Consider the following 72,089-nt stretch of genomic DNA (forward strand, 5'->3'; position numbering starts at 1 on the left):
AGGGACCATCAGGGGGTTGGGGCGCTGCCCCCTGTCACACACAGAGCAGGGACCATCAGGGGGTTGGGGCGCTGCCCCCTGTCACACACAGAGCAGGGACCATCAGGGGGTTGGGGCGCTGCCCCCTGTCACACACAGAGCAGGGACCATCAGGGGGTTGGGGCGCTGCCCCCTGTCACACACAGAGCAGGGACCATCAGGGGGGTTGGGGCTCCATACCCTGTCACACACAGAGCAGGGACCATCAGGGGGGTTGGGGCTCCGTACCCTGTCACACACAGAGCAGGGCCCATCAGGGGTTTGGGGAGCTCCCCCCTGTCACACACAGAGCAGGGCCAATAGGGGAGTTGGGGCGCCGCCACTGTCACACTCAGGACAGGGCCGATGGGGAGGTATCGCTCTACCCCGTCTCACACAGAGCAGGGCCCATGGGGGGGTTGGGGCGCTGCCCCCTGTCACACACAGAGCCGCAGGGCAATCAGGGGGTTTGGGCGCTGCCCCTTGTCACGCTGATCCCAGTGCCGGGAGGCCTCGCGGCTCCGCTGATCCTACCCGGCAGGGTCACAGATCGGGGTCCCAGACCGCAGACAGCCTTGCCTGCTGCCGCCTGCCTTCAGTATGCAAATTAGCCGCCATCTTGTTGCTTCAGGGTGGGGGTCCCCACTGGGGTGCCTGGCCAGTCTGGGTGAGGGGCTGAGGGCCGTTTTCAGGCTGGCGGGCGACTGAAGCTCCAAACCTCTCCTTTTTTTCTTTTTTTTTTTTATTCTGGCATTTATTTACCTTCTATGGCTGTCACTGGAGCTGAGAGCCGGCTTTCTCTCTGAGGCTCGGCTGAAAGCAGGTTTCTGGCCTTTGTTTTCTGTATTTGAAACAATGTTGCGACTCCAGCTCTGAGATCCCGGCTGACTGACAGGAGGTTTTTGGGGTTTTGTTTATCTTCTATAAATGTTACTATGTTTCCAACTGAAGCTCAGAGGCCGGCGGGGAACGTTGGAGTTCTCTGTCACTGAAGGAAGCAAGCCTCCCTGTTCGCATCAGCTGCCTGGCTGCCGGCCGCCATCTTGGCTGACAGTTACTTTGTATATATTCACTGATTAGCCAATGAAAAGGGTAGCGGTCGTACGCCAATTACCATGTTTCTCTTTTATTAGTGTAGATATGGAATCATTGTTGTACACCTGGAACTGATATAATATCATATCTCAATTTAAAACAATAATACAATTCATCTGCCAGAACACAGTGAGGTAATATTATAAACTGTAAAACACCCAACAAGTATTAATTATTAATATGAGTAATAACCAAAAATACTGTATGGTAATACCAGAGATAAGGACTGGACTAATGATGGGATAAAATAATCCTCAATTATTTATTAATAACTAGAAAAATGGTCACAATGGAATCACAATACAAAAATGTGACAACGTTGTAGAATCGTGCAGCCTCAGAAACACAAAAATGTGTGTAACAAATGATGGCTTGCACTCCTACCAATTATCAGGACCTCCATGATTACTAGCCAATCAATTGTACGCTTTGATTTTCCTTTCTAGGTGTATCAGGGGTTTTTGCCTGCACTTCATTTCTTCAGCTCAAAAGCATGTCCTCTGACTTTTTGAGCAGCGGTGTATATGTTTCTAAGATCAATAATGGGAAAACGTCACAAGTAATAGCAAGTGGATGGGACAGTTCTGCACAGTGTAAATGATGGCAAGTGACAAGACAGGGGTTGACAAAAATGCAGCCGCCAGTTCAATTCACTGCTGGGTTACAAATGGCTCAGTTACTAAGAGAGCTAAGCCACTCCAGAGGGTATCCTGCCAAATATAACTCCTTTAAAAAAATGCATGATGGTGATATGAAAGGGGGTAGGCAAGGTGGAGACCCTAAATATTTGTTTCTATCTGTCAGGAATGATCAGCTAAGAAAATTGTATTATTAGAGTAAACCTCCAACCATTGCTTTGACCACAGAGGACAGAGGCTTTTATTTCAAGACTCTGAGTCTAGGGTTGCAGTCTGGTGTGCTGCTGGTGACTGCTGAAGAGGAGGGATTTAGCTTCTGGCAGAACATAAAGCCACACTGACAACAAAGCTTTTCTTTCAAGCTATCCAAATGAACACATTTCTAATCTGAAATTCAAATACTTGACAACAGAGAGTCTGTGAGCTGGGCTTTGAACAGGAAATTGCTTCATGGTTTTAGCATAATGAATTAGGCAGTTAGACTAAATCCATTTAGTAGGCAAGGAATGCTTTCACATGCTTTCTGAAAGAAATGACGGGGGCCGGGGGGGGGGCTTCTTAATTTCCCCAATTTTCCAGGACTTAGAGACACAAATGTTCCATGTAGATTTTGTCTCTTGTGTTCTGTGACTGGTATGTAAAAAGCCATCCTCACCCAGGACTCAGGAATCATCTTTGTTAGACAACGCTGTGCCTTTTAAAGTTGGGGAAACCAAAGGTGATGCATAAGCTTTAGGGGAACTTCATCCTTCTCTGTGTCCTGTCCTTGCCCTGACAGTGGCGAATGCACTTGAATTCTGGAACCTGCCTTAGTCCCTGGCAGTGTGAGGTCCAACAGAACAGCATTGCACTCTTTCAGGGAACAGGGGAGAGGTGTGGAGGGAGGGAGCAAGCTTGGGAAGAAGGTGAAACACCCTGCAGTCCCTGGGCAGGCCCTCCTGCATTCCCAGTCACTGTGCTCAAAATCACTCCCCCAGCTCTCAAACCTGCATGCAGAAGCAAGCCATCCCATCAGCTGCTTCAGTGACAAAAGCAGCAGCAATGAGACCTTCGTGCAGGCAGGGGGAGGATGCTGTGAGGGGCAGAGGAGTGAAGTTCGCTTGTGTCAGGTCCACAGAACAAGGCTGACCTAGAGAGAGCCTGATGATAGACATCCCACAGAAAGGAGAGAATGAGAGAAAAAAAATCATCAAAATGAAAAGCAAGAGTGATAACAGCATAAACAAGAAGACAAAAGCCCTGGGAGAAGAGCGGGTTAAATCCTGGCCTGGGCAGATTTGCCAGAGAAGGGCTGCCCTGTAACCAAGCCCAGCAGCATTTCCTAGCCAAGCTGGATGTGGGCAGGGCTGTGTGGGGCACAGCCTCTGAGCTTGTGTGGAGACAGCCAAGGGGACAGCACGCTGTGTAATCACTCTTCCACCAGAGCAGACAAATACATAACGAGGTCTGACATCTTTGCATTCACAACTTGCTAGGTAATATACCCAGAGCGTTTCCTGCTCCCCACCGCTATGGAAACAAGATGTAAATAAATATGGTTTCTTTTTAGTCGTTGTTTTCAACTTTCCTATCAGAGGGAACATAAAGTCCTTCCAGTTGGCATGGTGATGAAGACACTATGACAGATTACATTACAAAGACATGACTTAAAAACCATTAATGTGTGCCAAGCATCTAATTCATGTTTACAGTTAAAAAGAAAAAGGACCGTATCCCAGTTTCCTCATTTCTAAGGAAGCAGCCTTCTTGGCGGGGGATGGGAGCCCTTGGCACATACACAGGCTGGCTATGCGAACACCTACCTGAATGGACGCATGATGAATTAAGCTGGGAAATATTGATGTTTAAATGCATCGGAACAGTTCTGATCTGGAATAGTAATGATCACCCCAGGAGCGGAATATGAATATTTAATGGCTCCTATGCTACAGGAGTTGTGCTGAGGCATCCACTAGAGCTAGTCAAATTTATTCAGGATAGTACTTCAGCCCAAGGAGTGAGAGATGGGCAGAGAGAAGAGTTTAATAGTCAAGTAGCTTGATTTATCTGCGTAAAGCAGTACAGAATTCTAAATTTAAACCTGCTGCCAGACAGCGAGCTTTCCTACAGAATAATGTTCTGGAGCTCAGGGGTGGGGAGGGAGAGGGGATGGGCCAGCAAAGGCGCTGTTTGGGAAGGGCGCCCACACTAAGCTGGGAGTCCCCTCTCTTGCCTACAGAAATCAAAACCCCCTTAATTGGAATGAAGTCTTTAATTATATAAGAAATAAAGTGCAAAATATCTGAGCTTTATTATGGGGTGGATAGCAAGTTCCAAGGAGAGATTTCTTAAATATATCTTGCAAATGCTGAGGACATCTTTGTGGACACCCCCCTCCGCCACCCCAAGTTTTGTGAACGCTATTTCAAGGCCCAGTGCACAAGGCTGCAAGGAGCTGGAAGATGTGCACAGATGCAGGTGGTTGGAAGCACCAGAAACAGTGAAGGACTCCTTAAACATTTCCACCCAAATCCTTGTTAGGGAAGAGTTGAAGAAAAGTGTCCCCCTGGGGAACTGGGAAGGAGTTAGCTTAAAGAGATCCATTAAAAAAAAGTCTTTATTGTTGAAAGTATTACATAGGTTCTCTTTTTCCCCCATTAACCTCTTCCAGCCGGCTCTCAGTCCTCCTCCTCCCCCCAACCCCCAACAACCAGGCCCTCACCACCCCATTGTCTGTGTCCATGGGTTATGCATATATGCATGCAAGTTCATTGGTTAATCTCTTCCCACCCACCCTCCCCTGCCTTCCCTCTGAGGTTCAACAGTCTGTTCATGCTTCTATGACTCTGGGTCTATTTTTGATCATCGGTTTATTAGATTCTGCATATCATTATGTGATCCTTATCTTTCTCTGACTAGCTTATTTCGCTCAGCATAATACTCTCCAGTTCCATCCATGTTGTTGCAAATGGTTAAGAGTTCTTTCTTTTTTTATTGCCAAGTAGTATTCCATTGTGTAAGTGTACCATAGTTTTTTTATATCCACTCATCAGCTGATGGGCACTTAGGCTGTTTTAAAGCTCAATAGTGCTTTCAGATTTGGTGATTCTCTTTAAAGTTTTTGAGTAACTTATTTTCACTTCTAGTACGTTTGTTTTTATTTACAGAGGATGAAAATGACTTACTAAGAAGCTAATTTGAGCTTCAGGAAGAGGTGCCACATTTGCTCTGTGGTGATGCCTGGCCTCCCGCCCATGGGCCAGTCCAAGTTGAGGAATGTGGACTTGGGGCCAGTTCTTGACTTAATTGATGCAAAGCGATTTGCTAAAAGTCCAGCTCTGACTGTTGTCTGTTGTTTTTTTATTCAGTCCTAATTCAAAATTACTCAAAACAGGCAAGGTAATCTAAGGAGAGCCTCCCCCTACTTCCAGCCCTTCAATGCTGCCTCTAAAGAATTAACAGAAAGAAAAACTTGACTGTAATCTTTGACTCTTCCCCAACTACTAGAGATTTAGCATCTCCTTTGGGATGATTCCGCACCTCCCCAGTATGTAAAATCTAGTTAAAAACAAATTACTAATAAATACAAATTGATCGCAGATGCAAATTTAGCCCATACACTGAGGTAATCTTGCTCTATGACCCCACTGGAAACAACAGATTTTGGTTAAGTGTAAACACAGGCACAGGGCAAGCCTTACAAGTATGAGGAAACCCCCCAGTGTTTGCATGTCTGTTTAACAGGACATGTTCCGGCTGGGCTCTGACACGTGGTCCCTTAGCATGGGGCTACAGAGACCCATCAGGCCTGTGACAGACCCTCACTTGGTGGGCTGATGGAGTTTTTCCATCGCAACAAATCATTTCCCTTTAGAGGTGGGTGGATGGGTAGAATAGCAGCTTATGTGACTTACTGAGCTTCACCTGTCTGCTCCTGGGCAGGACCTTTAGTTGCTGGGACTGCTCTACTTGTGCTAGAAAGATCAGGGTTTCCTGCCCTCATATTCACAACTGAAATACATGGATGGAAGGTTGAATCCAGGATTGCCTTTGAAGTGTTTGGGGAAAGTCTTTCCAGGTCCCTTTCAATAGCACCAAACATGGTGTGGACAAATAGTCTGTTTCTTGGCATTAATGTTTGAATTTAAGGTCTTGGTGGTAAATCAGCAAATTAAGGATTATGTGGGGTTTTGTTGTTGTTGTTTGTTTTAGAACAGTGGTTCTCAACCTTCCTAATGCCGTGACCCTTTAATACAGTTCCTCATGTTGTGGTGACCCCCAATGTCATTGTTACAAATTGAACATAATTAAAGCATAGTGATTAATCACAAAAACAGTATGTAATTATATATGTGTTTTCCGATGGTCTTAGGCGACCCCTGTGAAAGGGTCGTTTGACCCCCAAAGGGGTTGCGACCCACAGGTTGAGAACCGCTGTTTTAGAAGAACAGACAAGATTCTTCATCTGTTTTCCTTGTTATATCTCCTAATAGAAATCCATTCATAATTGGCAAGCTCCTTAAAATAGAATATGTGCAGGTCAACTTTCTTTAATATTATAATTGAGTCGGAGCTATTTTGAATTTTAGGAACAGTTATTACTATTGGATCTTCAAATCAAAACTCTGGGCCAGTACCTGGATATTAACATGGGTTAAAAGCATATGGGCCTGGTCCTCCCTTTCATGATATTTGGGATTATAATTGAAATACACCCCAGATGGGATTGCCCAGTGTTATCAGATGCCCTAAGTTGGAAATCCACTTGCAGGCTATGTGACCTGAGGCAAATTACTAGACCTCTCTGTGCCTCTGTCTCTTCATGTGAAAACTGGGCTACTATGACTTCATGATCATGAGATGATTTATGTAATTAGCTCTTAGTTCAGTACCTGATACGTTTTAAGCACTCAGTAAATATCAGGTAAAATTAAGGAAAAAGCGCATGTTGTGCAATATTCATTTATGCTATAACTAGAGGCCCGATGCACAAAGATTCATGCAAGAATGGGCCTTCCTTCCCCTGGCTGCTGGCACTACCTTCGCTTTGGCCAGAGCCACCTTTCCGCCTTCCCACACTGCCCAGAAGCCAGGAGGGGCTGGGGCAGTGTGGAACGCCCCTGGCGGCTCAGTGCCTGCATATGCAAATTAACCCACCACCTTTGTTGAGTTAATTTGCATACTCACTCCTGATTGGCTGGTGGGTGTGGTGAAGGTATGGTCAATTTGCATCTTTCTCTTTTATTAGTGTAGATATGAATTTCATTTAATAAAAACATTTATATTGCAAAATGGTCTGGCTCCAAGTCTTTCACAGAATGCAAGCTCACCAGGTGTTAAATTTGCATCTTAATTATCCAATTGATAGCTACAGCGGTGTGTGCTTTTTCTGACATATTATCTATAAAATAGTCCCCCCCCTTAGGCATTTCACTGAATAAAGCTGGCCAATAATCTGAGCATGTCTCCTCTACAGTAAGCACAATTGTGGTTTGGAAATTGCCTTTCAGTAAGATAACATTATTTTTTTCCTAACCGTTTTGCCCCTGCAGTCATCTAAAAACTTTGAAGCAGATTGATCCATTACGGTGTACACCTAGTGTTTAGTAATTGCTGGTAGAGTCTAATCAGATAGCAACTGCTACAGGAGAGCCTTCAAGAAGTACTATAAGATAATTAAAACATAAAGGTTATGCAAAAGTAGCAAATCAATAGAGACAGTAAACATGGCTTATCAACAGTTGTGAGAACATTTTTTCAATTCTAAAATGTAAATGGACTTGGGCTACAGCACGTGGCTAGGATGACAGATAGGATCCCGGTAACGGTTTAATTAACTCCAGTTTCCTGCATGTTAAAGGTTGCCTCAGCCCACTGGCTCATGTAACAAACCCTCTTAGGATTTCGTCAGCTGGTGTCTGATCTGAAGACCCGGCAGCCTTTCTTACTTACAGGACAACATTTTGCCCTCCTCCTCTGGAGTCCTTATCAAAACACAGCCCTCTGTTTTCTCTATAAATACTCAGATATTTTTAATTTCAGCTAAAATGGTTTGACTTTGTAATCAAGGTAAAAGAAACACACACATACACTGCCCAAGTAATGAGACGAGTTCACTAGGAAGAATTGCATAATTAAAATGATATATTAAAATTCACGTGTGTATATAGAATTTTAGAAAAACCACGGCAGGTCTGCAGATGATTCAATGGCTATTTTTAATTCTTCTGTAACATAGGCTATTTTTCAATTAGCCGCAGAGGTGTGCCACTTGGTTGGTTCAATCCAATGAGAGGGATAATAAGGAATATTTAATATTAATGCATATTTGAAACGCTACTCTGAGCAGCCCCAGTGTTCTTAGCTAGTCATTTTCAAAGGGATGTATCCAGTATTTTGCTTGCCATCATGAATTAGTTAAAACTACAGCAGAAGATGAAGGTAAGCTTCATTTGAAGAATTACAATACTAAAAAATATCTCTGTGAGGGCCATGTGTGAGCTAAAAAAAAAAAAAATCTTTTCCCAACCCTGTAGAATTAGGTTTCACACAATTAACTTTATCATTGGTAAACAAAGGAGTTACTTAACCTCTGCCCTTGCAGAAGCTCTTGATATTTTGCTTAGTAAAAGGCAAGAAACCTATTATGGATAATTTATTCATTTTGTTAAAAGGTTATTCTTGAAGACTGTGATATAGAAAGACATAATAGATAATTAGTGTGTGTTTTTCAGAAAGTTTTTAAATTTTTTTATTGAATTTATGGAGGTGATATTGGTTAATAAGATTATATAGGTTTCAGGGGCACAATTCTATAATACATCATCTGTATATTGTATTCTGTGTTCACCCTAAGTCAAGTCTCTTTCCATCCCATTTATCCCCTCTTGTACCCCCCCCCCCCCTTTTCCTCTGATAATCATCATACTGTTGTCTGTGTCTGAGTTTTTTTATTTACTTTTTATTTTTCTTAATCCCTTCACCTTCTTCACCCAGTCCCCTCCCCTTTGACAGCTGTCAGTCTGTTCTGAATATCTATGAGTCTGTTTCTATTTTGTTTGTTTATTTTGTTCAGTAGATTCCACATATAAATGAAATCATAAATCTTTTGCTGACTGGCTGGTTTCACTTAGCATAATGCTCTCCAGGTCCATCCAGGCTGTTGCAAAAGTTAATAAAGATCTATTTACTCCACCATTAAAGAAGCTGCTTATTATTATATGATCTCATTAGTGTCATGAACAGGAGTCTTTTTCTGTTGTTCCCACGGGAAAGATGATCAAGCTGTCGGTAAAGGACTCATTTTCTTTAAATTAGAAATCACCCAGGTAGAGGATATTAAAAGCGAGTGCAGTCATGCCACCTTATTGCAGGATGAGCTAGAGCAATGGTTCTCAACCTTCCTAATGCCGCGACCCTTTAATACAGTTCCTCATGTTGTGGTGACCCCCAACCATAAAATTATTTTCGTTGCTACATCATAACTGTAATTTTGCTACTGTTACGGATCGTAATGTAAATATCTGATATGCAGGATGTGTTTTCATTGTTACAAATTGAACATCATTAAAGCATAGTGATTAATCACAAAAACAATATGTAATTATATATGTGTTTTCCGATGGTCTTAGGCGACCCCTGTGAAAGGGGTCGAGAACCGCTCAGGTTGAGAACCGCTGAGCTAGAGGTAAGTACACTGCTTATCTTTTGAAATGAAATGTCGAAAATGCCCACTACCCGTGATTTAAAAAATTTCTCTCTCTTGCAACACTTAAAGTTTCCTCCTGAAGCAGGAATCTAAGCTTGTCCTTTTAAACAATGATTTTTAGAGGAAGAAATTTAACACCCCCTGCTTGTAACATCCGTTTTTCAATAAATCCATACTTTCTCTGCCCTCCGCCACATTATCGGTCATCCACATCCCAGAGGAAATGCTTCAGGCTTGGGGTTAAATTAAGGTCCTATCTCCAGTGATCGTCTAAAAAGCTGTCTACATTCTCAAACAAACTTATCTGCATTAGCTACAGCCATAAACGCTTCCTGCCAAGCAGAGATGCTGTTTTTTATTCCATTTATGTCAATGGTAAGATTACTACTTGCCAGTTGAAAATTAAAAGAAAAGCCACAATTACATTTCATTATAAATTGTAAATAGGTTGAAATTCAATCAATCTAACTCGGCAATGCTGAAATCGACATGGGATATGGATGTCCTATAGTCTTTCTTAAAAAAAAAAAGTAGATCTAATGAGATGCTTGTCTTAACATTTCTCAAAATAATATTGTTATACTGCTTCATACTATCTTTTATTGTCAGTTTGGTGATACCGCTTCTGCTCATTTGGGATAAGCATAGCTTCTGAAAAGACCATTTTTTCCCCCACAACTTCTTGCTTAACAAATATAAAATAGAAAAACAAATCCAATATAGTTCTTACGAAACAGAAGAATTGGTGTCAGTCAAAGCCAAAGATAACTAGACTTTCTGATAAAAAACATTAAACACACACACACACACACACACACTTTTTTAAAGCAGTTAAACCAAACCTATTTAAATGCACTTTGTAGATAAATATTGTAAACTACATTTGGCTTTATCACCTTTAGTGAGCCAATATGATTAGGAGTTAAACTATGCTCAATTTCCAAACTGAAGTCAATAATAATTTGCTGTAAAATCTCTGAGCTGAGCAGTAGAGGAAGGTATGACAGAGAAATACACACCAGCAAGCCACAGAAAGAGGAAAGAGGGGAGGGATATGTTGTATTGTATATCTAGCCACCAAATTCATCAACTTATACATTCAATAAATATACATCAGGTAGCTAATATGTACAGGCACAGTTCTAGGCCCTGGAGATATACAAGTTAACACAACAAAGTCAATGTCCTCACAGAGTTTATATTCTAGTGGGAGAAGACAGATAAATACGTAACTATATATTTGCCTGATGACGGTTAGTGCTATGGAGAAAAGGGAGGTAGGGGAGGGCCCTGTTTTGTTTAACGGTCTCAGGAAAGGTCTCACAAGTTAGGTGACATTTGAGCAGAGATCTGAAGGGAGTGAGGGGATAGGCCATGTGGATATATAGGGGAAGAGTATTGCAAACAGAGAAGTACAAAGGCCCTGGGGTGAGTGTCCAGAAGAGTAGAGATGTCAATGTGGCTGGATTAAGGGAAAAATGGTAGGAGATGAAGGCAGAAAGGTTTGTGGTGTGCGGCGATAATCTGTGGGTGTGCTTGGGCTAGATCCTGTAGTACCTTGAAGGCCAGTATAAGTACTTTGAGCATTATGAACAGTGGGGTACTGTGAACTGACAAAGATTTTTAGAAAATGAATATGTCTGCTGTGTGTAGAAAAGACTCAGGAACATGGGTGGAAGCAGGAAGAATAGTTAGGGAACTATTGTAATCATCTGGAGAAGAGATGATTGTGGTTTGGACCACAGTGTTGGCAACAGAGAAGGTGAGAAGCAGTCAAATTTTAAAAATATTTTCAAGGAGCCTAAAGAATTTACTATCCAATTGGATGCAGGGTTGTGAAAAAAGATGGCTCTAAGGTTTTTGGTTGACAAACATGGAAAAATACAACTGCCATTTACAGAGATTGGGGTGAATTTCAGGGGAGCAAGATTGTAGGGATGGAAGTGGCTGGTGTGAAAGCTTGATAGAAGACTTAAGTTTGAGATGCCTATTAGACATCCAATTAAAGAACTGGATGTATGAGCCTAGAATTCAGGACAGAGGTCCAGGATGAAGACACTCATTTGAAGCCATTCAAATACAGATGGACTTACATCCATGAGGCTGGATGAACCTACCCAAAAAGTAGATGTGGACAGAGGAGAATTCTGAATGCAGAGCTTGGGATACCCTGTGGTTTAGAGGGTTGAGAGGTGGGGAAGAACGAGCAAAGAAAACAAACAAACAAACAAACAAACAAACAAACCAGCTGGTGAGATCAGATAGTGAAGAAAGTGAGTTGTTCCAGAAGCTAAATGAAAATGCTTCAAGGGGTAATGCGTTATGTCAATGCTGCTGATATAGACAATAAGAGTGGAACAGAGAAGTGACCATTAGGTTTGGTTCTATGAAGGTCACTAGTAATCATGACAAAAGCAATATCAGTGGAGTGATAAGATCTAATGCTTGATGGGAGTAGATTCAAGATAGAATGGGAAGAACAACAATGTGTTTTTGTGGTGGTAGGGGAGGAAAGTGGGGAGGTGAAAGGGCTTAGAGGTGATAAATGTTGATGGTAAAAAATAAATTAAATTAAATTTGAAATATAATACATTTTTTAAAAAAGATAGAATGGGAGGAAAGGAGCTAGCAAATGCCATGTAGGAATTTTACTGTGAAGCTGAGGAGCAAAATAGGGTAGTACCTGAAAAGGGATCTGGGTAGGGTTATTAAGATGGGAGATGTTACAGTACATTTGTATATTGATAAAAATGATCTAGAAGAAAGGGAAACATTGATGACATGAGAGAGAAGAGATAATGAATGGCCTACATGTATTAGGTAAGCACTGAAATATATTAGTAAATGTCACTCTAAGATTACAAATCTCTGGGGTCTTACAAGATCATATAAGTTTTTATAGAGAAAAAAGGGGTTGGGGTTGAACTAAATGACTTCAATGATCCTTAAATAGCTGATATGATGATTGTGTTCACAAATCTAAATACATATAAAAAATAGGGGTAATTGTAACTTTGTAAAGGAGAAACATGAATATGTCAAAAGCATCAAAAGTTCACTTCTACTTTAATCTGATAAAAGTCATTTTCAACTAGAGAAGATAAATGGTAGACATGGTATTACATTAAAAATATGTGTGAACATTTCAGGTCATTTATCTTTGAGTATTGTTGGTTCAGATGGAATTTAGAACCCTGAAGACATGAAGAAAGTAATTTTTTCCATGGAGGTACTGCAGCATGTATCTTTGTGAGATTGACACAGTGCAAAATTGCAAAGTGTTTTAATGAATAAAATTTTAGGGACCAACATTTTACCATCCTATAACTGATACCACAAGCTAAATACCTCTCTATGTGCCTCCCTCATCCACCTCTGACTATCTAACCCATGATTGAAGTTATGGCCAGATTTAGTGATCACTTATTGAGGCCATCTGAGATGACCCATTACCCCTAGAGTTTGTTCCACATTAATATTATACACTCTTCAAAGGTTCTTTCATATTTTTATCATTTTTTTAGCTTAACTAGACAAAAGACTTAGTAGTAAGAACAATTTTCTAGAGCTCTGACCATGATGAGTCAGCACTTGATTTTATTAAACTTATACTTTCTAAATGTGCTAGTTGGTTCCTTTCCAGTTGCTAGAAAATAAATACACTTGTGTAACCTCAATTTAAAGGTATCCTATATAATAAAAGCCTAATATGCAAATTGACCAAATGGAGGAACGACCAGTTGCTATGATGTGCATTGACCACCAGGGGGCAGATGCTTAATGCAGGCCCCCAGCCTGCAGGCTCCAGACCAGCCAAGGCGGGTGCCAGCAGGGGGTGGGGTGTGGGGGGGAGCGATTGCCTCACTGGTCACCCCACAGATTGGCCCTCATTGCCAACCAGGCCTAGGGACCCTACCTGTGATTGAATTTTGTGCACCAGGCATCTAGTTTATTATAAGGTTACATAGGAAAGTAAGGACCAGAAATGATTTCAACTAATATGTGTCCAAGTGCTTTGAGACTGCAATGCTGTTCAAGAAATAGGACTTTGTTTAAAATACATTATATCCCTCCTGAGCATATAATGCTATTGACCCCACAGCAGCAAACATATGTCATCCTGCTCTTTGGGTGACTTTGTCTCTGTCTTTGTTCCAGTCATTTCTAACAAAAGCTTCTCTGTCCTCCCCTCCATTTTGTAGCTTGTGCTTATGCATGGTTTTCCAATCAGGGAGATTATTTATTTCTGTTTCTATGTATTTTGGCCTCTGACTCTACCAACAACTATCTATTCTCCCCAAGAGATAGGCTCTGAATGACTTAATCATTTTCCTGGATTTCCATCTTCATCATTGGCTGCTTCTTTGTGGACTCATTTTCAGATCCAAAACCTTTGCAGTCTTTAAATGTGTGGTTTCATGAATATCAATACTGATTTCTCTCGTTTTCTGCTATATTGTCCCCCAGGTAATTTCATTCAGTCTTGCTCTTGGCTTTGGCTAATACCTATACCAGTGATGGTGAACTATGACACGCATGTCAGAGGTGACACGCAAACTCATTTTTTTGGTTGATTTTTCTTTGTTAAATGGCATTTAAATATATAAAATAAATATCAAAAATATAAGTTTTTGTTTTACTATGGTTTCAAATATCAAACAGTTTCTATATGTGACACGGCACCAGAGTTAAGTTAGGGTTTCTCAAAATGCTGACACGCCGAGCTCAAAAGGTTCGCCATCACTGACCTATACCCATATGATTTCACCTGCTTAACTGCTTCTCTTTCTTCAGATATCAGCTCAAATGTGTCTCTCTAAGAAGCCACATTTGACTAGTCTTCCCTTTCACTATAATCTTTTATGACAAAGACACATTTCTACATACTTGTAGGATACTTTGACTGCTATCTATTTCTCTCACTTAACTGTAAGATTCAGGAGGGTAGGGCCTATGTCTGTTTGGGTTAAGCAATTCATAACCAGTTATCTGTAGGACATTTAGCTCTTAGTAGGAACTCAAAAATTTGTGAAATATTGAATGAATGAACCTCGAATTTATATTTTCCCATTGAACATAGTTTCTGTGCTAAAAAATCTCACAGGCAGGCCCCCATATCCGATCTCTCAGTAGTGCTCAGGGAAGTAGAGTCCTATGGAACAAAGGAAAGAATCTTCTTCATCTATTTTCTTTTAGGAGGGGATTAGGTGCGTGGCAGACCTGTAGACTCATTTCTGATACATGATAATTTTTCTATACAGGGCTTAACAGTGTCCAGTTTTTCCTTATAGAGTTGAGTCAGCAACTAAGAGTATAATATATATTCATCATTGTAATTCCCAGTAATAGACCCCTGGGATATTAATGTATGTCAATGATTCAGTATACCTTAGAAATGTTTATTGACAAGATAGAATACCAGGATAAATGTCTTGGGAAAACACACAAGATAGAACATACAACAGAATTTGGTGTTGCTTGGACAAACAGGTGTGTTTTTTATTTTTAAAAAAAGTTTAGACTGGAATAGGTATGTCAGTAGTCTAAGATTTAATGACCTTTTTTTCTTAGAGTTGCAAATAATCTTTACCAGATCACTGGATTCTATATTATTTTTCCCCCAAGATAATCATTTAAAATTTTTATTAGTTTTGGTTTGAACTTTATCCACATTAGAATAAAAACTGTTTAACAATAAGGTAATAGCTATAACTAACTCATAGTTATAATTGAGTTGATAATTAGAAATAACCCTTTCTCTAGCATTAGTATGCTTTGTTATTAATTTAACTTTCATTTTTAAGGTCTTCCCCCACCCCCAACTTCCTGGAGTCTCTTGGTTAAATATATTGCACTACATCAAAATGCAAACACCAATAACTCAAATCCAAATGCAACTAATCAATTTTGTAGAAGTACATAATCTTACTCATATTACTTTTGGAAAAAAATATTCTTGATAAATTTAAAGCAATGTATACTATTCTTGATAGGGGTGATATAAAGGGCTAATGTTAATTATTTTTGTTTTCTTATACAGAAAGAATAGTGACTATTAATGACATCATTAAAAATTAAACATTAGTTAGTTATATAAAATAAATATTTTTTATCAACCAAAATATAATAATCCATATATTACCAATGGAGTATTTTGATGAACATGGATATACATTGATAGATAGAATTTTATTAAAACTATACCATGCAATGTTATTTTAAAATAAAACAGAAGTTAATTTTTTTTGAAATTTAATGGGAACAATAAAAAAATTAAGCCCTAGCCAGTTTGGCTCAGTGGATAGAGCGTCGGCCTGCAGACTGAAGGGTCCCAGGTTCGATTCCAGTCAAGGGCATGTACCTTGGTTGCGGGCACATTCCCAGTAGGGTTTGTCAGGAGGCAGCTGATCGATGTTTCTCTCTCATCGATGTTTCTAACTCTCTCTCCCTCTCCCTTCCTCTCTATAAAAAATTCAATAAAATATATTAAAAATTAATTAATTCCAAAATCACAAATACATATTTTATAGAAAATAAAAGATTATGAAAAACTTGAAGAGATTGGAGTTCATTTTAAAAGTCAAATTCCTAAACTTTACACAGTATTTATCCATTATCTGCAATGAAAGATGTTGACATTTGGACATTAGCACATTAAACCTTCCCCTCTCACCCTTTTTTCCTTATCTCCTGGGTTTTGGTAGTTCTGACTACTATCACATTGTCAAGGTTTACAACATTTACATTATATTCTGTAATCATATTTCTCTAATTTTTTAAAGTCTGGATTCCATATTTCTCATCCATTTCTCTGTTCTTACATCCTGTTATTATTTTTTAAATTGTATTTTATATTTAAGTACTTGTTAAAAGACTGTCTGTGGATGATTATTTCCCAAATTCTGCTTCCACTGGTTCCTATGCTATAGGTATCAGTCAAGGTCCATTAGGGAAATGGAGAATAAGTCCAGGTGCTTCAAGAGGGTAGAACTGGACAGAGGGAGTTAGAGGTTTACTAAACTGTTGAAAGGGCTGGACCGGAACAGTGCAAGCCAGGGAAACACATTCAGGAAATCAGAAAGGATAAAAAGCTCAGGCATCCATCACTGATGGTCTCAGTGGCCTCTAGCAGCAACTCTGTTTGTGGTAAATTATATTATTACTAGAAGCCAGGTGCACAAAATTCGTGCATGGGGGGCCCTCAGCCCTGCCTGCACCCTCTTGCAATCTGGGACCCTCAGGGGATGTCCGACAACTGATAGTAGGATATCCCTCTCACAATCCAGGACACTGCATGAACCAGTGACCATACTTTTCATACAGGTGAAAGGCATCTTGCTGTTGTATGGGCAGCTACATTTTTTTGCCCTGATTATAAAAAGTAGTACATAACATGATCCTTCTGAGGCAGTAGTACCATTTGCCCCCATCTTATGGGTGGAAAAACTGAAGCAGAGAGAAGTTAAGTAATTGGCTTTGTCACACAGTTATGTGTCAGAATCAGGGCTGACCACAAAATGTGCAAGCCAAAGTCCATGCATGTCATCACTGCATCGTCCTGTTTTTTCAGTGTTAGATTTAAAAATCAAAACCTGGCAAAGCTACTCTAAGAGACTGTTCCCAATATATAGGGTAGGGTCCCTAGGCCTGGCCGGCGATCAGGGCTGATCTGTGGGGAGACTGGTGGGCGGGGTGATCAGGGGCCCCCTGGCTGGCACCCACCTTGGCTGGTGGCCTGGCGCCACCTGCTGGCTGGCCCCGCCCACCACTGCCACCGCTGGTCGCCTCCTTCTCGTGGGGGGTGGGGGAGACAGTGCACATCATAGTGATGGGTTGTTCTGCTGGTTGGTCAATTTGCATATTAGGATTTTATTACATAGGATTCCCATTGCAGCCACTATGGAAAACAGTATGAAATTTTCTCAAAAAATTTAAAATGGAATGTATGTGATTCCACTTCTGGGCATACAGCTGAAGAAACCCAAAACACTAATTTGAAAGGATATATGCACCTCTATGTTCATTGCGACAGTTTTTACAATAGTCAAGATATGGAAGCAACCTACTAGTAAGTGCCCGTGAATAGACAAGTGGATAAAAAAGTGGTACATATATACAATGGTATGTTACTTGGCCATAAAAAGAATGAAATCTTACCATTTGCAACAGTACTGATGGACCTAGAAGGTATTCTGCTAAACGAAATGTCAGAGAAAGACAAATACCATATGATTTCACTTATATGTGGAATCTAAAGAACAAAGTAAATGAACAACAACAAAAGAAGAAACAGACTCGTAAATACAGAGAACATCTTGATGGTTGCCAGAAGGGTGGGCAGCTGGGCAGCTGGGTGAAAAAGGTGAAGGGATTTAGAAGTACAAATTGGTAGTTACAAAATAGTAATGGGAATGTAAAGTATAGAATAGAGAATATAGTCAATAATATTGTAATAACTATATATGGAGCCAGGTGGGTACTAGAAATACTGGGGGGTCACTTTGTAAAGTATATGACTGTCTATCTCTAACCACTATATTGTACTCTTGAAACTAAAACAAGATAATATTAAATGTAAACTAATTAAAAATAATTTAAAACAACAACAAGAAAAAAAATTAGTCTCTGGTATGCCATGTCCATCAGTAAAACACTATCTTTGAGTGTACATTTAGCTAAAACATTCTCATGTTCTGAGAACTAGAACTGTTTATGTTTTACATGAGAGAAAGGCTGCAGTTACATTTTGATGGAAAATTACTGAAACATAAGCTGTCACCTGTCTTATTGATTTCATTCCCAAGTTTAGATAAGTGACAGAACTTTAAAGAAAACACATACCTGATTTAAATATATAAATATCCATAAAATTATTTTAATTGGTCAAATTGAACAGAAGGCCATATAGAATCTTCAAATTATGGCATTTAAAAGGATTTTAGAGATCATATAATTTGTTCTCCTTATTTTTACAGATGAAGGAGCAGCATCCTAGAAGTTAAAGTAATTTGTGCAAGGCCAACATGGGAAATTAGAGGCAAACTAAAACTTGATTTAGTTATCTGCCTCCTTTTCTAATTCTATTCCTAAATTGCATAATAAATCACCAATAAAAAGTTTGATGACAGGCATTTTAAACTTGGGGAAGTATGATATTTGTGGAATAGACATATTATGCTGAATGGGTATAATAATGATGCTATATCAAGATAATGTACACTTTTTCATATATAAAAGATTATTTTTTATGGACATTTATGTTGTAAATTTATACAGGTTTATAATTTCATAGCTTGTCTAAGACTTTGGCACCATCTCTTATTCTATATAGTATGTGCAATTAATATTAAAATCACAATCTCTTATATTACTTCATTTGAACTTGTCAGCTTTAAAATTTTACATTAACCATGTGAGTATTTTTTCCATTTTGCAAAGAATGAAATTGAGTTTCATAAAGGTTAAGCAATTAGAATTAGGATCCATATTGTCACACTTTTCCTTCTAGCTTGATAATCAGTTTTAAATTATATCTGTTCCTTAAAGGGGCATTTAAAAAACTGGGGCAGGCCAAGATATCGTTTCAGCTCTTTATTTTTTTTCTGTATCTTCGTTTTCCCTTCTGATTATTTAGAAATGAGAGTAGCCATGGTACACTTCAGGTTGGTCCAGCAACCACTGAAGTTTTTTGGTTATTCCACTAAGAAATAATTTTTTAAAGGACCCATTTACTATTCAAGTGAAAATATTCTTTGCTGTTATAAATTGTGACAATTATTTTTTACCAGGAAAGATGGTTGTGGTCACTTAGAGGACATTAAAATGGTTAACACTAACCTCATGGCTGCCTCGACATCAACAGTTTTGACGACACTTTGACATTTGTCAGTACTTCCACTAAAATTACAGGCTTTCCTCATTGTTTTTAAAAGAATATTATGTTGCCGGAACCGGTTTGGCTCAGTGGATAGAGCGTCGGCCTGCGGACTGAAAGGTCCCGGGTTCGAGTCCGGTCAAGGGCATGTACCTGGGTTGCGGGCACATCCCCAGTGGGAGATGTGCAGGAGGCAGCTGGTCGATGTTTCTCTCTCATCGATGTTTCTAACTATCTCTCTCCCTTCCTCTCTGTAAAAAATCAATAAGATATATTTAAAAAAAAATAAAATAAATAAATAAATAAATAAAAAATAAATAAATAAAAGAATATTATGTTACATAAGATTTGTGTATAGCTTTGAGAAACTCTGGTCTTCTCAAACAACAACCAAAAGTTGATGAAGATTCGAAATATTGTCGGCTCACTCTTGAAAGCAAGAAACATAAACATCATGTGTAATTTCTGAGACTACTGGACCACCTATTTACGAGCTACTTATGAGCAGTGACTAACTGTAATGTCCAACCAAAAGCCATTTAACATGATTTAGTTTTGAAGCTATACATGATAACCAAATAAAAATAGTCAAAATAATATTAGAGAATACATACTTTGGTGTATGTCATTGGATTAAAAGCTAAGAATTTAATGTATTACATAGAGGAGACCTTTATATTCTATGTGAAGTATTTACTTCTTTAAAGAATCAAAAATCTAAATTATACTATTTAACTATAAAAATAATTACTAAACTTTTATGTTAATTAGTGGTTAATTTAGGTGAGAAAGAGAAAATATTCTGTTATTGGTATGATAATATTCCACATTACAAAGTATTTTTATTCTCATCTATAATAATAAAAGCATAATTAGACGGGACAGCTGGACTACCTCCAGATGTCATTCTGGATGTCCTTCGGACAAAGCTGCGGTGGTGCGGGCCAAGGCAGAGGTGGTTAGGGGCAATCAGGCAGGCAGGCAAGCAATTAGGGGTGATCAGGCAGGCAGGTGAGTGGTTAGGGGCGATCAGGCAGGAAGGCAAGCATTTAGGGGCAATCAGGCAGGCAGGCATAGGTGGTTAGGGGTGATCAGGCAGTCAGGCAGAGGCAGTTAGGGGTGATCAGGCAGGCAGAAGGGTAGGGGCAACCAGGCAGGCAGGCAGAGGCAGTTAGGAGCGATCAGGCAGTCAGGTGAGTGGTTAGGGTTGGTCAGGCAGGCAGGCAGGCCAGCAGTTAGGAGCCAGCAGTCCCAGATTGCGAGAGGGATGTCCAACTGCCAGTTTAGGCCCAATCCTGAGGGGTCCCGGGTTGGAGAGGGTGCAGGCCGGGCTGAGGGACCACCTCTCCCATGCATGTCTTTTGTGCACCGGGCCTCTAGTCTATAATAATAAAAGTGTAATATGCTAATTAGATCAGACAGACAAAGCTGGGCTACAAGGGCTGAGGTAAGCCAATGCAGCTGCAAGGGCCGAGCGAATTTCGTGCATCGGGCCTCTAATTTTCATATATAAAGCATAAAGATTTGGAAAGAATTTTGACAAAGGAGAACTAAGAAAATATTCAAAGTGATCAAATGGTTTGTCCATTAAAAGACCGCATTATTTAAGTTCTTGATGTAGTTTTGATCACTTAGAAAACTCCAGTAGCCATTTCCAGTTCTTTAAAATAATAAAAAGTTTAAAGAATTGTCTTTTATAATCTGCTTAATTCATTACTGAGAAAGTTTAAAGACATACTAAAATCAGTTTCACTTAAAAATTCAGTGTTCAAATGAAAGGCTGATTATAATAATTGACATTAAGTGCTGTTTTGAGTAGCAAACCAGTGACTTCTTGACATCAAACAGGAAAAGTTTGGAAAATGATATTAAATTAACATTTACACTAAATTAATAAAAATAGTTTGGAGAATGAGAAAAGAACTTTCCCACTAGTGGAAATTTCCATTAATAGAGTTGATATTAAATGAAATTGATAATAACAGGGAAGGGGGAAGGGATATCTGGCTGCCTGGAAATGAAAGAAAGTGAGCAGAGAAGAAACTGGTAGGAACAGCATCACCTTTGAGAGAGATGACTTTTATAAAAAAGTTCCTTTCATAGGAAATGGGACATTGTTAACAGGCATGAATCGACAGAACCATTTTAATGACTTGTCAGTTTTGTGATATTTGTTTTTCATGTTTTGTTTTATGAGCATCAGGCTAAAATACAAAGCCTCAGATATCTACTGACTAAGGTGTTTAATTATTCAACTATGTATTTCATCTGACTATGCTTAGAATCATTCCATATATGTACTTAGGTGGTATTAACTCAATGGAGAGAAAAATGTAGGGAGAAGTTGTTTAACCAGTGGTCATCCAAATGCCTGCTGTTGTCATACTATGAAGAGTAAGTCCAAAAATATTTTGCAGATCCAACACAATTATGCTTAACATTGCTATTTTCTTATTAACAGCATTAGCATTATCATTTGATAGAAATAATAGATAGATCATCCCAATGAGTGATTGTTTTAGCACACTGATCATTTCCAAAAATAGAAGCTTCAAAATGCCAGATATTCATTTGGATAGGATTCAGCTTATCAGATTCACTGCCCTTAATTGTACTTATGGAGTTAATGACAGGAGAAAACTTTTTTGTGTGTGTGCTGTTGGCAAAACACATATATTCTGGGATGGTGCAGCAAGCTGTAGTGTGCAGCATCTAGTCGCTGGTGTGGGTGGCACCATTCTAGAGAACTATGACCTGTAGTGATGGTCATGGTGCTCTCACTGCACTGAGTGAATGCCATGTTTGGGCTGCAGGTCTGACTGTATAGTCTCTCCGTATTCTGAATCAGGTGGTCCAGTCCTCTCAGCAAGTCTGTGACCTACCTGTTAATGGTAAAGTTGAAGTAACATCCTTTTCTCATGTATTTGTCTGCACTAGTCTCTGTTGGTTGCACCTAAGAAACTTGACTGATATAAGTAACTTGCATTTAATTATATGGGAATATAATACATAGTGGGTTTTTAATAACTACTTGTTGAATGAATTGAATATGTAAGACTCCGATTCTCAAATAGAAATTTACCTTGTTCTGACACTAGTGTCGCTTGCTAATAAATAAAACATCTCAAGGAAATGTAAAAAACTGTCCTTGAAATATCTTCACCAATGACAGGTAGCTTTAAACGTTCACAGTGAGAATGGCATGAAAAGACGTATATGAGGAAATATCACCTTGGAACTCTTCCAATCTGCATTGCAGGAACATGTGTGCAAAAGCAAGTTGAGGGTAATGGGATCTGTTACCTTTCTAGTTACACCATCTCAGTATCAAGTAATACACTGTCAGGAGTGATTTCAATAGCTCTGCTTTAGAAAAATGCCTAACCTTCTCTACTTAATTTCTACTATATCAAAACACACACAATGCAATAAATACTACAGTCAATAATATTGTAGTAGCTATGTATGGTGCCAGTGGGTCCTTGAAATATTGAGGGGATCACTTTGCAAAATATATGATTGTACACCTGAAACTAAAACAAATAATCTTGAATGTAAACTGAAATCGAAAAATGAAATAAAAAAAGAAAAATGCCTAACCTACTAGACTTAATTTCTACTATATCAAAACCATACACAATGCAGAGGCAATTATCTTGCTATTAGCAATGAAATGCATATGAAAGAGAGTTTGTCATGTATTTGTCCTTTTTCTCATGGCGTGCATTGTCACAAGAAACCTGTCACTGAAATTACCACCTCATATTATGTATTGACTATTACATTTTCTGTTTCAAGTACAATTTTTCTCAGCCTGGCCATTTCATCCTCTTTATCTACTTTTTATTATTAAGAAACACACAAACATTGTAGTTTTTACAGCTGTTCCCCTGGGTACTTTTAGTTATCATTCCTAACTGGAAAAAGCTTTGTCTTCTGAGTTTTTTTGCACTGTTTCCTCACAGGGTATTCAATGACTCAAAGATGAGAATAACTCCCTTTAGAGCATGTTCGCTTATAAGTGATAAACCTTTTTCATTTTTATGAAATACCATTTCATGATGCCATCAAGTAATCAAGCTGAAAACTGGACAGGATGGAGACTATCATCAAAGAACTTAGGGTGCTGGCAGCTTCCTAAGCTTGGGAAGCAAGTAGCTGATGACACTAATTAGAATATGCCAAATGAGTGCTGCAGATTGTAACTATGGGTTTAAGAAAGGGCAAGTCAAGGAGTATTAGAGCAATCAGGTGCTGACCTCAACAGAGTGGGAATACAGTATATAAAATTCTTTAACAGGTAGAGGTTGGGCTATGGACGTGTGGCAGTACGGGGTGAAGAGGGGGAGATTATTGGCTTTTCAAAATTTGAATATAGTATCTTTCCTCCTTTTCTCTCCATATTGGGTAAAAGGAAAGTCTTCATTGGGTTGGTCTTGCCAATTTTAAAATTAGGACAAAAAGTCATTGTACTTTCAGGTTTTATTTGGCCCCAATTCATTTGCCGTACAGAGGGTATAGTAATGACAGTTTCTTAATGTTTACTCAGTTCAGTATAATATTACTTAGTCCCAGTCTAATTTTATAGAAGATAAGGGAACTGAAGAAAATAGTTGGGATTCCAGGAAGCAATGCTGATCCCCCAGGTGCCCATGATTAGAGTGAACTCTATACGGTACACTATGAATTTCAATATCAGGTAAACAGAGCTGTACTTGTGAGTGGTATGACTTGAAAATTAGGGGGTTGTTTTCCAGCTACTTCCCATGGGAAAGGTCAGCCAAGCACAGTAATTAGGAATTGTTTTGTATTAGCCTCATTCAGCTTGAAAAACCCAATAAATAGTTACAACTGCAAAAGTACATTTTCTCATAGAGACTATCAATCCTAAACCAAAATTCTGACAAAATGGAAATAATTTTTAGGTTTTGCGTCTTAAACATGCTCATCCTCACTTGCTCCACAGAAACAGATTTCACAATAATGTTTTTGATATTCACTGTTAACAAAATGAAAGCGTCTGAAAACCAGACTATCTAAAATGGATTAGTCATATTAAATACACAAACACTCAGAGATAACAATACTTGTGAAAGCTCAAGCATTTCAGATGCTGTTTTGGAAAACAGGGAATCTTACTTTTCAATCGGCATCCATCTAAATGATACTATTCTTTGCTAAAAGCAATTTTCTGCTGAGTTTATATGTGTATGTGTATCTGTTTAACAATAACATAAATTGCAAGATTTTATTTTTTGCAGCCAAAAACAAAACAAAAAACAAAACAAAAAAACAACAACTCCAAAAAACCCAAATCAAACAAACAAGCAGCTGTTGGGAAACTTGAGTAGTTACAGATTGAGTGTGGATGAAAGGGGCAGCAGAGGCTTAAGGATCTCCTGACAGGCAAACTCACGGCCTTCGCTCTTGCTCTCGCCTTATTTGGAATACCCACCCCCCATGTTACTTTCTCTCAACTTCTGTTTGTCTGCTTTATTTTATCACCATGTGATGTACTACATGTTTTATTTAATTACTAGTGGCCCGGTGCATGAAATTCATGCACATTAAAAGGGAATTAATTAGAGGAAATATTTTAATATTGCTATTTGCCCTTTCACTATAATAGAAGTGTCAGAGATGAAAGAAAATTAGTAAAATGTATATGAAAATCTTCCTCCTGCCAGAGTCTGGGGCATGCCATGGGACCCAGAGTCAAGTCCCCGCCCACCCATGCATGCCTCGAAATCATGTGAGACCCAGACCCAGCTGGCCCACCCCCATTGAGTGAGATCCAGACCCGGCTGGCCCTACCTTTGTCAAGCCCCACCGGGAGTGGGGTGCAGCCTCAGGTCCCCCGGCGCACGCTGGGCGGGGAGCGTGGCCTGAGGTCCCCTATGCCAGTGCCAGGGTGGGGGGCATGGCCTGAGGTCCCCCGGCCGGGCGCCGGGGCGGGGTCTCGGCCTCAGGTCCCCCCACCTGGCACCAGGGTGGGGGGGGGCATGACTTGAGGTCCCCAGTCAAGCCCCACTGGGCTGAGGGCACAGCCTCAAGTCCCCTGCCCCAGCCCGGCTCCATGCAGCCTCAGATCCCTGCTGTTCACTCATTATGGGAACCCCGCCTTTGCTGTGGGTGCAGCCACCTTGTGATGGCGTGACAGTTAATTTGCATATTACCTCCTTATTATATAGGATTGTCACTCCCAAATAGAAGTCTGTTTTGTTCATGGTTTAATCCTCAAACCTAGAAGGGGCCTGACACTCAGTAGCGGCTCAATAAATATTTACTAAATGAGAGATGAGGAAGAGCCTGCTTATTTTCCCTGCAAGAGCTGTTTTTTGAAAAAATGCTCAGTCTTCATTGTATCTACATATATTAGAAGTGTGAATATATAGGTAGTTAGTGTTTTTAACAGTTTTAATCTACAGCCATAGGAGCCATGAGGAAATTGATGGGCCCACCAAGATAACTGTGCAACATCCCTGAGACAGCAGAAGTGGTTTGAAATATGAAGTGAGAGCAGAAATAACAGGCCAAGTCTGAGATTATTGAGAACCAATGGCTGATGGAGTGGAAAAAATTCCTTCAAGTGTGAATTTTCTCTTCCTCCCCTTGCCCCTATCTTCTCCCAGCCTCTGTGGGCCTCAGTAAAGCAAGAGTGCTTTTCTGCTTAGGTTTTTGTCTCCCTCTCTAAACACTTAATTTACTTTGCTCTCCAATCCACATGACAGATAACATGCTACTAATATCTTCTAGTCCCACCACCCATAAAATAGATTTGATTCATTTGGTTCCAATTTCAATGTTCTCAGGAAGTAATTCTTATTGGCTCAGACTGGATCAGTTGGCTACCTGGGAAAGATAAGCTCTACTCAAGAATTATATTGTATTAACATTAGGATGAACAAATAATTTGTCATCCAAATTGAGTGCTAAAATTATTGCAATTATTTAGTTTTTGAAATATAGTTTAATGGTCCACAAATTGGTTTTATTGTAGTGGTATACTCTTAGCAATCCTAGCCAAAACTACCCCTCCAAAATTTTTTCCAAAATAAAATATATCTGTATACAATAAAGTAAAAAATAAAAATAAGTTATGTCAATTATCTATCTGAACATTAAAAAATGACCATATGGCCCTGACCAGTTTGGCTCAGTGGCTAGAGCGTCGGCCTGTGGACTGAAGAGTCCCAGCTTCGATTCCGGTCAAGGGCATGTACCTTGGTTGTGGGCACATCCCCAGTAGGGGTGTGCAGGAAGCAGCTGATCTATTTTTCTCTCTCATGGATGTTTCTAACTCTCTATCCCTCTCCCTTCCTCTCTGTAAAAAATCAATAAAATATATTTAAAAAAATAAAAAATGACCATATGGCTATAAGGTTTAGTAATAGCAGACACTCAATAAATATTTGATGGCTATAAAGGGATGAAGAGGACTTGAGAATTTCAAGGAGCTTTTATTTCTCTGAGCTGACAACACAAGAAATTCAACAAGTGTTATCAATTCCTTTATTTGAATAAGTCTGTATTCCAGTGGCTATTCAGCTGTAATTTTTCAGTAATGTAGGTGCCTACTCAGGAATGTCTATCCTGAGAATTTGCCAATATTTCAGAACTCTTTGGAAGAGAGATGATAGCTCTTTAAAACTGTCCCTAAAACCAAATAAGAGAGGCAGGGCTTCTGATACCATTGCTAGATGTTTCTCTTGCCTTCAGTGCTTCCCCTAGACCTTCCACCTTGCAAAGCACTGGTAACTACCATTCCTCAAAGGTAGTCACCATAGCATTCCCCACTTATGAATTGGGTTTGGATGTGAAGAATAACCCATTGAAATCTATCTTTTTCTTTACTGATGATCTCAAATTTTTTCGTTTTAGATTTGTGTCCTTAGATGGTTTGTACACTTAAAGATATTACATTTATAAACTACCACAGCAATGCTGAACTGATTCTGTAGCTTCAAAAGGAAATAACAGAACTACTGTGTCCAAGTTTAGTCATTAAGACTACAAAGGTTCATAGTCTGTATCCCTGAGAGATGGGAGGGGTTAGAGGTATTATTCCAACTGCTGATCTTCAAATATTAACGCTTAAAAGTTGACCTTGGGCAAATTACTTCCACTTTTTGGACCTCCATTTCCTTATCACTAAAATGAGCACATTGCTCAGGCTCTCCAGATATTAGCTGTTATATTAGGATAAACTTGTTCCCAAGCAGATCTACCTGAACCTTTCTAGACATTATTAAAATTAAAATGCAAGTCCACACATATGTTAATACGTATTATGTATTATGTAATAAATTGTATATTTTACAGGTCACGATATGGATTAATACAAAGATGATTAAATCAGGAGCTTTGTGGGACATCTTAAGCATCTGTAGAATACAGTTTGAAAATTTCTTATCATAATATATCATAATATGAGTCTGAAGACTTTCCTTATTAGTTTTTTAAGGTTCCCTTCAAAATAGATAGGATTGCTTTTTTTTTTTTTTGTCTTTTTGTCACCAATAGTCAATATCTACTTGGTTTACCTGAGCACATCACTAAACCTCTCTAAGCCTATTTCCTCAGGGTAAAAATAGAGATATTAATAGGTATCTGATAAGATTGTGTTGGGAAGATTAAATGAGATAATATTTATAATGCACTTAGCATTTGCCCATAGCACAGTCAGTATTCATTAAATGATATTTATTACCTTTATTGGTATTATTTATTTTTCTTATATATTACCATTATTGCTATTATTTATTTTTCTTATATTAGATATATTTATGTGTTACGAAGTCAGTGAGTTAAAAACATTATTTTAAGAAGAAAATTAGAAATATTTCTACTACTCTGTTGCCTTTCCAGAAGCAAATACCAATTTTTCTAGCTTAGAAATGAACTTTCACAAATTAAGAGAGCCAACTGTTGAAAACTGGCTTCAATTATATGTATGCAGGTGGTTTTATAATTCAGAATATTGCCCATGTGATAGAATGTGGTAAAATAAGAACTTTAATGACACAATTGCTTTTAATGTGACCACAGATTTAACTAATTTAAAATGTTTGGCTCTTGGTCTAAATAAATTTTGCTGCTATAGAAAAGCACAGGGAAATAAGCTCCAAATAGAAATAGAAAAATCCTCCAAGCTTAACTTTACCTGTTCTACAAATAACCCTACTGGTTAGAGGAACTTCTTTCTCTTACAAACTGTGTTATTTAAAATATTTAAAGATCATCAGTGGTATGCTAAAAAACAGAGCTCCAAAGAACCAAGTATCTAATCTAATAATAGACAAACATGGTAATTGACCATACCTTCGCTACGCTTCCCATTGGCTAATCAGCACGATATGCAAATTAACCGCCAACAAAGATGGCGGCTAATTTGTGTATGTAGGCTCCAAGCAATGGAGTGAAGCCCGCTGTGCCAGCTCCGCCCCCGGGGCCCGAGCGAAGAGCAAAGAGCAAAGCCTGCTGCGCCGGCCCCTCCCAGCGAAGAGCGAAGGCCTGGGTTCCAGGCGCCAGAGGAAAACTGGTGCCAGCAGCCGGGGGAAGGGGCCCCCGAGGGGCCCCAGACTGCAAGAGGGCACAGGCTGGGCTGAGGGACCCACCCGAGTGCACCAATTTTTGTGCACCAGGCCTCTAGTTCCTAAATAATGGTCTAGAAAATTCAATTACAACATACTTTAATATAATCAGTTTATACAAAAACATATATTGAAATAGACAATCTGTCTCATTAACAGTCAGCAGGCATCTTGTTCAGCTGGAACTGAACTTATTTCAGACTCACACACATAGAAATCTCATATTACAGATATATGAGCACACAAAGAAATGAAATAGAATACATTTTATAAGTGTTTAAGGTGTTAAGATTATTTTGGTGTGTGCATCTGTATATTTTTATGACTTACTGTGTCACTGCCTTTTCAAATTTGAGTAAATTATAATTTTGCAAACTATAATTACATTGGCTCTTGCTTGATGATTATGCTTTGTATTACCGAGCCAATATTAATCAAGATTTCCTACATTTATATCTCATTCCCTGTATGTCATATTACTGCTTACGTGCTTTGGATAATTATACTCTTCTATTGCTTTTATTATGTGGTTGGATACTGCTCCCTTAGTCCCATAGTATTCAGATCCTGGTTTAAAATTCCTTTTATTCCTTTTGGCCAATACTTGTTTTTTAACTGAGTGATACTTTCACCTTTCTGTCCACCATCCTTCTTACTCATCAAAACCAGATTGCATTTTGCTGCAGAAGAAAGATGTGTTCAATAAAACTTTGCCAAGAAGATGGTTATTGATATGTCTTTGAAAGGCAGCTGTATTGCTTATGTACCACTGGGGACTGAAGTAGTGAGACTTAAATTGCTTGTGGTACCAAGCAAAAGCAAATCGGTTTCTTTGCAACTTAAAAATCTGAAATAAAATAGTCTCTCTGTCTTTCTCACATTTCAGAGAAGAATTGCGAGTAAAGAGAAGGCCCTTGGAGAGAGCCTAAAGAATTAGGAAAATTCCATCCATCAGTGCACTGAAATATTTTATGGTCATAGTCTCAAGAATGTAATCAGAGCTAGAGCCAATATAGTAAAATAATTTACAGTTGATTTTAAGTCTTCTAAAAATTCCCATAAAGGTATCTTTGCAATATATCATACCCATTTAAAATCCTTAGATAGACTATAGTAGCTATCTATGATATATAAATTTTATTTTAAGAATATTTCATTCAATGGTGTCACCAACTTGGACATGAATTGTTTGAAATCTATGGATGCCATGTGTAAGCCTTTGACTAATGTAAATTGAGTAACTTCAAAATATAATAGGAACTCCCAAAAGGTCCACTGAAAACATATACATATCAACACAAATGAGGCTTCGGAGAGGGAAAAATTGAACTGCCAGGACATGCTCCTTTATGCTATCCAGTGGGAAGTGGGAATTTTAAAATATGCTTTTGCAAATAGCACTTACAGAAATGTTCTTTGGGTGGCCCAGTATGAGATATAAAAATGGTTTTTCTAAGGTTTCCCTGAACAGCTTTCTTGTTCAAGTTGAAAAACATTCTTGGCATTTTATATTACTTCATAATCCCTAAAGAATGAATTACCAGCTCAAATTAGACTGTATTTAGTGTGAACCAATCCAAACTGTTTATTTTCAACCATCAGAGATTTGTTTTCACTTTCTACTCTACTCTTCTCTTCTCTCCTAAACAAAGTTCTTCTGTTAACCTAGCATAATGCATCTGTGATTTTTTCACACAATTTTCATCATTGCCATCAGCAAGAAAATAAGCCTTTCTGGAGAAGCTACTATCTTCACATTTCAGTCTTCTGTGCTACAATCATGAGGAGATACAAAGAGTATATGCTCATGCTCTCAGGGAGTTTTCCCTTAATTGCTGGGAACAATGCTCTTAAGTCTACTCTTGCCTTCATATTCTCCCCATCACACTACTTTCTGGAATGTCACCAGACACACAAAAGCAAATTTTCTGGCAAAGTGATATATACTTACAAATCTCCCTTCAATACCCTTTCATATCTCAATGCGTGCACACAGGAAATGCAAAAGGACTTAGCATAGAGTAAAAGCAGGGCAGTGTTTAAGACCGAACTTTGAGTGTGCTCCCCCACAGACATCCATATCCCCCCACAGAGAACTAAAGCCTAATTGTCTTAAAGTGCTTGTGAACAACCTGTGTCTAGTCATTTCCTAATGGACAACCAAGCTATGCCAACACACAGGCCAAACTTAAATATAAAAACAATAATAATAATTTTAAAACTTGCGCAGAGATGTCATTGGCCACACAGTGCATGTGAGATAAATGTCACAGGCTTAGACCAAGCAAGTTACTAAATGAATAAAAAACACAACCAACCAACAAGGATAAGAACTTTGGTATATAATTCAGAATCTACAGTAGGTACCATGCATTATTTAAAATATACAGTTTTTAACCACTAACAACAAAAAGTCATATAAAGGATTAGTAAAATATGACTCAGGAAAAAAAACCCACACAAGCAATAGATCACTGTAATTATCCAGAGCTATTGGACTTAGCAGACAAAGGCTTCAAAGTGGCCATTATAAATATACTAGAGGCCTGGTGGATGAAATTCGTGCATGGGTGGGGGGTTGTCCCTCAGCCCAGCCTGCACCCTCTCCAATCTGGGACATCCCTCTCACAATCCAGGAATGCTGGCTCCCAACTGCTCGCCTGCCTGCCTGCCTGATTGCCCCTAACCGCTTCTGCCTGCCAGCCTGATCACCCCCTAACTACTCCCATGCCAGCCTGATCAATGCCTAACTGTTCTCCTGACAGCCTGATTGCCCCTAACTTCCCTCCCTTGCTGGCCTGGTCACCCCTAACTGCCCTCCCCTGTTGGCCCAATTGCCCCTAACTGCTCTTCCCTGCTGGCCTGGTCTCCCCCAACTGCCCTCCCCTGCAGGCCTGGTCATCCCCAACTTCCCTCTCCTGCAGGCCTGATTGCCCCCAACTTCCCTCCCCTGCTCTCCTGGTCCCCCCTAGCTGTCCTCCCCTGCAGGCCTTGTCCCCCCAACTGCTCTCCCCTGCTGGCCTGGTCCCCCCCAACTGCCCTCCCCTGCAGGACTGATTCCCCCCAACTGCTCTTCCCCTGCAGGCCTGTTCCCTCCCAACTGCCCTTCCCTGCAGGCCTTATCCCCCAAACTGCCCTCCCCTGCTGGCCTGGTACCCCCAACTGCCCTCCCCTGCTAGCCTGATCACCCACAACAGCCCTCTCCTGCTGGCCATCTTGTGTCCACATGGGAGTGGTCATCTTTGACCACATGGGGATGGCCATCTTGTGTGTTAGAGTGATGGTCAATTTGCATATTACCTCTTTATTATATAGGACACAAAGAACTCAAAGAAATCACATTCAAAGAAATAAAGGAAAGCATGACAATAAATCAACAAATAGATAATCTTAATAAGGAGATAAAAATTGTTGTAAAAACCAAATGGAAATTGGCATTGACAAGTGCAATTAATAAAATTAAAAATGAAATAGAGGGACTCAAAAGCAGATGGGAGATGGAAGGAAAGCAAAATCATAAACTAAAAGATAAATAGAAATGAACACATTTAAAGAATAGAGGGAAAAGATTGAAGAAATATGAGACAATCCTCAAAGACATGTGGAATCACATCAAATGTATGAATGTATGTGTAATTAGAGACCAGAAGGAGAGGAGAAATAGAGAAAGGGATAGAAAAAAAACTTGAAGAGATATTGGCCAACTTTGCAAATGTGATAAAAAAAAAACATAGCTGACATATCCAAAAAGTTGCACAAATTCGAAGTAAAATAAGTCAAAGAAATCTACAACTAGGCATTTCATACTTTTGAAAATAAAAAACAAACAAAAAAAGAATTGTAAAAGCAGCAAGAGAAAAAAACAATTGATCATGTACAGAAGAACAGAATTTTCAAAGTAGTGAAAGAAAAACATTTTTAATCAAGAATTCTATCCCTGAATAGACACTTCTCCAAAAAGGACATAAAAGATGGCAAATAGACTTTTGAAATAATGCTCAAAATGACTATCAAATGCAAACTATAATGAGGTACCATCTCACACCTGTCAGAATGGCTACTACCAATAAATCAATAAACAGCAAGTGCTGGAGAGGATGTGAAGAAAAGGGAACACTCTTGCACTATTGATGGGAATGCAGACTGGTTCAGCCACTGTGGAAAACAGTATAGGGTTTCCTCAAAAAAATTAAAATGGGTTGGCTCAGTGGATAGAGCATCGGCCTGCGAACTGAAGGGTCTGAGGTTCGATTCCGGTCAAGGGCATGTACCTTGGTTGCAGGCACATCCCCATTAGCAGGTGTGCAGGAGGCAGCTGATGGGTGTTTCTAATTCTCTATCCCTCTCCCTTCCTCTCTGTAAAAAAATCAATAAAATATATTTTAAAAAAAATTAAAATGGAAACTTCCTTTTGACCCCGAGATCCCATTTCTTGGAATAGCTCCTAAGAATCCCAAAACATCAATCTAAAAGAATATACACACCCTTATGTTCATAGTAGCGTTACTTGCAATAGCCAAGATCTGGAAACAGCCCAAGTGCTCATCAGCAGATGAGTGGCTAAAAATACTGTGGTATATTTAAACAATGGAATAGGACACAGCTGTAAAAGAGAAGGAACTCTTACTCTTCACATCATGGATAAAACTGCAGAGTATTATGCTAAGTGAAATAAGCCAGTTAGAGAAAGACAAATAGTATATGATCTCACTAATATGTGGAATCCAATGAACAAAATAATCTGACCAACAAAATAGAATCAGAGGCATAAAATAAATACATGGAACCGACTGATAAATGATTGGATTCCTGATATAGTTTGGATGTAGAACCAGACAAAATTTGCTGATATTTTGGATTTGGGTTGTGAGAGTAAAAGCAGGTCAAGGATGACTGAGAATTTTTCCCGAGTATTTAGAAAGACTAATTAAGATGTGAGAGTATGGGAGGAACCCCTATGGGAAGGAATATCATGAGCTAAATTTTGGACCAATCAAGATTGATGTCAAGCAGGCTCTGAAATAAACAAACCTGCATTTGGGAGGGAGGAGATATAATTTATGGGGTCATCAGGATCTGGATGACCATCAGCCATGACACTGGATGAGATCATCACAGAGCAGAGGCCTAAGGACCGAGATATGGAGCACGCCAATAAAACTGTTAGTAAGAGCCAGCAAGAGGGATTTAAAAAGAGCAGCCAAAGAAGTAGGTGGAAAGTGAGGTAAGTGTGTATTCTACACATAAATACAAGGAACAAGAGTATTTAAAAAAGAGAATATAATTTAGTTTGTGATATGTCACATGGGATGAGAACTAAGAATTGTTGATAGAATTTAGCAATGTGGTTTTCTTTGGCCAAATAAGAGTAGTTTGATGGGAGCAAATGCTTATGATGTGGGCTTAAGAAAAACTAGAAGAAAAGAAATTGGACATATTCAGCACAAATAAATCTACAAATGTTATTGTAAAGGTAAGGGGAGAAATGAAGTGAAAATGTAGAGCTTTAGACTGCATTCTAACATAAGTTTTTTATCCACTTAAAATAGACTATTATAAATATAGATTGCTATATGTAAGCCTCATAGTAACCATATAGAAAAAACCTATAGTAAATTCATAAAAGATGACAAGACAGGAATTTAAGCATACCACTAAAAAAAGTAATCAAACCACAAATGAAGAGAAGAAATAAGGAAGAGGTCAACTATAAAGAGCCAGAAAGTTAACAAAAGGGCAATGAGAGCATAACTATCAATAATTACTTGCATGGACTACATTCTCCAACCAAAAGATGCAGAGGAGCTGAATGGATAAGAAAACAACACTAATTTATATGTTTCCTACATGAAGCTCACTGCAGATGTAAGGCACACAGACTGAAAGTGAAAGAATAGAAAAAGGTGTTTCATGCAAATGGAAACCAAAAGAAAGGTGTGGTTGCCGTATTATATCCCACAAATAGACTTTTAAAAAAAACACTGTATTTCAGTTTATTAGATTCCACATATGAGTGAAATCATATAGTACAAGCAAAATAGAGACAGACTCATAGATAGAGAGCAGGTTGACAACTCAGGGGTGGGATGGGGCAGGGGGGATTGAAGGGATTGAGAAGAAAAAGAGAAAGAACTCATGGGCATCCGTGTAGTGATTATGGGGGGTTGAGGTGGAGAAAGGTATAGGGGTGATAAATGGTGGTGGGAAAAAATAAAGAGGAAAACAAAACAGGCTGTAGTAAGAGACATAAAGGGCATTACATAATGATAAAGGGGTCAATCCAACAAGAGGACATATCATTTGTAAATATTTATGCACCTAACATATATAAAGCAAATATTAACGTGCCTAAAGGGAGAAATAGAAAGCAATACAATAACTGTAGGGGAGACTTTAACACCTCACTTACATCAATAGATACATCATCCAGACAGAAATCAATTTAAAAAATCAGCCTTAAATGATACAATAGAGAAAAGAACATAACATATATGTACATAACATTCCATTCAAAAGCAGCAGAATACACATTCTTCTGAAGCACATGTGAAATATTCTCCAAATAGATCATGTTAGACCTCAAACAAGTCTTAATAAACTTAAGAAGACTAAAATCATATCAAGCATCTTTTCTGACCATGGTATGAAACTAGAAATCAATGACAAGAGGAAAAATGGAAAATTCACAAATATGTGGAGATTAAACAACATGCCACTGAATCAATGAATCAATGAAGAAATCAAGAGAGAAATTAAAAAACACCTTGAGAAAAATGAAAATGGGAATACAACACAACAAAACTTATGGAGTATAGCAAAACCAAATCCAAGAGGAAAGTTCCTGCATGCCTGTTAATGTCCCATCATCAAAAAGACAAGAGACAGCAAATGCTGGCAGGCATGAGGAGAAAATGGTTCCCTGTGCACGGTTGGTGGGAATGTAAAATAGTACAAAGGATCCTCAAAAAACTAAAAATAGAACTAAGATCCAGCAATTCTATTCTGGGAACATATCCAAAGGTAATGAAACAACTAACTCGAAAAGTCCCACTAACTATGCACCCCCATGTTTAATATAGCATTATTTACAATAGTCAAGACATAGCTATCAACCTAAGCACCCATCAATGGATGACTTGATAAATAAGTTGTGATATATATGTTATTCAGCCATAAAAATGAGGAAACCCTACCATTTGTGACAACACAGATAGACCTTAAAGGTCTATGTGAAATAAGTCAGAGAAAGACAAATACAGTATGATATCATTTATATGAGGGATAAACAAAACAAAACAAAACAAAACAAAAACACCCTATTACAAAGAACTCATAGAAAAAGAAATCAGACTTATGGTTACCACAGGTGGGGGGTTGGGGGGAGTAACTGGAGGAAGATGGTCAAAAGAGACAAACTTTCATTTATAAGGTAAATAAGTACTAGAGTTGTAAGTAGACCATGATGACTATAGCTAACACTGCTGTGTGATATATAGAAAAGTTGTTAAGAGAGTAAGTTCTAAGATTTCTCATTACAAGGAGGATTATTTTTTCTTTTTCTGTATCTATGTGGCAGACGTTAGATGAGCCTCCTGTGTAATCATTTCACCATATATGTAGATTAAACCATCATGTGGTAGGCCTTAAACTTATAAAACTAAAAAAAAAAAAAAAGAGAAGAAAAATATCAAATAAACAACCTAGTTTTACACTTCAAGAAACTTTTAAAAAGCAATTATATGCCAAAAAATTAAGACAACCTAGTAGAAATGATTACAACCTACCAATACTGAATCATGAAGATATAGACAGATTACTAATAAGGCAATTGATCAGTAATCAAAAACCTCCCAAAAAACAAAGTCCAGGACTAGAGAGCTTCACTGGTGAATTCTACCAAACATAAAACGCTTGATTCCAAGATCTGAGACCATAAAAATCCTAGAAGAAAATATAGGTGGTATATAGTCAACATGGGTCTTGGCAATGATTTTTTGGATCTGATTCAAAAGAAAAGGCAATAAAAGTAAAAATAAACAAGTGGGACTGCACCAAACTAAAATATTTCTGCACAGTAAAGGTAACAATCAATAAAATGAAAAGGAAAAATATTTGTAAATTATGTATCTGGTAATGGATTAACATCCAAAGTATATGAAAATCTCACAATTCAATAGCCAAAAAATGTTTTTATTAAAAAGTTGGTAGATGATTTGAACAGACATTTTTCCAAAGAAGATATACATATATATATATATATATAAAACCAATAGGTACATTAAAAAATGTTTAAATCGCTAATGGTCATGGAAATGCAAATCAAAACAATGAAATATCACCTCACACTTATTAGAATGGCTATCACTAAAAGACAAGAAATAACAAGTGTGACCATAATGCAGAGAAAGGGGAACCCTGTTGATGGAAATGTACTAGTAAATTGGTGCAGCCACTATGGAAAATATAATATGGAGGTGTCTCAAAAATTAAAAATAGAACTGTCATATGATCTAGCAATTCCACATCTGGGTATTTATCTGAACAAACAGAAAACACTAATTTGAAAAGATATATAAACCCCATGTTCACTGCAGTATCTATACTAAAATAAGGGTAATATGCTAATTAGACTGAGAGACCTTCCGGGAGACCTTCTGGATGTCCTTCTGGATAAAGCCATGGTGGCGGGCCCGAGGCAGAAGTGGTTAGGGGAGAGCAGGCCAGCGGGGGGCGGGGGCAGTTGGGGGCGAGCAGGCCAGCGGGGAGGGGGGGCAGCTGGGGGTGATCGGGCCAGCAGGGGGGCTGTTGGGGGCGAGCAGGCCAGCAGGGGGTTGAAGTTGGGGGTGAGCAGGCTGGCGGGGGTGGAGGGGCAGTTAGGGGTGATCAGACTGGAAGGGTGGGCAGTTGGGGGTGATCAGGCTGGCAGGCAGAGTGGATAGGGGTGATCAGGCAGGCAGGCAGGTGAGTGGTTAGGAGCCAGCAGTCCCAGATTGCGAGAGGGATGTCCAAGATTGGAGAGGGTGCAGGCCGGGCTGAGGGACACCCCCTCCCCATGCATGAATTCTGTGCACCAGGCCACTAGTCTATAATAGTAAAAGGGTAATATGATAATTAGACCAGATATCATTTTGGACAAAACTGGGGCTGGAGGGAAGCCAGCCGTGTCCCGGGTGCCTGCAGGCACCTGGAGGAGAGAAGCCCGGGTCCCAGGTGCCGAAGGGAAGCAGGTGCTGGCAGCCAGGGGAAGGAAGGCCTATTCTTGCACAAATTTTCATACATTGGGCCTCTAGTTATTTATAATAGCCAAAATATGGAAACAATCTAAATTTTCATCAAAGGAAGAATGGATAAAGAGGTTGTGGCATATGTATACAACAGAATACAATTCACACATATAAAATGAAATCTCGCCATTTGCAACAACTTGGAAGTACCTTAATGGCATTATACTAAGTGAAGTAAGTTGGACAGAGAAAGACATATACTATATGAACAAAAACAAATAAATTTTAAAACCATAGAGAGAGAATAGATTGTCGGTTGCCAGAGGCTGGTATCAGAGGTAGGTAAAGTGGATGAAGAGTGTCAAAGGTATAAATTTCCCATTATAGAATAAGTAAGACCTGGGGAATAATGTACAGCGTAGTGACTATCTAATCTAATAAAAGAGAAACATGCAAATTGACTGTACCTCCGCAACACCCACAAGCCATGCCACCAGCCAATCAGGAGCGGATATGCAAATTAACCCAACTAAGATGGCGGCGACTACGGAGCTGGAGTGAGCAGGAGGCTTAGGTTGCCCCCGGTAATGGAGGAAGTCAAGCTTCCTGCCTGCCCTGCAGGCCCTGAGCTCTGCTCAAGGCTACAAAGTTTCAATTATAGAAGATAAATAAATCCCAGATACCTACCTCCAGCCGGTGGCTGTGGCCAGCCTGAACATGGCCATCAGCCCCTCACCCAGGCTGGCCACACCCCCATGGGGTGAGGGTCCCCGCTGGGGGGCTTGGCCAGCCTGCAAACAGCCATCAGCCCCTCACCCAGGATGGCCAGGCACCCCAGCAGGACCCCCACTCCCACCCTGAAGGGGCTGTGGCCAGCCTGCAAACAACCATCAGCCCCTCACCCAGGCTGGTCAGGCAGCCCAGTGGGGACCTCCACCCTGAACGGGGTGTGGCCAGCCTAGCCTGAAAACAGCCTTCAGCCCCTCACCCAGACTGGCCACACCTCCATGGGGTGAGGGTCCCCGTTGTGGGGCTTGGCCAGACTGCAAACAGCCCTCAGCCCCTCACCCAGGCTGGCCAAGCACCCCAGCGGGGACCCCCACCCTGAAGGGGTGTAGCCAGACTGCTAACAGCCCTCAGCCCCTCACCCAGGCTGGCCAGGCACCCCAGCAGGACCCCCACCCTGATCCAGGACACCCTTCAGGGCAAACCAGCCGGCCCCCACCCATGCACCAGGCCTCTATCCTATATAATAAAAGGGTAATATGCAAATTGACCCTAACAGCAGAACGACTTGGAATAACTGGTCACTATGACACACACTGACCACCAGGGGGCAGATGTCAGCGCGCTCCCACAGGGGGAACTCTGCTCAGCCACAAGCCAGGCTAACAGCTGCCTGTACAGTGGTGATGGTGGGAGCCTCTCCCGCCTCCTCAGCAGCACTAACGATGTCCGACTGCAGTTTAGGCCTGCTCTCCGCTGGCAAGTGGACATACCCCGAGGGCTCCTGGGCTGCCAGAGGGATGTCTGACTGTCAGCTTAGGCCCGATCCCCCAGGTAGCAGGCCTAAGCCAGCAGGTGGACATCCCCCAAGGGGTCCCAGACTGCGAGAGGGCACAGGCCGGGCTGAGGGACCCCCCAAGTGCACAAATCTTTGTATACCAGGCCTCTAGTAGTTAATAATACTACTGTATTGAACATTTGAAAGCTGCTAAGGGAGTACATCTTAAAATTTATCATCAGAAGAAAAAAATTTGGAACTATGTATGGGGACAAATGTTAAGACTTATTATGGGTATCATTGCACAATTATGCACATATCAAATTGTTATACTGTACATCTGAAATAATATGCCAACCATCTCTCAAAAATAAAAATAAATTGGAGATATTGAGTACAAAGAAATATTTCAGGATTTATTGTAAATGTCAAGAGAGAAATGGAGTGGTAGCTGGTAGTGGGTGGAGAATATGGTTTAAAGATTTTTTTAAATGGGAAAAGAGTAAGATATTTCATTGCTATTGGTAATGATTCAGTAGAGAGGGGGGAAATCTAATGATTGCTGCAGCCACTCTCTTTAACTGGTGAGAGAGGATGGGAAGTCCACAATTTTTGAATTGGCCTGAGCAAGGAGCAGGACACTTCAACCACATTTGCAGGAGCGTGTGGGTGCAGATATTGGTTGGATAACGAGCTTTTTTGTTTGCCTTTCATAACTTTTTGTCTCCATCCTGTGGGATAATGATCACCTTTAATGATCATAAAATCCTAGTTTTCTCTCTTGACCAATACTAGTAATACTGTCCTCAGAAACCATAGCTTATTATATTGTTATCTTCTTTCATTAATAGACACTGGATTTTCACACCTCTTTTCTATGAGCCATATGAGTACACACAGTCTTTGTTCACAGATTTGTTACCATTTTTCAGATGGTTTGGTTAGCCAAAGGTGACCACCTAATAGGTAGAATAGTGCAATGGCCAGTATGCTAATAACTGCTAATATTTGTATGGTGCTGTGTGACACTAACGTTTTCATATATTTTACCTTAATCTTCCAAAAATATCTGAATGATATATAGAAGAAGTTATTTTTTACTATTGCTATTTCACGTATCAGGAAAGTGAAAAGAAAAAAAAAAGAGAAAACAAAACAAAACAACAACTAGTAATGGATGAACCCAGGATTCAAACCCAGATATTCTGAATATACTTCGCCAGTGGCCTAAATCCCATAATTCCCATTTCCCTGTATAAGCGTTCTATGTAGTACAAAAGTAAGTTTTCCAACTTAAGGAAGGAACAGTACAATTTATTTGTAAGTGTAAGTTTTAGCCTTTAATAATTTTACCAAAATATGTCAAATAAAAACAACACCGACTATGGAGGGTACAAGGTGTGTGAGAATGTCAATGGGAGTGGGAACAATGGCCAATTTTGGTACCTTTTCTGCTCGAATGTATTGTAATGTGTTTATAAGTATTTTAATTTCACCATATCACAATCATTATAGGACAATTATTATAATAGTCCTCAGTAATGGTGTTATACTATTTCATATTTTATCAGTAAATCTGAACAGTATTCTGATGACAAAGGTTGCTTTTATTCGATTTTATTAGTATAAAGGATAGATGTAAAGCAGCTCTGTGGTAGGTGGTCTTTACAAGTGGAGTCTTAGTACACAGCCCTGGTTCTAATCATGGAAAAGGAAGCACGTTTTGTTCAACTGCTACTGAAATTGTGAATTCCTCACAACAGTGTGGTCACTGCAGAACCAGAGTAAAGTGATCAGGATCAATCCTTACAGGCACAACGGAAAAGTCCGTGGGATACAGATTTTGTGTCACAGTCTTTTTCTAACTTCCTTCAGTCCTGAGCAGTGGCCGTGGTCGTCAATTGACTTGCAAAGAGACATTTGACTTTTTAAGGCCAAAAGAAAAATGTAAAAATTATGGTAATTTTTCTTCCAGTAAAATTAAGTACCTGACTTATGAGGTAAGACGTAATTGAACACGCATATTTAAACAACAGATCCTTAGCACTTATTTTTTTAAGATCTTTCACAATAGGGCAGACCTGACAGATGAGTTTATGCTCCTTGTTTTTAAATGGCTGGGCTGTCACTATTTCTCTCTAAGACATCAGAAAACGAGGTACTCCTGATTCCTCTACCCTTTAACTTCGCCACAGAAACCTGGTCGGATGCATCGCAAGTGTGGTATAGATTATTTGAGCTTCAGAAAGGAATCAAGGGACCAGTGAATTGTGGCTGCTTTTAAAAAAGAGTTGAAAAAATCAATAATAAATTATCTTCCTCTACAGCAGTTTAGGTTCTTTGCACGTCCCCTCTAACATGTAGATGTAGTTATAAATTGATTTAGTTGGGGACCGTAAAGAATCTCGCTGGCTCTGGACTGCCCAGCAAATGAGCATTAGTGAAATAAAAATAACCCACCTTGTCAGAGAGCCTTTCTAGGAGCTGCCGAGACCAGCAAGTTATTTTTATAGTTTAATGAGTGAGGCCCTGGCTTCCACAGGGAAACACAGCAAGTGGATTGCTTCATAATTTACTGCTGTAAAATGATCGGGATTCATGTTGTCTATAAAACATGAAAAACATTCTTCATTCCTTACCAATTAGATCATAGTTACAACTCACAGTTCCTTTGAGCTTAAAAGAAAAAATTTAACTGCTAGACATAAATGAATGCTGTGGTTAAATTAAACCCTTCAACAGCCCAAACAGGCTTGAAAGAAATGCCTTCTGGATGTTATTAACACGAATATTTAAGTGCTATTTTTAAATTTTAACTGCAAGCCATAGCAAGCACAAATGTTTAGAATAGCTATTTTGGCATCATAGCACTGCTTTCACATCTTTTTCATCTTTACTAATTCTTTCCAATAATTATTTCACCTTTTATTATTTTTAAAAAATTGCAGAGATGGGACTCTTGCCTTGTGGGAATAATTGTATTTGAGGAAGCAAAAAGCTATTAATGAGGAGGTAGCTTTGTAGTAAAAAGTTCTCTTCATCTTTCATGAACAGGATGTTTCATTTTCCATGAGTATTCTAAAATTCGCAGGAATTGAGAATCTGAACTCAAATGCTTTATAAAGATTTAATTTGTTTTAAATTATTAAAAAGTATATTCATTGTGTAAAAATTTAAACATAATCACAAGGAAGACAATAAAAACTGCACCTACCAAACAAAGTAAACTTTGGGTATAAATCTCTCCAGTGTTAATACGTTTTTGACTTGGTGCCTTGATTGAAAAATCACTTTATTGTACATGTGTAGGTAGACCTATTGCTTGCCTCAGTTTTATCTCTTCATCTACATCTCTATCTTTATGTCAAAGCTTACCTGTTTTGATTATTTATTACTTCATAATAAATCTTAAAATTAGTTAACAGAAATCCTACAACTTTGTTCTACGTTAAGATTTGGACTATTTTAACTCCATTATATTTCCTTATAATTTTTAGAATCAACTAATCAACTTCTTTTAAAAATCTGCTGCAATTTTGATTGGTGTTGACTTATAGATCAATTTTGTGATAATGGACATCTTAATACTGAGTATTCTACTTCATTGATATGGTATATCTTTCACTTATATCTTTAATTTCTCTCAGCAATGTTGTACATACTACTCTTCAGTGTATAAAAATTATATGTACACATATTGATAATTTATTCCTATGTGATGAATGTTATGATGCCATTGTGACAGTTTTCTCAATTTCATTTTCCAGTGTGTTGCTAATATTTAGAAATAAAATAGAATCTTGTATATTGACTTATGTACTGTGACCTTGATAAATTCATTTAATATTTCTGTTGGTTTTTTTTTTGTGTGTGTGTGTGTTGATTTTATAGGGTTCTCTACATATACAATCATAACATTTGTGGTAAAGACTCTTTACCTATTGCTTTCTCGTCTTTATGCTTTTTGATTTCTTTTTCTTGTTTTATTGCATTGCTAGGACTTCCAATGTAATGACATCGTAGGAGTGGATTTCTTTTGTTTCTAATTTTAGTTTAAAAGTATTCCATATTTCACTATTAAGTATAATTTCAGCTGTAGAGTTTTCAGCTAGCTTTTATGAAATAGAGAAAGTTTTATTCTATTCTTAGTGACAGTATTTCTGAAAATCATGACTAGATATTCAAATTTCTCAAATCTTTTCATCTGTATCTATTGATATAATCTTATCATATACTTTTCCTCTTTTGTGATGTTAATATGGGAACTTGCACTGGTTGATTTTCCACTGTTACACCAAATTCTTCGCTGAGATAAATGCTTCTCAGTCATGACCTACTATCCTTTTTAAGTATTGCTAGATTTGATTTGCTCATACTTTAATATTCTATGCCTGTGGAATCTGTATTAATGTGTGTGCTTCTTGTTGTTGCAGATATTGATATATATTTTCTTCAGTCTTGCTAGAGTTTACACATTTTATTATTGTAAAGAAGCAACTTTTAACTTTGTTGATTTTTCAACTGTCACTTTTCTAGTTTATTTCCTTCAGTCCTACTTTTATTTTTTCCTTTCTTATGTTTACTTCAGGTTTCACCCTCTCTCATTTTTTCTAGCTTTTTGTTCATAGAACCTTAGGTCACTGATTTTATATATCTTTTTACAAATATAGTTATTTAAAATCATTAGTTTTAAAGTACCATGTTATCTGCACCCAAACAAATTTCTTATTTTTTAAAATCATTTTTTATTTTTCAATTACAGTTGACATACCATATTATATTATATTATATTAGTTTCAGGTGTACAGCCCAGTGATTAGACATTATATAACTTACTAAATTATCATTCCAATAAATCTAGTTATTAGAATATCATTAACTATATTCCCTATGCTGTATTTTAATTCCCCATGACTATTCTAATACAATTCATATGTGTTTTCATTATTACTCAGAAATATCACCTAATTTGTGTTGACAATTGTTATCTAACTAATGGGTTTATGAGAAGAATACTAATTTTCAAATATTTGAGAATTTTCTATATATTTTTATTATTTTCAAATTTAGTAATGTTGAGGCTTAAAAATACTAGTATACTGATGGTTTTATTCATTCACAATATATTGTGTTCTACTATAGTGAACATTTCATATGTTCATGAGAAGAATATGTACTTTGCAGTTGCTATTTGCAGTGTTTTACACATGGCAGATCAAGTTGGTTAATAGTGCTTCAAATAATCCGTACCTATACTAACTGTTATCTATTTGTTCTATCAGTTACTCAGAGTCAATCACAAAATCTCCAGCTATGATTGCATATTTGTCTATTTCTCCCTTTTTCTTTTCTTATTTTACTACTGTGAAGCACAGAATTAGTTAATAATGTAAGATTGTTACAGTTTGTTGATAAATTGACCTTTTATTATTATAAAATATTCTTAATGATATCTGATAATACTTTTAAAAAATATATTCTTATTGATTTCAGAGAGGAAGGAAAGGGAGAGAGAGAGATAAAAACATCAATGATGAGAGAGAATCATTGATCAGCTGCCTCCTGCACAACCCCACCTAGGACTGAGCGCGCAACCTGGGCATGTACCCTGACTAGGAATCCAACTGTGACCTCCTGGTTCATAGGTCAATGCTCAACCACTGAATCACACCAGCCAAGCTGATACACACACACACACACACACACACACACACACACACATACACACATATATTTGGTCTGGAAGCTTATATTATTTAATCTAATATTAAATTACTAGAGGCCCGGTGCACAAAAATTTGTGCACTCGGGGGGGAGGGTCCCCCAGCCCGGCCTGTGCCCTCTCGCAGTCTGGGACCCCTCGGGAGATAACGACCTGCTGGCTTAGGCCTGCTCCCGGGTGGCAGAGGGCAGGCCCAATCCCTGGGTGCAGCCCCTGGGTCAGGATCAGAGCAGGGCTGATTGGGGAGTTGGGGTGCCGCCCCGTCATGCACAGAGCAGGGCGGATCAGGAGGTTGCAATGCCACCCTCAGTCACGCTCAGGATAGACTAATTGGGGGGTTGGGGCACCGCCCCCTGTTACACTCAAGGCAGGGTCAATGGGGAGGTTGCGGCGCCACCCCCTGTCACGCACAGAGCAGGGCCGATCAGGGGGTTAGGGCGCTGCCCCCTGTCACTCACAGAGCAGGGCCAATCAGGGGATTGGGGTGCCGCCCCCTGTCACTAACAGAGCAGGGTCCATCAGGGGGGTTGGGGCGCTGCCCCCTGTCACTCACAGAGCAGGGCCCATCAGGGGGTTGAGGAGCTCCCCGCTGTCACTCACAGAGTAGGGCCGATAGGGGAGCTGGGACACCGCCCCCTGTCACACACAGAGCAGGGTGGATCAAGGGGTTGGGACGCTGCACCCTGTCACACTCAGGGCAGGGCCAATGGGGAGGTTATGGCTCTACCCTGTCACACACAGAGCAGGACCCGTGGGGGCGGGGTGTTGGGGCGCCTCACCTTGTCACACACAGAGCAGGGCCAATCAGGGGGTTGGTGCGCTGCACCCTGTCACACACAGAGCCGCAGGGCAATCGGGGGATTGGGGAGCTCCCCCCTATCAGGCACAGAGCAGGGCTGATCAGGGGGTTTGGGCGCTGCCCCCTGTCACGCTGATCCCGGTGCCGGGAGGCATATTACCCTTTTACTATATAGGATAGAGGCCTGGTGCATGGGTAGGGGCCAGCTGGTTTGCCCTGAAGGGTGTCCTGGATCAGGGCGGGGGTCCCCACTGGGGTGCCTGGCCAGGCTGGCTGAGGGGCTGAGGGCTCTTTTCCCGCTGGCAGTTGACTAAAAGCTCCCAACCGCTCCTTGTTTTCTTTCTTTTTTTTTTTTATTCTGGGCCAGCTTTAGCTCTGAGGCCTCGCTGGTGAAAACATGGATACAATGTTGCGGTCCGGGGCTGACTGACAGCCTGTTTTGTTTAGCTTCTGATTTGCAACATAGTAATAGTTGCTTAGAGTTGCAGTTGAGAGGCGGGGAACGGAAGGTTGGAGCCTGCAGTTCCTGGAGGAAGCAAGCCTCCCTGCTCCCTTCAGTGCATGGCTGCCGGCCGCCATCTTGGCTGACAGTTAATTTGCATAAGGATACACTGATTAGCCAATGGGAAGGGTAGTGGTCGTACGCCAATTACCATGTTTCTCTTTTATTAGTGTAGATGAATACCGTTTGTAATGCTTTGAGTTTAAATGGTGTATCTTTACTCTACTGTTTTACTTTCAAACTTTCTAAGTCTTTAAACATTATCTGTAATACTTATAAGTAGAATTGTGTTGATATTGGCTTTATTTATCTAATTTATGGTATATTTTGATCACATCCTGGTCCATAAACACTATCAACCTTAAGAAAAGGGCATACACCTCCTTTTGTCATACTGCTAGTACAGATGGATACATCCATCCAATAAGTAGCTGAGTTTGGTTGGCTTATGTTACAACTTTATATAAATTTAGTATATCATTGACTTCAAACGGTTTGAGGGAGAAATAAGAACTTTTACTTTAGCAGGGCTTGGGATCTGAGCACTAGGTAGATTTTATATATCTATTATGTGTTACATCCTAAATGCCAGATCTTTCTCTGTTTTACAACATAGCTGACAGCTTTGCGGCTCACTAGGGAATTTATTTTTCCTCTCCGGTTCTTCCTGGCTTTCTGGGCTTGAAAGACTTCTCTCCACCCTGCTCCTCTGCCCTAAGCATTCAGAACCTGCTGCCTTCCCATCAATAAAGGCTTAGTGCACCACTGAGGGATTTTATTTCTTCTGCCCTTCTCTCAACCTCGAGCAGGCCACTGCTGGGCACAATGTGAGTGTCTGGGGACTCCTCTTGGTTCTCATGACCTACATCCTACCTTCAGCAGGCCATGGCCATGGGTTCCCAGAGTGATCAGCAAGAATTTCTCTCGACTCTCCTTTTCCACTAACTAGCTTCGACATACTACTCCCATAGGCCAGGCCTTTAGGAGAGAATTATTGGGTAAATGCAGATTAGTTTTATGGCTGGGGATCTTTGGTATTGTGATCCATCCTGTCTGCCCATGAGGCAATAAAAGTTAATTAAAATTTTAGCAGGTTTATTTCTCTGTCTGTGGTATATTTCTTCTCTCCCCACTGTTCCAGCACACCTGAAGACATCCATAGATCTTTTTCTCCTAGGATGGGTCCATCACATTTAGATTTTAGTTCATTTAGATATCTTTATACTTTCAGCTCTGATTTTTTTTTTTTAAACAAAACTAAAACCTTGTCACTTATCCAGTTATTCTCATTGTTAGGATAGAAGCTTTCAATATCTTAATTGTCAATGAGAGTCCCCACTGGACTATTTCTTAGAAAATTTAGCTCAACTAATTAATCATTTTTGGAAAAAACCGATACCTCAGAATAGCCAAATTTTACCATTCTTAAAAATACCCTATCTTTATATTTAAATGCATGACAAATATCTAGCTAAACTAAAAAAAAAAAAAGAGAGAGAGAAAATACTCCAATAAAATCAGAAATGAAACAAGGGACATTACAGCAAATGCTGCAGAAATAAAAGGATCATAAAATATTATGAATAATTATATGCCAATAAACTGGATAACTTAAAAGAAATGGATAGAGTCCTAAAAATATACAATATACCAAGAATAAGTTATTAAAAAATAAAAAGTCTGAATAGAACTATAACTCATATGGAGAATAAATCAGTAATCAAAAATCTCTCAACTAAGAAAACCCCAGGACCAGATGGCTTCCCTGGTTGAATTTTACCAAACTCTTAAAGAAAAATTAATACCAATCTTTCCAAACTCCTCCATAAAAAAATGAAGAGGGAACACTTTCAAATTCATTTTATAAGGCCACCATTACCCTGACACTAAAACCAGACAAAGATACCACAGGAACTGAAAACTACAGGATAACATCCCTGATAAATGTAAATGCAAAAACAAAACAAACAAGAAAGAATAATAAAGTACTAGCAACCAAATCCAAAAGCACACTAAGACGGTCATATACCATGGCAACGTGGGATTTATCCCAGGGATGTAAGAATGGCTCAGCATACAAAAATCAATTAATTATGCTATACCACATTAATAATGAAGAATAAAAGCCATATGATCATTCAAAATATATAGAAAAAGCATTTGACAAAATTAAATGCCTTTCATGATAAAAAATCTCAAACTCAAGGGAAGGAAAGTGCTTCAACATAATAAAGATCATATATGACCAGTTCACAGGTAACATTCGACTAGTGATGAAAAAGTGAAAGCTTTTCCTCTAAGATCAGGAATAATATAAGAATGCCCACTGTCACTACTTCTATTCAACATTGTAGTGGAAGTCCAAGCCAGAGCATTGAGGCAAGAAAAAGAAATGAAAGGCATTCAAAGTGGAAAGGAAGAATTAAAAATGTCCCTGTTTACAGATGACATGATCTCCATACAGAAAAGCCTAAAGACTCTATCAAAAAACCATTAGAACAAACAAATCAGTAAAGTTGCATGATTAAAAAAAAATCAACATGTAAAAATCAGTTGTGTTTAATAATAATGATCTAAAAAGGAAATTAGGAAGACAATTCCATTTATAATGGCATCAAAAAGAATGAAATACTGAGGAAGAAACTTAACTAAAGAGGTTAAAGACAGACCGAGAACTACTGGTACAATACTTTAATAAAAGAAATTATGACACAAAGAAAAAGACATCCTATAGTTATGGATTAGAAGAATTAATATTATTAAAATACATATGCTAAAAGATATCTTTACATTCAAATCAATCCTATTTTTTTTGTAAAAATAGACAAAACAATTCTACAATTCACATAGGAATAAAAAAACAACAATATGAATAGCCAAATCAATCCTGAGAAAGAGAATAAAGTTGGAAACATCACAGTTCCTGATTTCCTGATTTCCAACTAAATTACAAAGCTGGAGACATCACACTTTCTGATTTCAAATTATTTTACAATGTTATGGCAATCAAAAAAGTATGGTACTGGCACAAAACAGACACCTAGTTCAATGAAACAGAATGGAGAGTCCAGAAATAAATATGATCTTTGAGAAGGGTGCCCAAAATGCAAAATGCAAAATGAGAAAAGGATAGTCTCTTCAACAAAAGTGCTAGGAAAATTGGATATTCACATGAAAAATAATAATTGGACCTGTATCTTACACAACACACACACACAAAAAACAATTCAAAATGAATTAAAGACTGAAACATATGACCCAAAACTGTAGAATTCCAAGAAGAAAACTTAGGAGAAAAGCTTCATAATATTGGTCTTGCCAATGATTTCATGAATATGAAACCAAAAACACATCCAACAGAAGCAAAACTAGACAAGTGAGACTACATCTAACTATAAAGCTCTGCCTACCAAAGAAAACTATCAAAAGAGGGAAAAGACAATTTACAGAATGGGAGAATATATTTGCAAACCAGATAGCTCCCAAATATACAAGGAACTTCTACAACTCAATAGCAAAACCTAATAACCTGACTTCACAATGATCTAGAGATTTGAATACACATTTCTCCAAAGATGACATGCAAATGGCCAATGGGTATGTGAAAATTGCTCAACACTATAATCATCAAGGCAATGTAAATTAAAACCACAACATGAGATATTACCTCACATCTGTCAAGTTAGCTATTATCAAGAAAACAAAAGATAAGCATTGGTGGGGATGTGAAGAAATTGAAACCCTTGCACACTTTTAATAGGAATGCAAAATAAGTGCAGCCACAATAAAAAACAATGTGGAGTTTCCTCAAAATTTAAAAAATAGAACAACCATATGATCCTGTAATCCTATTTCTGGGTATTTATCCAAAGAAATTGAAATAAGGATCTGGAAGAGATAATAGCACCATGTTAGCTGTAGCACTCTTTGCAGTAGGCCAGATGTGAAAACAACCTAAATGCCCATCAACAGATGAATGCATGAAGAAAATGCATTATGTACGTACAATGGAATACTACTCAGCATTTAAAAAGAAGAGAAATTATTCAACAACATGCAGAACTTAAGGACCTAATGGTAAAGTAAATATGCCAGACACAGAAGGACAAATACCATGCATGATTCTTCTTATGTGAGGTATCTAAAATAGTCTCATAGAACCAGTTGCCAGGGGCAAAGGATAGGGAGAAATGGGCAATTATTAATCAATGCACATAAAGTTTCAGTTAAATAAGACAAATAAACTCTAGATATCTGAAGTACAATATTATACCAATAGTCAACAGTACTGTACAGCACACTTTAAAAATTTTAAGATGGTAGATCTCTTCTTACAATAAAATTAAAAGAAAAAATGTTTTAATACATTAGCATTTTTATTTGAATAACTGCAAAAAGTTAATATTTAATAATTAATAATTAGATACATTATTATTCATTTCTATGTTGAAATATTTTTGAAGCCTCCAAAATATAAAAAATGTTCACATATTTTTCAAAAGGTTATATACTGAGCACCCATTAAATTCCAAACATAGTAGTAGGAGCTGACTAAAAATAGATAAATAAAATATGTATAGCTTCTGCCTGAATGAAGTTTATAATGTAGGATAGACAAAGTAATAAACAAATATATCATCACAAATTTTGGTGATATAGGAAATAAATGAAAAGGGTGCAGATCTCTAATATCAGGTTCAAAGCCTCTCTGAGTAGAAAGAAGTCATTAGAAAAGGCGTAGTCCCATGAGTGGCACGAAAAAAGTTCAGGCAGTGGGAACAGTATGCATGAAGCCCCAAAGAGCAGCTAGAATTTAATACAGTTTGCAGACTAATGGGATGTTGCATGACTGAAGTGTAGTCAGCAAAGAGGGAGTAGTGATATAAAAAGCTGAAGAGAAAGCCAGAGACCTGGGCATTCATGGCTTTGAAGTCTTTTAAGGGATTAGTGAAAGCAAGGGGGTTAGATTTGTTTCTCAGTGCAAGTGTTTCTTACCGAAGCGTTTACACCGATTTTAAACATGGTCTGGTTTGTGTTATTGCAAAAAAAAAAAAAAAAATTCTTCTGTTTTGAGTAGAGAGTTGGTTGAGGGGAAGTAAGGAGATGAGACAGGAAGCTACTGGTATTCCAGGAGAGAAAGAAAAGTGGTGGACTCACAGAGATCACAATCTGTTTGTAAACAGTGGCAGTCCTGAGCTATGTTTTGAAAGGGAATGGCTTGGACTTTCTGATGAGAGCATGAAGGAGAGAGAGACTTAGTGAGGTTTGATATCCAGATTGAGGAGAAAAACCAAGTGGAGAATGATACTAATTTCTGTGGTGGGGATGGACAGAGGAAAATTATTGAAAGAAAGAAGCTATAAATCAGGTTCTTTGTTTTAGTTATGCTAACCTTCACATCCAAAGGAGGATGCCAAGCAGGAAGTTGAACTTAAAGCTGAAGGGGATGTTTGGGCTGTGGCTAACTTGGGAAGTTGTCAGCACATACTTTTAAGTGAGAAAAAACATAATTAATAAAGTATGTATTCTGTGAACTCAATTATACTGAAAAAATATGCAACTATCTTCCAAAATAAAGTTATTGGCAATTGTTTCTGGCTGGAGGGATAACGACTGAATTTTTTTATCTTCCTTATGGCCTTAAATATTTCTTGAACATATAAATAAATATTATTAAAAATGTTCAGAAGGACAGTAGACTCTGAGGCTATAGGAATAGCATTCCCTTCATCTCTTTTCTCAAGGTTTCCTTGACTCTGCATATTGAGTCTTCTTCTCTCATGAGAAGCATTATGTTTTAATTAGGGAAAAAATGCCATTTCAAATAGTGTAATAGTTTGTCTTTGGTGTTTTGTGTAACAGAAAATAATTCTGAATCCTTTGTATATATTTTTTTTTTGGATATAACTTTCCCTTCTTTTCAGATGTTCACAGAATTATTTTTAATCTATAAACATATGTGTAACAGTTCTTGGCACTTTTCATTATTTCTTATAGTTATTGCTAAATATTTATAATATGTATATTCAGGAATAAAAGTTTTTACCAATACAATTCTCCTTCATTTTTTTCTTTAGTATTCCATGACACCCCCCGCCCCCCGCCACACACACACACACACACACACACATACTTCTTGATCTTTCTTTGATCTCTTCCTTCTTTTTTTTATTCTGACCCAGGTTTATCTTTGTACTTCATGAGTTAAAATTTATCTCCTGCAAGCTATTTACTCTATCAATTACTTTTTAAAATTTGCAACCAAATTTTTTACCCATGGAACCTTTACTGATCACAATTGATATCTTCCTTATAACCTATTTTTAAAAAATGTAGGCATCATTTTCTTGACTCTTTTTAGAAATATGAATCAAATTTAAAGAAAACATTTTTAAATAAATATCTGTGTCTGTGTATTTTAAAAGCACCAGGATTGTCCTCCCCCCACCCCCCTGCATTTGCTTATTTTGTAGGAAGTCCCTCCTCACAGGCTCTCTGATTGCTATGCCTTCCCCTCACCTTTCCCCCTCTGAGAGGAATCCCTACTACTCCAACTTTCTATAACTTGTGTTATTTTTCCCCTAGAGGGAGATTTGCTTTCAGTTTCCTCAATTTGCCTAATATATACTCTCAACTCTAGGGGGGTCTCTTACACTCTCTAGTTCAGGAGGCATGCCACTCTTTGAGGAGGGTTGATACTGGCATCACTTCTTCATGACACTTCCTATCCTACTTTGTCTCTCCTCTAGCATAAATTCCAAGTTTCTGGCATGTGGTTGGCATCTGTATTAGTTTTCTATTACTGCTATAACAAATAACATTGGTTCTATTTCCCTGGAGTTCCCATAAGACTATCAGCTGAAAACTTTGCAGGTCAGAAGGGATTGGCACAAAATATTCAAAGGGATCAAGAGCAAGGATCTATAACCATGATTACCCAGCAAGGCTATCATTTAGAATTGAAGGAGAGATAAAGAGTTTGCCAGACCAAAAACAAACAAATGCTAAAGGTGTTTATCATCACTACACAAGAATTACAAGAAATGTTAAAGGGTCTTCTTTAAGAAAAAGAAGAAGAAAAACAGATCAAAAGTATGAATAATAAAATGGCAATTAATAGGTATCTATCAACAATTATTTTAAATGCAAATGGATTAAATGCTCCACTCAAAAAACATATAGAGGCTGAAAAGATAACAAAATAAGACCCTTACATAATCTGTCTATAAGAGACTCACTTCAGATCAAAAGACACACAGAGACTGAAAGTAAAGAGATAGAAAAAGATATTTCATGAAAATGAAAACCGACAAAAAACTGGGGTAGCAATATTTATACAAGAAGAAATAGATTTAAAACAAAGGCTATATAACAAGAGACAAAGAAAGACCCAGAAGTTCCACTTTGGAATATCTACCTAAAGAAACCCAAAACACTAAATTGAAAATACATATACATACACATGTTCATTGCAGCATTATTTACAACTAGTGGCTTGGTGCACGAAATTTGTGTGTGTGTGTGTTGGGGGGGAAGGGTGTCCCTCAGCCCAGCCTGCACCCTCTACAATCTAGGACCACTTGGGGGATGTCCGACCGTCAGTTTATCAGGGATCGAGCCTAAACCGACAGTCGGATGTCTCTCTCTCAATCCGGGGTTGCTGGCTCCTAACCGCTCACCTGCCTGCCTGCCTGATCACCCCTAACCACTCTGCCTGCCAGCCTGCTTGCCCCCAACTGCCCCCCCTGCTGGCCTTCTCACCCCCAACTGCCCCCCCTGCCGGTCTGATTGCCCCCAACTGCCCCCCCTGGCCTGCTCACCCCAAAATTCCCCCACCACTGACCTACCTGATCACCCCCAACTGCCCTCCCCTCCTGGCCTGATCACCCTTAACCGCTTCTGCCTCGGCTCTGCCACTATGGCTTTGTCTGGGTGGTGGCCACAGAGTGCACTGGGGTGACCAAGGAAGCCAGGCCTCCTGCCTGCTCTGGCTGGCTCCATGGCTCCTGCTGATGCCACCATCTTTGTCACATCAATTTGCATATTCCCTCCTTATTGGCTGTGGGTGCCTCCATCTTTATCGTGAAGTGATGGTTAATTTGCATATTACTCTTTTATATTTAGGATAGCCAAGATATGAAAGCAACCTAAGTGTCCATTAATAGATGAATGGATAAAGAAGAAGTGGTGCATATATGCAATGGAATATGACTCAGCCATAAAAAAGAATGAAATCTTGCCATCTGCAACAGCATGGATGAACCTAGAGGGTGTTGTGTTACATGAGCTAAGTCAGATAGAGGAAGACAAATGCCATATGATTTCACATTTGTATATGGAATCTAAAAATCAAAATAAACAAGTAGACTAGAAACAGACTCCTAGATACAGAGAACATTTTAATGATTGCCAGATGGGATGGGCTTGCAGGGCTGGGTGAAAAAGGGGAAGGGAATAAGAAGTATAAATTGGTAGTTACAGATTAGCCACAGGATATAAAGTACAGCTTAGGAAATATAGTCAATGATATTGTTATAACTGTGTATGGCGTTAGATGGGTACTAGATTTATCCAGGTGATCACTTAGTAAGTTATGTAACATCTAACCACTGGGTTGTACACCTGAAACTAGTATTATATGGTATGTCAACTGTAACAAAAATAAAAAATTATTTAAAGTAAAAAAAGACATATGTGAGAAAAACTCAAATGAAATATACCAAAGGACTAAATAAATGAAAAGAGAGTCCATGTTCATACATAGAAAGGCACAATATTGTCAAAATATCAGTTCTTCCCTACTTGATCTATAGATTAAATTCTATCCCAATCAAAATCCCAGCAAGTTATTTTGTGGACATCAATAAATTCTAAAGTTTATATGTAGAGGCAACAGTGAACACAGTATTGAAGGACAAGAACAAAGTCAGTGGACTGACACTACCGAATTTCAAGACATAGCATAAAGCTACAGTAATCTGGACAGTGTGGTATTGGTAAATTGACAAATAGATCAATGGAACAGAATAGAGAGCCCAGAAATAGGCCCACATCAGTATGGTTAACTGATCTGTGACAAAGGACCAAAGGCAACACAATGAAGGAAAAATAGACTCTTCAACAAATGATGCTTGGCCAACTGGGCATACACATGCAAAATAAATAAATAAATAAATAAATAAATAAATAAATAAATAAAGCAAGCTACACACAGACCTTACACTTCACAAAAATTAACTCAAAATGGATCAGAGATCTAAGTGTAAAACAGGAAAGCTATTAAAGTCCTAGAAGATATGGTAGGAGAAAAACTTGGTGACTTTGGGAATGGTGATCATTTTTTAGATAAAAGCCAAAGGCATGATTCATGAAAGAAATAGTTGAGAAACTGAACTTCATTTAAAACACTTCTAAATATACCAAGAGAACAAGGAGGACAAGCCACAGATTGGGAAAAAATATTTTAAATATCTGATGAAGGCCTGCTATCCAAATGCATAAAGAATTCTTAAAGCTCAACAATAAGGAAATAAACAACCCAATTTAACAATCAGGCAACAGATCTGAACAGACACTGAACAAAAGGAGATATACAGATTGAGATTCAGCATATGAAAAGATGTTCAACATCGTATGTTGTTAGGAAGTTGTAAGTTAAAATAATGAGATTCCTATTAGAATGGCCAAAATCCAAAACACTGGCAACACCCAATGCTGGCAAGGATGTGGAGCAATAGGAATTCTGATTCACTGCTGGTGGAAAGGCAAAATGGTATAGCCACTTTGGGAGACAGTTTTTTAGAAAAGTAAGCATGCTTTTGCCATAGGATTCGCACTCTCTGGAATTTATCCAAATCAATTGAAAACGTATGTCTACACAAAAACTTGCACACAGATATTTATAACAGTGTTATTCATAACTGTCAAAACTTTGAAGCATCCAGGTTGTCCTTCAGTAGGTGATTAGACAAATGGTGTATTATTCATGCTTTAAAAAAAATTCTTAAGCTATGAGAAGACGTGGAGGAAACGTAAATGAAAGAAGCCAATATGCAAATGCTCAAGATACATGATTACTACTATATGAATTCTGAAAAAGGCAGAATTATGAGGAGTGTAAAAAAAAAAAGTTCAGTGGATCCAAGAGTTAGGGTGGAGGGGAGGATGAATACGCAGAGCAGAGAAGAGTAGTAAAACTATTCTTTATGATGTTACAATGGTGGAGACATTTGTCAAACCCATAGAAAAACACCAAGAGTGAATCACTGGGTGACAATGATGTGTCGATGTAGGCTCATCAATTGTAACAAATTCACCACCCTGACAAGGGATGCTAATGATCAGGAAGGTTGTATGTATGTGGAGAGAGGGGGCATATGGCATCTTAAACCCCATGGGTCTAATAGCGGAACTCCTGATCTTTACCCTGGCCCCCAACCCTACCCCAAACAGCTCCTTTCCCAATCTCTCCTCCCTCGGTTAATTGCAAATGCATTCATTCTCCAGTTATTCAGTTAAAAATCTCAGATCTACTTCATTTAATGTATCAGCAAATTTTATCAGCCATACTTCAAATATGTCCAACTCTTTATCACCACCTTCACTGCTTTGGATTTCTGCAATGATGGCTTTACTTCTTGTTTCAAACTTTCCTCTTCCCCAAACAAGTCTTCACAGCAGTCAAATGATTTTGTTAAAACACAAATCAAATTAGGTTACCTCCCTGCCCCAGCTGCTCCAGTTCCTTGCTCTTCTTCAAACTCTGCAGACATTCTCTGCTCCCCAGTTCCTTCCAGTGTATGTTACAGTCACCTTCTCAGGGAGGCCTTCCCTGCTATTTCTACCTAAAATTTCAGCCCCTGCCTCCCACACTTGATGTGTCTTCTCTCTGCTTTACTTTCCCCCCCTTAACACGTGTCTTTATTTTCTGCATCTCCTATTCGACTGCACGGGACTTTTTTGTCTATTTTATCCACTGCTGCAATTCCAGTGTCTAGAATAGTGCCTGATATTCATACTATTTGCTAAATGAATGAATGGTCAGCTCATATCTAAGAGGAAGAAGGGCAGAACAAAGCCAAGCGTGTTTAATTATTTTTCTTAAATTTGCCATCTCATTAGAACTGCCCTTCCCCGAGGCAGGGTGAGCCAGGAGCAAAGGGAGGCCCTGGGCGCTATCGTGTGTGCAGCTCCAAGAATACAGAAGGGAAGAGCAGGAGTGGGGAAGGAGGACCCTGGGATGTTTCTTTTGTTTCCATATTTTGAATTTCAAACAAAGGTAGCATTGCAGTTATAATCCCAGAAAACCTAAAACGGAGGTCTTCCAACTGCAGTCTGAGGGCCAAGTCTGGCCTGCACCCTGTTTTCTGTATGGCCCTGAACTAGAGTTGTGTTTACACTCTGAAAAGAGAAAGGGGAGGGGAGCATCCTCCTACTCAAACCCCCCACCTTCTCCATGAAAGAGAGCCTAACATCTGAGTTTAGTTTTATTGAGTTTTTCATCTGAGAAATATCATTTGTGCAACCCGTGTCACGCCAAGAAACAAACATTATAGTCACCCCCATCTCAGTGGGCACACGGGGCCTCCTCGTACACACTGCCAGGCCCTGAGTGAGAGCAGCAGGGCTGAGTCGGTCCTGCGCCCTTTATTCCCGCTGGAGACGTCCGGGGCTCTCTGTGAGGACACTTTGAAGAATGGGCTGCCGTGCACTGGGGACATGGCGTTTGAGAGACAATAAAAGGAGCCCCGACGTAAAGTATATTAAAGGATCATAAGGAGTACATCTTGACTGCATTTTCAGATCTTTTGATTCAAAGACACACATCTTTTCTCCCAAGGGGTGAGGCCAACCTAGCACAGAATATAGACAGAGCCTCACATATAAGGTTGCCAACTGCATGTCAGAGATAATTAGTGAGAACACAGTGAGGGGCTTCTTTGCTGCCCTCAGTACAGAGGCAAAAATGAAGCAGGGAGGAAACTCAGGGGGCGTGTGCTGAGCCACCAGCCTGGATGTGCAAGGCGACCTGCACCAAGGTGGCACTGAAGGGGTTAACTGTCCGCCGGCTACCTGAGGAAGGAGATATATTATCCTGGCACTGCCTGGTGGGTTTGCTTGTCCACTGCTTTAGCATATTTCACTTACATCCTTTCCCACAGAGGAGTAGGAGGCCAGAGGGTGTGAGTGGGTGTGAGCAAAGGGAAAGACAAATGGAATCATCGAAAACAGATTTTGGCTACATGTGTTAAGATTCAAACCAACCCAGTCCTGTTTTTATACACATTATGTTTGCAATGTTACATTTTCCAAATAGGAGTTGAGATGATTAACTGTAAAGGGCATGTGGACAATCAAATTAATATGAATACTCCAAGTTGTGAAAAGGAAAAGAAAGCAAAATGGCAATCTGAGGCTCAGGAACAATCATTGTGCTCAACTTTCACATTCTCTCCAGTTCCCTGTAACATCTAGTCCAGTGGTTCTCAACCTTCCTGATGCCACGACCCTTTAATACAGTTCCTCACCTTGTGGTGACCCCCAACCATAAAATTATTTTCATTGCTACTTCATAACTGTAATTTTGCTACTGTTATGAATCATAATGTAAATATCTGATCTGCAGGATGTATCTTCATTGTTACAAATTGAACATAATTAAAGCATAGTGATTAATCACAAAAACAACATGTAATTATATATGTGTTTTCCGATGGTCTTAGGCGACCCCTGTGAAAGGGTTGTTCGACCCCTAAAGGGGTCTCGACTCACAGGTTGAGAACCGCTGATCTAGTCAATCCCTGTAAGTAATGAATGAATGGCCACACCACAGTCTGCTCATTCCTTTCTGTAGCCAACTGTCCAGGAAACTCATGGAATAGATTCTCTCCAGAAATGTCCTAGCTTTCTAATTACAGATGCTCCTCTGAATTTATCAATGTTTATTTTGCCAGCAAGGAAGTGGTGTGAATGAAACCACACTTTATCACAGATTGCCAACTGATAAGCAGAGAAAAGGAAGTGGTCATAGAGGGAAATTCTAACATAATTGTGGACTGTTTTCTCACTGCATTTTTACTATTGTTTTTAAACTTACTGTTTAACAGACATACTGTGGTTTTTTATTTGATCTACTTCCATCATTCACTGCAATTTGATTGGACTGCTTTCTCACCTTACACACCCTATTCACCCACTCCACATGCTCCTACCTTCCCTCCTGCAGAAATGAAGGAAGACAGGTAAAGATCTCTTTGAAGTTGTTTCAGCTCCCTTGAGAGACCACACACTATCTCATTATAAAATTTTACATATATATAGTCACTGTAGTATAACTGCAGACAGAGCCAAGCATGTCATCAGCAATTCTGAGGGCTTTTGGCCTTATTTATGTTCTTTAAAGTCATCTTTGATTTAATTAATAAATGACACTGTCAGGGTAGAAGCCAATAATCCTGATATTTTACAGTAATGATATTCTTAAATTGCTAAAGCTCTCACCTAAGAATTATTTGTATGGTGTGTTTTTTCTTTACACTTTGCAGAGGTATGGAACCATGCTGGCTTGCCTGTCCTCAGACCCCCAGATTCATGTATACTATAGAGTTTACACAAGTCTATTTCAGTATAAAAAAATGCATCTCCAAAAGACTTATATGCATAACCCATGGACAATAATTCAGTGAAGGCCTGGGGGTGGGTGGGGATGGTAGAGGGGATCAATGGTGGGGAGGGGCGACACAGGGGACATCTGTAACACCTTCAACAATAAAGATACATTTTTAAAAATTAGTCTCAAATCTCAGCATATTTGAGAATGAATCATAATGTCCTTACTACAGTGTGTCCTCATTCAGTGGCCCTTACCCAACAAATGAAACTTTCCTCCATTCAACTGCACAAGCCCCAAGCCCAGAAATTATGTTTAAGAACACCTTAACCCTCACTCCAAGTCAAATCCATCACAAAGTTCTCTTTACTATACCTCCTAGGTAGCTCTAAAATATATCTTTTTCTTTTTAATTCCACAGCATCCTTTAATGTGATACCATAATTTCTAACGTTTGTTCTGGTGCATGCCGATCTGTTTTCTACAAAGTAGCCGGATTATCATTATAACTGCAACTCTGATCAGAGGGTTTAGCACCCACACTCCACGCACACACAATACTTAACATCCAGTCGTGGTTCTTCTTTGCTCTTATAAGCAAGGCCCAAATCCTCCACACATTATTCATGGCTCCTTCATGGGTCAGCTCTTCCTATATCCCAATCCTCATTCCAATCCTCCATCTCTCTCATGATCCAGCCACACTTCTCTTTTGAAAGACTCGAAGTCCTTCCAACGCTCCATTATCACTTCTGCTATAGGACCTTTGCACATGCTGTGACTCTATCTGGAATGTCCCCTCCACTCCAAGCCTTTCTGAATTAACTAGAATCTTACCCATCAGGTCTTAGCTAAGTGTCCCTTTCTCAAGGAAGCCTTCTCCAAGCCCTCAGGCTAAGTCATATTACTTTCTTATGCTCCTATATATTTTTGCTTTCAGATCACTGATCTGAGTTTGCATCAATGATGTGATTTCTAAGTTACTACTTGTTTCTCCCATGAGACTTAAAACTCCACGAGAGCAGGAGGTAGTGTGTGTGTGTTGGGGGGGCGGGGAAATGGAGGGTAGTGGGGAATCACCACTTTAAAAGGTGTAGATTTAATTTGGGAAGAGCGCTCATTGTTAGAAAATTTTATTAAATGGATCCAACATCATAAATCTCATTTTGCTGGCCCCAGATTTTACCTGGCATTGTAAAGAAGAGGTCTAATCTGCCTTCTATAGGTCAGTCCTTTAAATATTGGAAACATTTGCATTATATTACAAAATTTTTTTAACTACACCAAATATGTACAGAGCTTTTAATAGTTCCTTAAATGACATGGTTTCCAAATGCCAATCTTTTTCAGCTGAACTTCAGTTTTCCAGCCTGCCCCTAAAATCATCATTCAGAACAGTTAATAATTCAGACAGGTTCTGATCTATTTAGACTTAAGGCTACTCCTTTCATAGTTCTAAACTATGAGTCATGTTGTTCCTTAAGATGACTTAAGGTTTGGAGATACTATGTCACAAAACCGGATCATGTAGACTTTATAGGTAATAAAACTTGCCTTTTCTTTATGACTATAATTTGCTTTTACTTTTTCTAAATATAAGTGTACATCATTATATGTATTTTTATTCTTACTTTTTCATCTAAGAACAAGCAGCTACTAGCAACATTGAGTTATCTATTTACTTCATGAACATACTTCTAGTTTTCAATCATAGTTTTTATTATTATTTACAAAAGTTAGTCCGAGAGAGCACTCCAAGGACCACACTTAGGGTCCTATCACTAAGTTGACTTTGGTGAATATTCTGTGAATATTTGTCCAAAAAAAGTCCACTATAGAGGTAGTTACCTTTAATCCAATTCATCTGTTAGAATTGAAAAATGTTATAATGTTGACTTGGGCATTGGGGTCCAAGGAAATCAAGTTACTTACTCAAGGGAATGCATTTATTATTGGAGCTGGGAACAGGATTTAGGTATCCCAATTCCATAATTTTATTATTTTTATTTTTTCCTCTTCTTCTAAAAATATACACATTCACATCAATTACCTCTAGTAAATGTCAATACAATTTCCTTCATTAAACATAAAATTTGGGAGTCAAAATATGTTTCAACTTCTCTCTGTCATAGTCTTTGAGTGCTTCTACACAAAACCAGTCAGGTGATTCCTGGTGATAAGCTATGGTGTATCCCATACTACAATTATCTGCTCTAATGTCACTAATTTAAGTGAGATTAAAAGTGATCACTGAAGTGAGATTGCATTGACCTCTTAATATTGCCTTTCACAGTTTAATCACATTGCATTGTTCAATCTCATTGAATTGTCACTACAATTCTTGGCTATGGTGTTATCCACACCACATGCATTAAAACAAAGTAATAGTTTACTATGTCCAATACCTAAACTGGGAATTATTACCTTATTTTAGAGGAAATTTGGAGAGTGGTTTAGAAAATATTTCTTTTACTTTAACTCTTTCCAGCAGGAGCTTCCATAAATTATCACATCATGAAAATGGTAGAACAGGGGTGTGGAAAGAAAACCGAAGTCAGGAAACCTGAATTTCAATTTGGATTCTTCCACTCCATGTGGGTGTGTGACACTGAAGAATTCACTTAACTTTTCTGAGTGTCAGTTTTCTCATGTGAAATTGTGCTTCCTTCAAAGCATCACTGAACAAATGAAGGACTCTATGTAAATGTGCTGTGAGAAAAATATGCCATATCAATGTAAGGCATTTATATTAAGAAAAATACTAAGATGTAAACTTTAGAAATATGTAAGAAACTTCTGAGTTTACATAAGAAAATGGTGGTAACTTATACCCACAGCTCTCTACCTACCTATGAAAAAAACATTCAGACCAACATCATGCAAACAAAAGTGTTCAGAACTTCTACTTAGAGCCTAAGTAGGGACTGGAGACTACACAGACTTCCCACCATGTTTAAGTAGGAAAATGAACACCTGGAAGCAGTGGAGCAAGCTCCAGCTCACCCCAGAGAGGACAGGTGGCAAAACCTATATGGAAAGAGCGGGGAGGAAAACAGAAGGGATCAGAGGCCTAATGACAAACAACAGATAAAATCTGCCCTCATCAAGAAAAGAGACTCACTCTAAATGCCACCTTTAGAACAGTTCTGAGACCTGGTGGCTCAGAGCACTGGCTGCTCAAAAATCCATAGAAAGAGACTTGAGAATGTGCCAGAGCAAATACTAAAACCTTGAAAAGGCACCACTCAGGGGTATAGTGAACTAATTGGAAGGGAAGGGGCTCCATCTGGGATTGAGGGTGAAAGGAAAAAAGATAGCAAGTCTTCAAAATTAAGGGGTCTACAGCAAAAAAACAAAACCACCCCCCCCCCCGCCCCCCGCCGCAAATCAGGACAAAGACCATATGATCTTACAAATATATAAAATAAAATTTAAAAAAACTCCCAAAAAACCCCCACACTCATAGATACAGAGAACAGATGGGTGACTGCTGGGGTTGGGGTGGGGGCAAAATGGGTGAATGGATGAAGGGGCACAAAGCTATAGACTTCCAGTTATAAAATAAATAAGCCCTGGGGACATAATGAATAGCATGTTGACTACAGTTATTGATACTGTATTGTATTCTCAAAGTTGCTAGGAGTAAATCTAAAAGGTTCTCATCACAAGAAAATAATTTTTCTGTAGCAAAGATTGATGATAGATACTAACTAGCCTTATTGTATAAACTTTATTGTGGTGATCATTTCAATGCATTCAAATATTGAATCATTATGTTGTACACCTGAAATAATATGTTATATGTTCATTAAACCTCAATTATTTTTTGAATCAGAAGACATATGATACCTTTTCCTCTACAACACCAATCACTATAAATTTTAAGGATTGCAGTGCAATATACAAAGAGAAGAGAGCTTCTACAAAATAAGAAGTCCTGTCAGGCAACCATACTGCTCTCCCCTGACTACATGGCCCATTATTGATAAGACAGAAAGTGATAAGTAATTTCAAAATTAGCATAAATCGGTCTACCACAGGAGGAAAGGAAATTTGCATGCTCTCAAAGTTCTACAGCTCTGATCACTCATTGATTATATATAAAGGAATGAAAGGCACCTTCACAAGAGAGAACGAGCTTAATTAAGGGTCCAACAACGAGGCAAAGGACGATTATGAGAAATGAATGTAGTTCCTCTGATGGCATCCCATGTACAGGTTTGATGACTCGTCTGTAAACTATGTACCATAAGAGATGAGACCCTTTCTTTCTTTTTTCTTTTCTTTTTTTAAGTTGAAGGATGCTTTTATTGATTTTTAGAGAGAGAGGAAGGGAAAGAGAGAGAGAGAGAAACATTGGCTGGTTGCCTCCCATATGCACCCCGATCAGGGATTGAACCCTCAACCTAGGTATGTTTCCTGACCAGGAATTGAATCCACAACCTTTATTGGTTTACAGGACAATGCTCCAACCAACTGAGCCATAGGGCTCAACTATATTGCAGACATTTCACATATGGTAGCTAAACATAAAGGATATTTTTCTAAGTCACATTTTCACACATTCTTTAGAATGAAATCCTTTCAAACCAACTCTTTATCCTCTCTTTGAGGGCATAACATTGATTTTGAAACAGCATAAGTGAGAATAAGCAGAAGAGACAAAATATAGGAGCTTGCACCCTTACAAATTCACTATAAATGTTTGAAAAGCTATTCTCTACCATTCATGGCTGTTTTTTTTCCTTACAGTAATTTCCTTATAATTCTAGTATTCTATCACCTGATGAGCTACACAGCTCCTTACTATTCCAGATGATACGCAACTGGATTTTGGAGAACTCTTTATTAAAATGCCCTTAAGTCATAAAAACGTACTTTGAAGTAGAACAGTAGGCAGCTGCTTCAGTGAGTTGAAGATCAAAGATGCTGCTATCCCCATGGCCAATGAGAATGAAGCCTTGATTTTAGTGCAGAAGTGTTTGGGGAAGAAATGATTTCTTGCTGATAAAAGAAAGCTGGAAATGGAGCAAGGCGACTGTGGACCTATCTCCTTTACTATATACACACACAGTTCATGTATTTCTCCAACAGACCTTCTCTGAATCAATCTTTTAAAATTTAAAACCCTTTCTTCAATTCACCGTTGTTTTTTTCTCTTCTCCACAGCTGGCCCCTTATCTTTGAAAGAGAACATGCTGACCTGCCCCCCTGCAGACGAGCCCTCTGAGACCAGTGTGTGCCAGTTCTTGTTCTCGCCGCCCTTGTTCTGATACAGCCCACCCCACCTTAGACTATTTTTCTTCCTCATTATTTTCCCATGCATGCTTTGTGGAATCCAGGCAGGGCTTCAGAATAAAAATGTGCACAGCAGCCACCGCAAGAAGCTGTGTGGTATCAACTTTGGAGACAGACTGTTGACTAGCCATTTGCTTTGTACTTTAGAGGTTACTGGCTAGGGAGTGAAATTGAGCCAGTTCGACATCTCTTGATCAGACAGTTCCTGGGGTTTTCCTGAATTCTGAAGCAAAATGGTCAGTTAATCTCACTCAGCACATAGCATTAAGGAAGGCAGGAGGCCAGACTGGCCATAATACAGTCTGGTACCAATGGATCAGCATCTCTATCCCAGTGAGCCTTCCAGGCAGGCCTGAGAAAGAAAATCTGCCTAGAGCAGTGGTCGGCAAACTGTGGCCCCTTGAGTGTGGCTCTTCCACAAAATACCACGTGCGGGCGTGCATGTACAGTGCGATTGAAACTTTGTGACCACACTCAAGGGGCCAAAGAGCCGCATGTGGCTCGCAAGCCGCAGTTTGCCGACCATTGGCCTAGAGCAAAGGCTCAGTGTTGAGGTTTCTAGCAAAGGTCCAGTTTGTGTTTAACAATGTACCCATAACACTACTTGGTATTCAATTCAAGTATGGTTACCAAGCCATGAAAGATAGTTTAGATCTGAGGATAACCCACTTTGTATCCCCTCTCAGAACTAATGGAGAGTGTAGCCTAAGGAGCCATTTCTTTTGAAATTTTTAAGAATTCCCAGTTACTCAAAGATCACATGGAGATGCCTAAACAGCTCAGCAAAGCCCAAAGCCAGTATCATGTACTCCATGCCAAATAGATGGATGGATATATATGTGTATAACAGAACAGAAGAGTCAGTGAGCCCAGGACTGAACACAGGTCCACTCTCAAGTATCCCTATAAAATTTTGCTATCCAGATGAGAGAGCAGTCTGAGAATTTGAGATTACTTCCTAGAATAGGAATTAAATAGACATGCAAGCACTCCTACTAATCAGATTTCAACATATAGCATGAATCTCTACAATAAGTAGACTTTTCCCTATTTATGTAATTTTTCTCAAATGCTTTAAATTTTTAAAAAAGAAATAGCATAGAGACAATGAAGCCATAAAGATACATCTGGTCATACAAATATTTCCAACCACACATTAACTATGCATAGGGGTATATTTTTATATTATCCTAATATATAAAAACCCAGTGTCCATAACGACCGAAGGCTTGACCAACCGGAAGTCAGTCCTGCAGTGCACGGCTACCCAGCATTGACTGCCGAGGGGGCTACGGATCAGGCCAAGAGAGAGGCCCAAAGAGAGAGGCAGGGTCTGATCCACAGCCTCCATGGCAGCTGTTGATCAGCTGTTGCCTCTCTCTTTGTCTCCTGGCTTCGCCAGCAGCCACACCTCTGTTTCTCTCTGGGCCTCTGCAGGGGCTGCTAATCAGCCCCACTTCTCTGATCAGGCCCAGAGATAGTCCTGGAGATGCTGACTGGCATAGAAACCAACCAATCAGAACCAAATCTGAGTGAAGTGCAAGGATTCAATGGCTGCCTAGGAGGCGGAGCTTTTGACGCTGACTGGCATAGAAACTGACCAATCAGAACCAAATCTGGGTGAACTGTGAAAGCAGAACCTAAGGTGGGGGCTGAGGAGGGGTTTTAAGGGTAACAGCTGTTTGGTGTAAGATGTAAGGCCAATTTTTTAATGACTGGTTTGGCAGTATAATGCATATGGCTGGCTATCAGTCCAGATATAGGGATTATGTATTTTTGTCTGCCAAGAGCATCTCCTCCTGCTGAAAAAAGCTTTCTCCCACCCCATTTAAGCAATCCTTTCCTATATAATCTGTCTATACTAATAAAAGGGTAATATGCTAATTAGACTGGGTCAACCAGCCATCTTCCAGACATCTGACTTCCTTCCAGACAAAGCCATGGTGGTGGGGGCCAAGGCAGAGAGGGCAGTTGGGGGTGAGATCAGGGCAACAGGGGAGGGCCATTGGGGGCGAGATCAGGCCGGTTGGGGAGGGCAGTTAGGGGCAATCAGGCAGGCAGACAAAGGCAGTTAGGGGCGATCAGGCAGGCAGGCAGAGAGGTTGGGGGCGATCAGGAAGGCAGGCAGAGAGGTTGGGGGCCATCAGGCAGGAGGCAGAGGGGTTAGGGGCAATCAGGCAGGCAGGCAGAGGCAGTTAGGGGTGATCAGGCAGGCAGGCAGGTGAGCGGTTAGGAGCCAGCGGTCCCAGATTGCAAGGGGGATGTCCAATTGACAGTTTAGGCCTGATCCCCAAGGGGTTCCTGATTGGAGAGGATGTAGGCTGGGCTGAGGGAACCCCCCCATGCACAAATTTCGTGCACTGGGCCACTAGTATGTGTATATATAATGTTCCATACTTAAAAGCTCATTTCCTTCTAGAATTCTCTCCCACCTCTACCCCAAGTAAACAAATGTGTTTGAGGACAAAGAATTATAGCTAGACTATTCTATATAATAAAAGGGTAATTTGCAAATTGACCCTAACGGTGGAACGATTGGGAATGACCGGTTGCTATGACATGCACTGACCACCAGGGGGCAGATGCTCGATGCAGAAGCTGCCCCCTGGTGGTCAGTGCACTCCCGCAGGGGGAGCTCTGCTTAGCCACAAGCCAGGCTGATGGCTGCGAGCACAGTGGTGGTGGCAGGAGCCTCTCCCACCTCCTCCGCAGTGCTAAGGATGTCTGACTGCAGCTTAGGCCTGCTCTCCATGCCATCAGTCAGACATCCCCCGAGGGCTCCCAGGCTTCCAGAGGGATGTCTGACTGCCAGCTTAGGCCCAAACCCCTGGGGAGTGGGCCTAAGCCGGCAGGTGAACATCCCCCAAGGGGTCCAGGACTGCGAGAGGGTGCAGGCTGGTCTGAGGGACCCCTCGAGTGCACGAATTTTCATGCACTGGGCCTCTAGTTTCATATATATATATATATATATATATATATATATATATAAAAGTCTAATATGCAAAGTGTCACCTCAGGAGTTCGACCACTCACTATGATGTGTGCTGACTACCAGGGGGCAGCATGGAACAAAGGAAGGCCCCAGCCAGCAGCCAACAGCTGGGGAAGGGAGGCCCCAGCTGGCAATCAGCAGCTGCTAAGGACCCTACCCCAGCCTTGATAGTATCAAAAAGTGAGAAGAATGAAAAATTGCTTTCAATAAATCTGGGCTTAGTTCACAAAGAAAGATCAAATACTGCTGAGGCTGCTCATAACAATGTTAATCAAGAACCCAGAATGCTTATGGAGATCTTGGTGCTCCCTCTGTCAATTGCTTCCCCAAATACAGGTCACAGGGTAAGTGTACCAAGGCTAACTAATGACTCAAGTACAGCAAGGCACTATTAATTTATATTTTTTGAAAGGCAGAGAGGTTTTATTTTAAGAAACTGTGTCTGAAAGGACTGTGGAAAATAAACACTATTATGACCTACTAGAATAAACTGGGATGATTAAGTTGACTTTCCAGTGTCCCTTTCCTCTTTCACGTAGTGGCAATACATTGTTTTTTCATTTTTTAAAGTTGATCTCCCTGAACAACAATGTACTACTATACAGTAACTCAGAGAAGTAGGGAACATGTTTCTAGTGTTGTCATTTCCTTTTCACATTTCTTCCCAATTTCAAGAAGACATTCTATGGTTGGCAACTGATTAGAGTAAAATCTTTGAACCTAAATCTCCCCCAAGTATAAACTAGTAACTGAAACTAAGGGGAAATTAATTCAGAGATATAGACTCTAGAGACTCAAGCCTTGAAGGAATAAATTCAAATTTTTAATAAATATTTGGAAGAGCATAAGAGAAAAATGTATCTACTGATACATTTCCTTCCAAGCTTAGCATATTTTGTCATAATAATATTTTATCATGGATAGTCATGCCACATCTCTTATTCTTGCTCCCTAACCACCTCCACCATTCAAAGGGTTCTGAAAAAACATTGTCAACCTAGGTGCATGTGGTCTGAGGAATGAGCAATATTTTCCCTTCACTTGGGAAAATTATCCTATGGGAATGCTTTAAGGAGAAAAAAAAAGAGAACTCCACAAAGTCAGTGGATTCAATCTCGGTGCTCAATGGAAGGGCAGCCGATCAAGCCTAATTACTGTGGTTACCATAAAAGTGACTGCTTTTCCATTGCCTTCCTGCCAATTATCCTGCAGCACTTTTTGATAATCCAATGGCAGACATTGCCTATGAAGTATTGTCTTCAGAACTGCTTTCCCTAGAAGAGTCACATCCCTGGAATACATTTTTCATCCTGTTTCAACAACCCATAGATTTTGGAGTAGAATTCAGAGTCAAATTAATGGGAAGGCAAGCTGGGTATCCACCTAGGATGCAGATCTAAAAGAGGAAGTAAAACATCACTGGAATAAATTGGCAAAATGTAAATTGGTTTCACTCCTCACTGGTGTCAACCTGTCTGTGTTGGGTACTTTTTGTGAATCACACATGAGTTTACTGTCAGCTGAGTTCAAAAATCAATAATGCACGCTGTTTTGCTTACCAGGAAAGAATGGCTTAATTTTCTAAATGTTAAACCCCTTAATTTGCCTCCCAAGTTATTGCCTCATATAGAAAATTGCAAAAGAAGGGAGGTGAAGAGATTAGCCAAAGAACATATATACATAACCCATAGATACAGACAACAGTGAGGTGATAGGCAGAGGGAAGCGGGGAGAGGTGGAAGGCTTGGATAGAGGTGGACAAAGGTGGGTGGGATGGGAATATCTGTAATAGTGTCAACAATAAAAATAAAGTTAAAAAATAAAAACATACTCTCAGCTCAAAAAAATATAAAAGAAAATTGAGAAAACAAGAAATATATTAGATTTTTTAAGTCCCCCCTTTCTGTACCTTGTGAAATTAATAATTGTTTTATATATAGTTTGTGGTTGATTAGGAAAAAAATAAGTTTCTTGTAAGTTTCATAAAAAAAAGATGTCTAAGTATTTAAAGAAAATGTGGTGTCAGATGCCAATTTATTGTCTTCCCAGAGCAACTGCATGTCTCTAGTCAATCCAAGTGACACAAGATCCATTTGATCAGCATTTCAGCATCTTTGTTGCAGGAGGCAATCCATAAATAAAAGGTATTTAGAAGTAATGTTGACCTTCAAAGGCCCACTTACTAGCTATGTTGTTATTAAAAAATCAACTCCTTTAACTTTAGTGAACCATGCTTTTGACTGTTTTTTTTTTTTCTTTCTCAACTCTCCACTATTAACTTCCCCAAGCTTAGGAATCATTTTCTCACTTTTACTAAAGAACATTTTTTTGTTGTTTGGCTAACCTCCAATTCATCATTAGTTATGAATTCTCTCTATGACCCTTATAATTCATTAAGAAACATCTGAAAATTCCACATCAAGTAAATTGGGTTTCACTCAGTCTTGAAGATTAACCATAGTTTTTAAAGGATAAGTCCTTTACAACTGGGCTAAGGGCTATATATAATTATACAATATTTATTTTATCTTCAAAATAATCTTCTAAAGTAGATACTATATCCACTCAAAATAAGAAAACTAAAGCTAAAATATTGTTTGCATGTGTGTGGCATGTGTGTGTTTTGCCTAATTTCACAGACAGTAAGTAGCAAAACTAGAATTTGGACCCTGGGTTATGCCAGCTCGTCTGACACCTAAGCCCATGCTCTGAAACCCTGTACTAATTGTCACTCTTATCTACCACTCATTGATTAAGCCAGATGTACCATGCTTTGCATTGTGCACTTTGCACTCATTCCCAGATGGACTCACAAAAATTCAGAGGAGCTAAATAACTCTCTAAGTGGTCTCGCAGCCTGTGAATGATGAAGCTAAAGGTCAAATTCAGGCCTGTTTTCTCCAGGTGTACACTGGCCACAACTTGTCTCTATCTTTAGGAAGAATGTGTGTGTGTGTCGGGGCGGGGGGGGGGGGGGTTGGAATGACTGAGAAACTGACAATTCCTTCAGTGCCCAGCATCCCCAATGACTGTGCATAAATAGAGGGTTTCAACACTACTGAATTTTCAATATTTGGGAGCTTGTGTTTTATGTGTAACTGTGAAAACCCTTGTCAATATCTTGGTTACTACATCTTTAATTTTTCATAGAACTTCTGAATGCCATCTGGTCAAAATTTCTCACATATAAAAATTACCTTTACTTCTCTAAGGCTCTAATATGGGCTAGGATAGCCCTTTACAATTTTACCCCTAATATTTTTTTATTAGGTAAGTGAAGAGTTTATAAACACTTATCCAATTCATTTTTCATTTTATTTTGGCAAAAGCAGAGAGATAAAAATCTATATTAACCTAAATACTTAGCTTGTCCCCACTGCAGTATTTAAGAAACAATTCCTCTATCATATCAGTTTAGGCAGCTGCTGAGGTTGCCCACTAATATTGGGGCTTTTGAGATAGGTAGCTTAAGACATGGCTGCCAGTGACACATATCCCTCTCCCGTATACACACCTCTTGGTATTCATGCCCTC

This window comes from Myotis yumanensis, unplaced genomic scaffold (genome assembly GCF_028538775.1).
Source record: "Myotis yumanensis isolate MYYU_CA2020_CCGP unplaced genomic scaffold, mMyoYum1.0.hap1 SCAF_4, whole genome shotgun sequence".
Lineage (NCBI taxonomy): Eukaryota > Metazoa > Chordata > Mammalia > Chiroptera > Vespertilionidae > Myotis > Myotis yumanensis.